We start from the raw sequence: 72,089 nt of genomic DNA, 5'->3' as shown, positions 1-72,089 counted from the left end.
AAGAAATATAATAGAATAATGATGATTATGAAAATGAGGTGAAGTGCTTACACATCACAAACAGAGTTTGATTAGTGAGACAGATGCAGGGTTAAATCTTCTGTCCCGGGGCGGCTCGGGACTAATGAACACATTGGGAAGCCCTTATTAGTATTGAGGATATCTGTGCTAACAAGGAACCCTAGGTATCTATCAGAGCCCGATTTTCATGAAACTTTGTATATAAATAGAGTACCTCGATAAACACGCACAGCCAAAATTGTAGCTGCAGAGTCCAAGACGTTGGGACACTAGGGCTCGAGAAAGGTCAAATGTGGAACGTCAGTACATTAAGGACATGGTGAGAAAATGCAAGTTTTTCTTTAAAACTCGTCATTGTAACCACACGAAATGAACATGCATGGATACGAGATGGTAGATATGATCTGTTAAAAGTGATGAAAAGAATATCCGCCATCTTAAAAGAGGCCATGTTGAAACTGGTACGATTGGTATAAATGAGAAGAGGGTCATGCGATGCATCAATTGGAACATAAATATACACAAAAACAGTTGGTGAAGTTTGTTGTGGGATTATATTATTTCTGTGCTTCTGCCAGAGTGGTTTAGGTACAAGATGAGCAAAGTGTATCTCATGACACTCGAGCAGATGCAGGTTATGGTGCGCTATGAGTGGGATCAGTGCAACTAGAAAAACGGAGCGAAATATAATTTTAGCACTACATGATTTTTGTCAGAGTCAACATATAATTAGTGTGGATGTGCTGATACAATGGGTTCTTCATAATAATGCCATGGTTAGCATTAATTTGTAACTGTTTATTATATTTCCATTAATTCGAACAGAAATCAGAACGCCTATCAGTTCACTCATAGTGCTCCATACCCTCCATCTGTTCAAGTGTCATGAGATACCTTTGCTCATTTTGTACATAAACCACTCTACCAGAAGCACAGAAATAATATAATCCCACAACAGACCTCACCAACGGGTTTTTGCGTCTATTTATGTTCAAATTGATGCATCGCATGACCCTCTTCTCATTTACAGCAATCGCACCAGTTTCAACATAGCCTCTTTCAAGATGGCATATATTCTTTTCATCACTTTTAACAGATCATATCTACCATCTCGTATCCATGCATGTTCATTTCGTGTGGTTACAATGACGAGTTTTAAAGAAAAACTTGCATTTTCTCATTATGTCCTTAATGTACTGACGTTCCACATTTGATCTTTCTGGAGCCCTAGTGTCCCAACGTCTTGGACTCTGCAGCTACAATTTTGGCTGTGCGTGTTTATCGAGGTACTCTATTTATATACAAAGTTTCATGAAAATCGGGCTCTGATAGATACCTAGGGTTCCTTGTAAGATGGAAAGAGATGAGGAAGATGATGATCAATGACATATACTTCATATATTTCCCTTTCAGCCGCAGGAAGTTGTTCATGTGTCACATACATAGATACGAAGATATTTAATGGGGAGTGCTTGTATCGGTATGCTGCGTCGGTAAGTGCGTCAGTGTGAAGTATATCTAAGAAAAGCGGATGGCCTGTTTGGATGCGAGAGGTTATGTACCTAAGGCGAAGTTGTGCGAGATGCTCAGTGATCTTAGGAAAGTCTATGTACTCATAAGTGAGCCACGTCGGATATGGAAGTTTAATTCGATACGCCAGACGAATAGCATGTCGTTCCAGGATGCTAAGCTTTTCATAGAAAGAAGCAGAAGCATTGCACCAAACGGTATGCCCAAAAGTAAGGATCGGACGAAGGAATGCTTTGTAAGCATGAAGCAATATATCGGCTTTTAGTCCCCAAGTTGTGCCTGTAAGGCGTCGCAAAAGATTTAATCTAAGATTGGCCTTGTCCGTTAGTTTTTTCAAGTGAGCATTCCAGCTGAGCTTTGAATCGAAAACCACGCCTAGATAGGTAGCACTGGTGGAAGGGCGTATAGGGTACCCATCAACACTGAGGCGCAAAAGAGTTGGGTTTCTATGGACTTTGGAACGACATTTAGGCGGTAGAAATACTAGAGCTTGTGTTTTCTCGGAGTTGATCATTAAGTGCCATTTCTTACACCACTTGACGAAATTATCTAGTGTTGCTTGTAAAGCAATATTAAGCTGATGCACAGTTTTACCGAGTGCAAGAAAAGCTGTATCGTCAGCATATTGAAAAATAAATACGTTGCGTGGTACAGAAGGGATATCGGACGCATAAAGGATATATAATAAAGGGCTGAGAGCTGATCCTTGTGGTACACCAGTTAGAGGAAAAATCGGCCAAGAGAGGGCTGTACCAACTGTAACATAAGCAATGCGATTTGAAATGAAGGAATATATTAACCTGAGATAGCACACGGGAAGTTTGAACGACTGCAATTTTTTAATGAGTCCATAATGCCAAACCTTATCGAACGCCTTTTCTAAATCCATGAGAATAAGACATGATGGTAAAGCTTTGTTATATTGGTTAGTAACTATTGTGCCGAGACGAAGTAGCTGGTCATTTATGGAAAATCCAGGGCGAAAGCCCGCCTGATGGATAGGTAACACAGAAGTTGTGTCAAGATACTTATGGAGTCGACAAACGATAATTTTTTCCAGTAGCTTACTGAATACTGAGGTGAGCTGGATGGGCCTGTAAGAGGATACTGAATGTACAGGTTTATTAGGTTTGTGAAACATGCAAATTTTGGAGACTTTCCAATCTGTAGGGTAGAAACCAGTTTTAAGGATGAAATTGTATATTGTTACTAGAAGTAGTAGGAGTGATGGCGGGGCTTCTTTGAGATGTCGGTAAGATATCGAATCGATCCAAGGTGCTGTATTTCTTTTCCGTGCTAGTGCCGTATGGAGTTCATCGACTGTGATGGGTGAAGTAAGAGGATGGTCTGGGTCAATGACGTGCTCCGTGGAAGGTTGTAAGACAGGAAGACAAGATATATCTGTCCTTTCACAACGTTTGGAAGCAGCGGATGGTGTAAAAACGGCCTGTAACTGGGCGGCAAATGCATTTGCTTTTTCTGCGTCAGAATAAAGAGGAGTACCGTCTGCTATGAGAGGGTAGGTTATTGTAGTGCTTTTGCCAATAAGCTGATGAAACCGCTTCCCATAGCGGGAAGGATGAGCTTCCTCGGATAAGCTGTTACACGTTTTTATCCAGTTTCTACGTTTATACGCAACAAGATAATTACGAACTGCTCTTTGTCATTGATGATGTAGGCGTAAATATGAATCATTCCCAGTTCTATAATATTCACGAAGATGTTTTCGAGCTTGCTGTATGAGTGGAATGTAGGTTGGCGGTAATTTTGGTCTGTGTGGGTGCACTTGCTCTGTTGGAATATGGTCCTGAGAACTAATTTGGATGGCTTTAGTGACAGTTGTAACACAGGAAACTAACTCTGTTTCATTAGTTGGAGGCGTTGCAGAATGAAGAATGCGTTCAAGATCCCGCCGGAAAAGAGACCAGTTAGCCTTATCATATCTCGGAACATGACGAGGGGCGATTTCTTGGCGTGGACGTTGAGTTAGTGTGAGTTTTACTGGATGGTGATCGAGTAATCGAGTCCAAAACTTCTAGTTGACAGTCTGAAAGAAGATTCAGAGAAGTAATGACAACGTCAGGCGTGGTCTGACTGACAGGTCTAGTGTGCGATGGAAGGACATGTAGATGAAGATGGAGATTGTTAGTTAAATACTGTTGAAAATCTGCTTTCTCACGATCACTTCTACTATGGATATTAATGTCCGCCATGATAATAATATTTCGATAATTATTGGCAATGTATTGGAAATATTCTAGCGGGATAGGTTGACGTGGACGAATATAAATCGTACTAAAATTTATGATTATAGATGGAAAGTATATGGAGTAAAGGAGATATTCCGGAAAAGTACTGAAAGCTGGCGGTTTGTACGATCTTACTGGATATTTTGGAGAAAAGCCTATTGCAACTCCGCCTTGCGCACGAGCTAGGTGATCATGATAGTCATGGCGTTGTAATTGGTAGCCCGGAATGCGGGCTGGCATGCTCGGTTTTAATGCAGTTTCATTAAGTGCAAAGACATTGATACGTTCCTCCAACAACAGTGCTTCTAATAATAGTTTATGCTGCAAAAAGGATCGAATGTTAACAAATAAGAAAGTAATACCCATAATGAAGAATGCTATCCGGATTGTATTAAACAGCTGTTTCCAGTGATCCAATGTGAAAATGAACATAATTGTTAGAGTATGTTGCATGGAGATTAATGTGAAATATTGATTTTGCCGCTGCGATAATGTGGTGAAGGATATTGGCCCGCTGAAAGGGAAAGATATTTTGAAGCACTAAACTGATGTAGCGAAGAAGATCTTCGACTGTTATCGGTGGTAAGATGGATTGGTTAGGTTGGGTTGTTGTATCGGTCGTTTTTAGTGGTACTGTTAGTTCCGGGTGTTCTGGTTTCGGCACTGGCTTCGCTTTGCAACGATAGCTATTAAATATATGTAGGATGATCCCCACTGCCGCAGGTGTTACATTTGGGTGGTCCTCGTAAGTTGGGACAAGCTTTGGTTTCATGTAGCCCCGAACAATATCCGCACTTAGATTGACTAGAACAAGCTGCTGTAATATGATCATTATATATCTGACATTTTTCGCAGCGAATAGGTAATGGTGCTTGTGTTTTAGATGCTTCTACACGATGTATTTTCTTGTAAATGGGTGCACCGAAACGTAACAGGTAATCAATAGTCTCCTGTTGCTTAGAAAGTACACGGACCATGTATGTCGGACCATTATTATTCCTAATACGAATGCATTTATCCACCGAGATTCCTTCTTGCTTTAATTCCTCCTGGATTTCAGCATCGGTAAGCTCTGGAGAGACACCTCTAATAACGACTGATAGAAATGGTGGTTTCCGAGGTGGTGGAGGTTGTTTCTGCCGCTTGTCCGTCAGTTTTGTTAGTTTGGCGTTTTTGCCGAAGATTTCGTAGGAGGCTTTGTTGCGGATAGTGATTCCAAAATTCGGATCTTTAGATTTTAGTATGTAGCCGTTTTTAGTGGGAACAATTTGGACCAGAGTATCCCGTATCCGTGGAACATATTTCATGATTTGCAGAAAAATCAGTTTGGGATTGGTGTACTTTGTGTCGTAGTCTGTAAGTATGAAATGATAAAGGGGATCGATATTCGTCTGCATTGAGGATGTACCTTGAACCCCAGTAGCAATATTGTTATGCTGTGGAATGAGTTCTACATCCATTGACACCGTTGGGGACCGTGATCGTATGCGTTTCGCTGACTGAGTAGAAGTATTAGATGGATGCCTTTCTCTAGGTACAGACGGTATTGATTGACTTCCCCAAGAAAAGTGCCGAGTGCGGTTAGAAGGTGCAACGGGTGCCGTTTGTGCAGACTGTATGCTTAGGTTTGAAGAAACTATAGCGGGTAAGCCGATATGTTTACCGAGATTCGATTGTCCATTAGGATTGCTAGAGTCCGCCATCGTAATGAAGCTGCCGAGGGCCGAAGCCCAGATAATGAAAAAGATGAACAAGATGATGAGATGAAAATCAAAAAGCAAGTTTGCCCTTCGAAAGTGAAAACTTCCGTCGACCCTCTAAGTGGTGTATGTGTGCCTTGCTCCCAAATGCGTATTGCAACACTTGATCTTAGCTGACACACTAACTAGCACAAGAGAGGTTGGGCTCCTTGATTCAGTACGTGACCTATAACCTGCACTAGTAGAACTTTTACAATATCCACGACCCCTTGCAGCAGTGAGAGGTGTGAGAAAATTGGTTCTTACAATGTAAATTCCCTTCGTCACCTAACTAACATTAGAATTCTTCAAACTGTGAATCTTTGTTAAAATAAAATAACAAAATTATCTTTACTGATACAGCTTATGCAACACATACTAAGTAAAAAAAACGAGGAAGAACAGCAGAACTGTTACACAATTCAACACAACAGAAATACAAAAGTTTCTACAATATTAAAAGTTTATCTCAGAAGTGTAGTAGGTGGATGTGTAGGCTAGTTGTAGGAGTAGGATGTCTGCATGACGTTCTTTCTTTCTGTATTTCCTGTTCAAGGAGGGCAGGCGTGTTAAAATCTGTAACGAGTGAGTTAGAGAAATACAGGATGGACTTAGTAGGAGTTCAGGAAGTTAGGTGGGAAGGAAATGGATCTGAGAATTCCGGAAATTTTACGTTCTTTTACGGGGAAGGAAATAAAAATCACCAGTTAGGAACAGGGTTTTTTGTTCACAAACGAATATTACCAGCAATTAAGCGGGTTGAATTTGTTACTGACAGACTTTCTTTTATTACTCTTAAGGGACGGTGGTGTGATATTATTGTTTTAAATGTACATGCTCCAACTGAAGATAAGGGTGACGATATAAAAGATAGTTTTTACGAAGAAGTGGAACGAATATTTGACCAACTCCCGCGATACCATATGAAGATTCTATTAGGGGATTTCAATGCGAAGGTAGGACGAGAGGATATTTTCAAACCGATTATAGGGAACGAAAGTTTGCATAAGGAAAGTAATGACAACGGTGTTAGACTCGTAAACTTTGCAATATCCAAAAACCTAATCGTGAAGAGTACAAAATTCCCACATCGCGACGTTCATAAATACACTTGGACATCACCAGACGGAAAAACACATAATCAAATTGATCATGTTTTAGTAGATAGAAGAAGACAATCTAGCATAATTGACGTCCGGTCGTTTAGAGGGGCTGATTGTGACACTGATCACTACCTGGTAGCAGCGATAATACGGGAGAGATTATCGTTGAATAAAGGTAATACTCAATGTCCGAAAACGGAGAGATTTAATTTAAAGAAATTAGAAGAGAGTCAGGTAAGAGAGGAATACCAGATTGAAGTTTCGAATAGATTCTCGGTTTTAGAAGACTCGGAGTGCACTAGTGTTGAGGATACTTGGATTGAAATTAGAGATAGCATTAAAAGTTCAGCAATAGAAAAACCGGGACACGCGGAAATACGTAGGAACAAACCATGGTTCGCCCAAGAATGCATTAAACTAGTAGAGAAGAGAAAACAAGTAAAATTACGGTGGCTACAAAATCCGAATGAAATAACTACACAAAATTTCGCAGATATCAGGCGGGAAACTTCCAAAACTTTTAGAACAAAGAAACGGGATTTTTTTAAAGCTAAAATTAAGGAACTTGAAGATAATAGTAAAAATAAAAATATTCGGGACATGTATAAGGGGATCAGCGAATTTAAGAAAGGCTATCAACCTCGTGTTTATATATTAAAGAAATCTGACGGAACAGTTCTCACTGATACGGATAGCCTCTTAAATAGATGGAAAGATTTCTTTGACGATTTGCTGAACACGCAGCCAAAAACTAATGTGCGTGGAGAAAAGGAGATACACACCGCAGAACCGTATATTCCAGAACCCAATCGAATAGAAGTGGAAGCCGCTATAAAGAAATTAAAGAAACACAAATCTCCGGGTGTAGATGAAATTCCGGCTGAGTTAATTTTAGCTGGAGGCGAAAAATTGTGGAACAAGATACACAAACTCATTCTCCTTATCTGGAACAAGGAAGAATTGCCACAAGAGTGGAAAGAGTCAATCATTGTTCCAATTCACAAGAAAGGCGACAAAACTGACTGTAATAATTATCGAGGCATTTCTCTTCTGTCAACATCCTATAAAATCCTTTCAAATATTCTGTTAGCAAGATTGACCCCATACGCAGATGAAATTATTGGAGATTATCAGTGCGGATTTAGACGAAATCGATCAACTATCGACCAAATATTTACCATTCGTCAAATACTCGAAAAGAAGTGGGAATACAATACCCCGGTACATCAACTATTTATTGATTTTAGAAAGGCTTACGACTCGGTTAGGAGAGAAACATTATACAACGTTCTTACAGAGCTTGGAATACCGAGAAAGCTAATTAGATTAATTAAGATATGTTTAAGTGAATCCCAAAGTAAAGTCCGGGTAGGAAAATTTTTGTCCACGAGCTTCCACGTCGAAAATGGCCTGAAACAAGGAGATGCGTTGTCGCCATTATTATTTAACTTTGTGCTGGAATACGCCATAAGGAAAATCAAAGATAGCAACCAGGGCCTAGAGTTGAACGGCACTCACCAGGTTATGGCATATGCTGATGATGTAAATTTAATAGGGTATGATAGGAGAACAGTAGAAATAAATGCAGATATATTATTAAACGCTTGCAGGGACATGGGTTTAGAAGTAAATGCAGAGAAAACTAAATACATGGAAGTGCGTCGGGACCGTAATACGGCAAATTGTGGAGGCGTTAAAATATTAAATAATACTTTTGATAAAGTGGATACTTTCAAATATTTAGGATCAATATTAACAGACGAAAATTATTCACGAAGAAATTAAATGTCGACTAAAAGCAGGGAATTCGTGTTACTATTCGGTTCAAAATCTCTTGTTGTTGCGAATTCTGTCGAGGAATTTGAAGCTTAAAATATATAAAACGATAATCATGCCTGTTGTTCTGTATGGTTGCGAAACATGGTCGCTTACTCTGAGGGAAGAACATAGACTGAAAGTATTTGAGAACAGGATCCTGAGAAGAATATTCGGACCCAAGAGGAACGAGAATGGGGAATGGCGGAAGCTTCATAACGAGGAACTACATAGTTTATACGGTTTACCCAACATTGTTAGGGTCGTCAAGTCTAGGAGGCTTAGGTGGGCAGGTCATGTAGCTAGAATGGAAGAAAGTAGAAACGCTTTCAAAGTCTTGACTGGTAGACCCATAGGAAAACGACCATTAGGAAGACCTAGGCGCAGATGGGAGGATAATATTAAGATGGATCTCGCAGAGATAGGAATACAAAGTAGAAACTGGATCCAATTAGCTAAGGATAGAAGTCAGTGGAGAGCTTTTGTGAACGCGGCACTGAACCTCCGGGTTCCATAGGCCATAGAGTTAGTTAGTTAGTTTTAGTTAGTTTTATTTCCTGTTCAAGTCTTCACTAAAATTAGATAATTTTTTTTTTTTCGGTGTTTCGTCGAAGGAATAACATCAAAAAGTAATATTACGGTTTCATTTTTTCTCTTCTACTAAGAACAAGATCAGGAATCAAGTCTAATACAATAGAAAGGAAAGTGGTTCTACATTTTTCTTCCATTAATAAAATATAGAAATGAGCTTACATCTGAAACTTATTAGAATTGAGCAAACTTCTTTCATTTGACCTAACAGCAGGCAGGTAGCCAGCCTAAAAATGTAGTAAAGAACATTATTTAAAACTTTTGATTTGAATCATTACTGATCCTGTTCTTCTAAGGGGTTTCGCATGTGAAACAGAATAAACTCTTTTTCGTGATTTGTTTCGCGACTGAACGATCCATGATTTATAGAGCAACATTATATACTATTTTATAAAAGCCTAATGCGTCTTATATTCATCTCATACTGATTTTTTAAAAAAAAACTTTTTGGATTTGAATATTTCTGGAGAAACAAAGTTTATTCGCATTCTGCGACTGATTCACGGGAAGAAGAATTTGAAAAGAGATAAACTGAAGTCCAAATTCCTAAGAAGATGCTCGAAAGCTTGTTCACAAACGAGATGTCCCGCTCCTTCACGTGTGCAGCCACTTCGAATATGTGGTCGAGGACGAAGAAAACTTCCTTCATCGTCAACACTGAACTTCAAATACAAGAAGCATCCTAGATCATCCCCTCCAAAAAAAGTCGATGATTTCAGTTCCTTAGATCCTGTTTCACCTGTATCTTCCGTAACATTTCCTCCTTGCCAATCATTGGTGACCTAAACGATGGGTGCAATCTCCTTGCGAAAACGACAGTATACAGTTTCGAAGAATCAAGGCTGGTTAATTAAACAACTTTATAGGGTTAAAATTTTATTATGGTGCTACCATTTTTTAATATTTTGATTTATTGGCGAAACACATTGCAAATACTGTATATTCAGAACACAGGCATTCTGTGATTTAAAAACATTTCTATCACTAAAAAAAGTTTTTCTAATTTTAATAATTTCAGCAATATTGGTGAAAAACAAATTAGGTGAAAAAAACAAAAATAGTTTTTCTAATTTTAATAATTTCAGCAATATTGGTGAAAAACAAATTAGGTGAAAAAACAAAAATAGTTTTTCTAATTTTAATAATTTCAGCAATATTGGTGAAAAACAAATTAGGTGAAAAAACAAAAATTAAAAAGTGTTACATAACAAAGGGGGAGAGGATCGGCCTTGCGTTACGAAGTGTGACAAGGGGAAGGGAGGGAGTAAAATTGATCAAAAATATCGTTACGTAATATGTGTACGGACCCTAAGGTCTCCCAAATTTCGAAGTTTCCTTATATAAATTAGTTTCTTGGATAACATTCGCAAAAATTATGCGACTTTGATGCAATTTGGTGTATACTTTTTATTAGGTTTACCAATGACCTTTCTGTATGGGGTTATACTGTCAGTAATGTGAGTAATATAAGAATTAGTTCTAATGTATAGGGTGTCCATAAAAATATTTTGTATAGGGTGTCCATATTTTAAAATACTACGTCGCTTTGGATGCTCGTATTAAATGAAATTGGTCACATTTGAAAGAAATACTCAAATTTTTTTTCTATACCTCATAGACATTAAATCTAGGTCCCAGGAGTGGCGATGCAGACATCAAGACGATTTTCCAATTCAGCCACACACGCTCCAACATATCAGATGAAATGGAGTGGATGAAAGCACTGATACGAACTTGCACTTCTTGCGGGTCTTGAGACAATGGTGGTACATAGACACAATCCTCTACGTAGCTCCATGAAAAGGAGTTACAGACCGACAAGCCAGGCGACCTTGGTGGCGACTTGTAGAAGACATTATCATCATTTCCCTCACGTTCAATCTATCTTCCTGGAAGCCCCTCATTCAGATGTTCCCGAATATGTAAATGCCAGTGAGGATGTGCTCCATCTTGTTGGGAAATAAAGTAATTGCCTTCTCTTCTTCCAATTGTGGAAATAACCAATTAGTGAGCACATCAACATAAGTTGGAGCTGTGACAGTGGTCTCTCAAAATAAAAATAGACCATAGACTTGACATTTTAATACGGCACAAAAGACATTAACTTCAGGGGAATCAGTCTCAACTTCAAAAATGGCATGTGCATTCTTTCTTGTTCCTCCAAATCCTAACATCATGCCTGTTCACTTTTCCACTAATGTGGAATGTTGCCTCATCACTGAAAATTATTTTTCTTGGCAGTTCTTCATTATCCTCCATTAGCATCATAAAATGTTCACAGAAACCTAATCGTTTTACAGTAGCATCAGGTTTCAACTTGTGCACTAATTGCAGTTTTTAAGGGTTAAACTTGAGTCGCGTACGCAGGATCCGATGGACTTAGGAATGTTCAACTGTTGACTAGCTCTACGGATAGCCTTCTTAGGGTTACGTACAAATGCCTCCACCACTTTATCCACAACTAATGCATTGGCAAGTGGTCTCCCGGAATAGGTCTTTCTTTTATGACATATGCAGCCATGATCCACGAAATCACGGTATCACTTAAAAATTGACATGTGTGTGTAGGAACCTGATGTTAAAACTTTCGCCTAAAAGCATGGTAAATCTGAACAACACTCTGCTTGCTGTGATATTTCAAAACACACCAACTTTCTTTCTTGCGGGGTCGCCATAATTCCTTAACTTATTCTTTAATAACAACACAACGCAACGAAAGGAAATAAATTTACTTTAGAACATTACGGCATAACAGTGCAGAAACATAAAAACTTCAAAAGTGACCTCCAGCAGAAACAGCAACTGCCTGCTAAATTTCCAACAATTAATTGACTAATCAGAAAGTAAACATGGGTGAATTTGCTTTTTCTGTGTTTGATCCCGTCCATTATTGACATTGTTGTCCATTATTGACATGAACAAAAATATTTGAGTTTTTCTTTCAAATGTGAGCAATTTCACTTAAATAAAACTATCCAAAGCGACGTAATACCCCTTAAAGTATAACAGTATTTTTATGGATATGGTATATATAATTATATATAATTATATATATATATATATATATATATATATATATATATATATATATATATATATATATATATATATATATATATATATATATATATATATATATATATATATATATAATTATATATAATAGTTTCTGAGTACCTACTTCTACATATCGTAGAGCGATGAAATTTTACAAGTGTAATCCTACATACCTATGTAGGTCATGTGGTAATGTACAACTTGTAACTCTTCACTGTTGCTGCGTTATAGGTCCGAACGTGAAGTAAGGTGTAGTGGTCCAAAATCCATTACTGCTCCTCAGAAAGCAGAGTGGCAACATTGCAAAAGTAATTGCCCGTACGAATTGACTACATGGTTGGGAAGAGGTGGAGTGAAAGTGTTGTCCGGTCAAGAGAAAACGCGAACTTGACGGATTTCATGCCCAGGGTCGTGCATCTGTCTGGCCAACATTCGAACAGTGAACGGGTGCACTGTTTTCCAGGAGGCGGACACTTTTTGTCAGCATGCCACGCTCTGTTTCTATTTTTTTCAGAAGCTTTTGATAGTGCTACAGTGCAGATATGTTAATTTGTTATGACTTTCCAAGGTTTACATTTTTACTTTTGTAGAAAGCATTAGGTTGTCGTTATAGCAATTGGAACGGCAATGGTCGTAAGTTTGTTAGGAGTTATTAAAGCGATGTATTCTATTGCTATTTCTTTCTATCTGTCTTTATTTATCTATTTATGCAAGGGAATGCCCCAAGGAAGGGTTCGGCCCTCCAAATCCGGGGTCACATAAATCTTTAGGTGGGTCTAGGATTTGGAAAGGAATTGGCCCTGGCTTTCTAGAAGGTATCATCCCTGCCTTCGCCTAATTGGAGTGAAGAAATCCTAGGAAAATCTAGTGAAACCAACGACACCCTGGCGATGTACCTCCACCAAAGGAAGTCCGTGTTCAACTCTGAGCGAACAAGGTGATGATTATTATGTCTGGAAAGCAATTAGTAATATGAACAGAATTGGGTATTAATACTTGCTTTCCAGACAAAAGGTACGACAATTACCAGGATATATTATAAATCACAGCTGCGTGCGTTGCGGGATTCTGTGAAATTCCAGAGTGTGGCATGCTGACAAAAGGTGTCCGCCTCTTGGAAAACATCGTACCCGTTCACTGTCCGAATGCTGACCAGAGAGATGCACGACCCTGGGTATGAAATACGTCATAGTTCACGTTTTCTCTTGACCGCATACCACCTTCATTTCACCTCTTCCCAAGCAGGCACTCGTTTCCTAGGAGCAAGTACTTCTATGATGTTGCCACGCTGCTTTCTGAGGTGCAGTAAGGGATTTTGGACTACTACACCTTAGTTCACGTTCGGACCTATAACACAGCAACTGTGAAGAGTTACGAGCTGTAAATTACCACATGATCTACACAGGTACGGAGGATTACACATGTAAAATTTTATGGAAGTGTATGGGAAAGTGGGTTAGGGTGAAACTTCCTCATGCACTTCTCGTTAGCCGGCGAATTTCAAAGAAATCACACACGTGCAAATTACTCAGAAACTATTTATTTGCGACCCCTGGTTCATATAGGTGAAAATGTCCCAAAGTACTTGGAAAATATCACCTTGCAACCTTGCAAGCGATGCATCGAATTACCAGTCTTCCTGTATATATACGTATATATATATATATATATATATATATATATATATATATATATATATATATATGGGGTGGGGGTGTTATACGTTGTAATATTTATTAGGGGTTCGGCAAACATAATGGCAAGTGCTAGTTCCAGTGAAGTTGATTCATTAAGAAGAATGAGTTGTGATCGAATCACAGAAGAGTGTGTAGATAGTTTTATTTCAGAAATGAAGCTGTAAGTGGCAGGGAAAGCTTGTTTGGTATGTGACATTACATTGAATTGCATGGGAATGTTGAACCTTCTTTTCTACTCTGCTCGAAAATTTGAAGATTTGATATACCATTATGTTCGCCCGAGCCACTCATATATACTGTAGGCCTATATGGTTTCGACATATATTTTATTTTACACTTGCCACTAAATCCGTCTGGATACAGCAAAAATTAGTTAACAATAAAGGGATCAATTAGCAGTTAAAAAACATATTCCACGATAACTTTCGTAAACAAATAGTTGGTTTTGTACAACTTGGGATATACAGGGTGTTTCAAAACAACACCGGTAACGTTTGGGAGGTGATTCCTGACACCAAGATAAGACAAAAAGTATAAACCAATCTGGATGCACAAATGCTTCCTTTCGGAGTTCTAGGCTGCCGAAAACATGAAAAAATGAACTTTAAAGGTCCATAGCTCCTAAACTATGGGACCTGAGGTAGTAGGGTCAGGATTTCACTTAGGAACTACATACTAGTTCCTAAGTGAAGTCTCGACCCGACTACGCTAGGTTCCATTGTCTAGGAGCTATGGACCTTTAAATTTCATTTTTTATGTTTTCGGCAGCCTATAACTCCTATAAAGAGCATTTGTGCACCCAGGTTGGTGTATACCTTTTGTCTTATCTTGGTGTCAGGAATCACCTCCCAAAGTTGTCAGTGTTGTTTTGAAACACTCTGTGTATTTCTAAGGCATCTTCGTCATTCCATACACTTTGGCTTAAATTCAGCCAAGGATAAGGGAATGAATTTAACACTCTCCCCATTATATAAAAAATATGTCCTAAGATAGCTTTCGTTTAAAATAAAAAAACGATTTTAATAGAATATAATGTATATGTTTTGTGACGGTTTCCCGCAACACTACAGCTTCTGGGAATCAGTAGAATCACTCAATAATAAGGAAGGCAAGTAACCCTCCTCTGATCAAAGAAACTATGTTCTACGAGAATTTCTGAAAGAACCACCGACTTTTCTGAAACATAGTGAAATTGGTAAAGTATAAGGCGATGAAAATCTACAATTCAAGAAAAACGAAAAGGAAAGAAAGTTCTTCTCTTTCTTTTACAGTACATAGCATCATTATTTATTTTTGAAGCAAACGTAGCAAGATTAATCATTCGACTGTGCGGTATTTATGTATTTGTGCCTTCGTCTGTGTTTCCCACGAAAGATCTCGTAGAATAAAATATATCCCTTTTTAATGAAGATTAATTTGTGGCTTTCTATAATCTTTCGAAATGCTGTTGTTTGGGCATGAACCATTACAAGAATGACAGGGAAACATGGACGATAGTTACTCCATGTTGCAAGTCAGCACATATACATGTAAAATAAATTCCTAGTATAAACAACATGAAGATTATTCGATTTTGAAAACGCAAAGTATATTTTTTCTTGGCCACCCGGATCATTCTCATTGGAAGTTGCAGTTGAAATGTGTAAATAATAAGCGTGTAAAAAGGTTTAAGTTTCTTCGAACTTTGAAATTTCCTTATTTAAATAATATAATAAGAAAATTAATTTTTCCTTCAAATTTTGACCAAAACAATTCGAACCACTGATTGGAAAAAGGGAATAAGTACAATTTTTTGCGATTTTAACCTGACATAGCAGATGTGTTCCTTTAAGATAGTTGCATCCTTGAGTAGAAAATAGGAATGTTAGGGCAACTCTATATGACCAATGTAGAAGACAAAATATCTCGCTGATTAGAAAAAGGGAATAACTACGTTTCTTATTTCCTTCTCCCAGTCACTACAGGACACCACCACAACTGTGAGACTGTGTGTATGTAGACAACCATTAGAGCCCTCTGCTGACGTTACGACACTTCTCCTTGTCTTCGCATTGCACAATCTATAGAGAAATATTTGCCCGAATCAGTTACAGATTTACATGTTTTCAGTGGTACAAGTGGTGATCATACAATACCAAAACTGCAATCATACAATGGCATTAATGCTTTTCAGTCTGATCGTGTCATAACGGTTTACCACTGTACAGCAATATTTGCCTGTCAGAGGTCACAGTTTTTACCATGTGAAATAAATTTTGTTATAATCAAACGAGAACTCAAACGATACAATCGCATTTATTTACCAGCACAGTATAACCACATGATTACTAATGCAAGAAATACTGATACTCCATTTCAGATTTACGAAGTTGTCAATGAAGAAATCTTAGATTTTATTGGTGGTAACCGTTTTACAAGAAATCTTCAGGTAGCATTGTGGACAAAACAGTTAAATTCCAAGAACGTAAATAAAGACACTGTTTATAAAGCAGAATCTCTAGGTTATGTGCAAGCTCATAAGTTTATCAATAAACTAAGAACTGATATTTTTCGATTACTCAAAAGTAATGTCACAAACGTTCCACTGCCAACGTCAAAGGCATACGATTGGCAAGTCCCGATCAATCAGAAAAAGATAAACGATTCTTCACAAATCATCAAATGCATACCTGACCAATACAAAAAGTTTTATAGGATGATTTGTTCATGGAAAACCACTGGCCAAGAAACTGTAGAAGACGAAGATGCAGACGGATAGGACCCTATGTAAAGTCATTCTATTTTGACAACGTATTTTGCTACGTATTTTTTTCAGCTGTCTATTGCATTACTTTTCTTGCTGTACGAATAACATGTGCTTTACAAAACAAAACAAAACAAAAAAAATAGAACGGTGACAATAAAAGTGTTAGAAACCTAACATGCGTGATAGTTCGGATACATATATCCAAGATTAACATACAACATTGTATTCAGCATGTATATTTTAACAGCTGTCTATCATAAACTGCACATTACATACCCTACACACAATTACAATTGCGTCCAACTCTAATTGATTGGAAAAAGGGAATATTTTTTCCATGTTTAAGCTTATCTAACCAATTGCAGTGCTGCAATACAAGATTCTTCTTCTTGTCTTAGTGTTTGTTAGTTCTTTTGCTACAAGTAATCAATTATACACTTTTTGCAACAAGTCCAAACAACGCCTCGGGAAGGTTTTTTTTTTTTTTTTTAAGCATTTTTGAAAACTTATGTCTGATGCAATTATTCCCTTTTTCCAATCAGTGATTCATTCAGTAGTATGATGCATATTTTCTTTGAGGGTTCCAGTCATCCTCATTGTATGGTGTATAAATTAGACAAGAATCAAAGATTGAATTTAATCCACTCTGATATTCCACAAACGAAGTTCCGCAACAATTTCTGTAAACATCATTCGATTTTCAGACTGTATCATATTTGCGGATTATATTCAATCTTTATATTTTTAGGTAAAAACCAATCAAAAATGAGCGAAAACCACTCCAAATTTTTAAAAAATGTACTTGGATAATTTTTGTGAAACAATTTGATTGTGGTGCAATATGACGTATACATATTATTTGTTTCTGGGGACTTGCAATCAATCACACTGCTTGAGTTAAAAAATTAACCAGAAATGAAGGAGTGAATTTTTTGCTTTCCTTCTCCCGATTCAAAAATTATGTTTCATGATAAGATTCATTAAAAAAAAAGTTTTGTTTTGATGCAGGGTAGTATATCGTCGCTGTGCCTCGAAGAACCGCTATGTGACATTTTTGTCGAAAATGAGTTACGTCGTGCAAAACAACCTGAAAGCTGTCAGGAAGCGTCCCTTATAATGTGATAAGTGAATATTCAATTGTGTCGCTACAACAATGGAAAAATAATAGATTGAAATTAAAGACTTCAGGTTATCACATACGTATTGATTAATGTATACAAATCCTCTATGTGCTTAGAAAGGTACAAAAGGTGCTACGTAAATACAAAAATATTATTGAAGCTAGCTACAACAATGTCCAGTGCATAATATACGCAGAATCAATTTTATTATATTTTCTAGTATTTCCATGTATTTGGCAAAATTTAACGAGTTTGGAATGTTTTTAGCTTCTCCTGAAAAGTTGTGGTTTTAACACATAGCGGTTCTTCGAGGCGATGCGACGATATTTGAATCGCTTTCTGTTAAAAGGGCGTATGTGCAATAAACAAAATTTTCAGAAAACGACCAAAAAAAAACTGTTTTCTCACGAGTAGGTTCGGTTGATGGAAAAAAGAAAAATATGTGTAAATGTACATAGTTACTGATTGTTTATAAGCTATATAGGATGTAAGTGAGAATTATTGTTTAACTTACAAAAAATATTAAACTTTGGACACATACGCCCTTTTTACAGAAAATATGGTGACAAAAAATGTAAAACTAGTAGACACTGTTACATTGGTAGTATATTGATGAAAGACAGAGATACTAATAATAGTAATTGATAATAATAATAATAAATGATAGCAAACATTTTGTCCCCCAAAAATAATTTTAAAAAAATATTTAATCTCCGTCATGATAAGTTCTGAATTAACACTTGTCGTCACTGTTTGCCTTACTCCGACTTGTAAAGTACTTTGAGTTCCAGTAGCATTGCATAAGAAAATATTATTTTAATGGTAGGAATTTTATTTTTAATCCATGCGAGATTTCTTTAAGTTTTATTCTCCAAACCTGAGCGTGTGTCCAGATTCTAGTACAGTTGATAGACCGAGCAACAGGGCACATTAATATAATATAATATTATATTATAATAATATAATCATTACACTTAGTACTGTGCTTTTCAGAAAGATGTAGTACTAGTCCAATCCAGCAGAATATGATATTTTAGGAAGAACAAACAATGCAGTATTCTGAAAGTGCCAACACCTTATAACATAATGTATTTTTTATGAGTCAGTCTCTTTAATGTCACTGATTGGACGGCAGAATGGTTTAGTTGAGCGATATAAATTTTTATGTTCATTCAGTATTTAATCCATGCACTTTTCTAAGTCTGATCTCGTTCATCTTCAAAGGGGCAGCTCATGTTTAGTTTCAGGAAGTCTGTTAAGTTTCGTTTTAGGAAGTAATACAGTTTTCGTAGTGTTGCATGACATGATGAAAGTGTATTTCATTAGTCCATTAACACTTGGTAAAACCTGTTCATACTAATGGATTGTTCGCAGAATTGATAGGCTACTGATCCCAAAGATTATTTAATTTATCCTTTCTCTGTTTGTTCCTTGTCTCCAGAGAAACTAGGTTTTTTTTCTTATAGTTTTGTGGCTACCATGACCTGAAATCTAAAATATCTTCACCACTGAATTAAACAATGGTGAAGTTATCAGACCTGCTACTGTAAATAATTAACTCTGTTAATTCATGTACAGTGTAAAGGCGTTTACGTTTCCTATGAGTTCTTTTGATGATGGCGAAACCTCCGTCACATGGAAGGTGGCTGGGATTGCGACCAGGAAAGAATTTTCGGGCATGTTTCCTTATGTAACGCGTATACTCCTGCTTGTCTGATATTCAGTTAAAAGGATGTATTTGTGGAATGCCGCCCTTTTAACAGAAAACGCATATTTCAATGTCTTACATTTTCAACAAGTTTCAAGGAATACACTTCATTTTAACACAAAACGTTGCATCTATCTCTAAAATACTGTTTTGTAAAATAATAATAATAATAATAATAATAATAATAATAATAATAATAATAATAATAATAATAATAATAATAATAATAATAATAATAATAATAATAAAAAATAAAAATAAAAATAAAAATAGAAAAGTGAAAATCGTAAAAAAAAAGTTACATACACTCTTTTAACAGAAATCGATTCATTTCTCAAGCTTAGCTATCTTCCTCACTGCTTGGAGAAATAATCGGTCAATTGTAATGGAGTAAATTTCTTCTTTCCGCATTAAGAAAAAAAAATACGTTTTCCGAAAGTTGTGTACAAATTCTCAGAATCTTATGAAACAGAGAATGTTCTCTTTTTTAAAAAAAAAATCACAGACTTACAACTATTGTTTGGATTGGAAATTAATTAGATGAAAAAAATTGTTAAAGATAACTTTTTTCAAGTGCCTTATTTTTTAGAATATTACCTCGGGAGTTATTGAAATGAGTAACTTATCTCTTTTTAACTCTAAAGTTAAGACATATTACATGCAAAACTGTGATTCCCGATTTTGTTGTCATGCATTATCTTTAACCTTTTCTCATGCTTTCTACTCAGCATTCTCAGATATAGTTGAATCCTTTGCTTCATGCCTTTTTAGCACTGAAAGTTTTTCATGTAATTCTATGTTACTAGCATTGAACGGGAAATATATATATATACAGTAAAACCTGTCAACTTGGCCACTTATCTATCTTGGAAGTTGGCCGCATTGAAGCAATGTTTACCCCATGATGGTAATGATAAATTTACATTTGTATCTTGGCCACGCAAAATACCTTTTTATTATTTTTCTTAACTCTTTCGTATTCCCATATGAGAGGCAGAAATTTTGTATTTGAGACTGGAGACAAAGAAACATGGATTCTCAAGATTTGTTCTTGGAGGTCAATGGGCAGAATTCTACCCTGATAAATGGGTAATGAAGGAAGATGTGAATGAGAAACAGCACGTACAGGAATTCAGAAAAATGGTTGTACGTATTTGTTTTACAATGTCTGTTTTAGTAAACCATTACCTATATCGGCTCCTTTCATCAGTGGGGAGCTTTGGTAATTCCGGAAAACCCTCAAGGTTAAAGCTAACAATCTCAATTGTCAACTATTGGCATCTGACGGCTTATCGAAAGATACCGGACGTTTCTCAAAACATTTTTCGCTCCAAGGAAAACACTTGAAGCTCATTAACAAGAGGTACTGTACATTATATAAAAGTAGCTCTCGAGTCATTGCTTATTAAAAGTTTACAATCAAGTAATACTAGAAATCCTTTTCTGAAAATATATCAATCACACTTATTTTCTGTATGTTGGCCACCTGTCTAAGTTGGCCACTTTTCAATAGAACCAATGGTTGCCAACATAGATAGGTTTCAGTGTATATGTATATATATAAACTGTACAAAATGGCATACGCAAGTGTAAAAGCTTTGCGTAGTTTATGAGAAATTCGAGAAAGTATATTTTTTTGAAAACTTAAAAATCCTTGCTGTACAATAACCAAGGTAAGAAGTAATTGATATTAAACTATAGGCCTATTAGGTTCTTGACTATCACATTATCACGACTATAGTACTCCCATGCGCAAAAAATATTGCGCGTATACTGTAACTCACAATTTTTCGCAATTATTTCATTTTCCATATGTTTACGAGTAAAATTTAGTTATTAGTAAGTGGGGATAATAGAAAGCAATCCATCTAAGGAGATATTTCCAAAAAATATAATAAAATAATAAAAATATAAGCAAAAAACAAAATTATGTTCGGTTTTGTGTATACTGGCAATAATGTTTTCGAGGGAATTTTTGGAGTAGCACAGCACGATTGCAGAGGGAATAACAAGATTAGTAGGAGAAGAATTGAATGAAGGAACTGGAAATTGGAGTGAAATATTGCATTTATTGGCTTAAATCTAGGGTGTAAATTGTCTGCCAAATATAAATTAGCTTCTGTAAGCAAGATGTTATAATGAAATATATAAACAAAGAGAAAAACTGTTGTCTTAAGTTTGGAAGTGACATGCTCTATAGCCATGAGCATTTATTTCTTAAGAAAAAGAGAAACAACAAAAGAAAATCTGTGTGGTCAAGTAGTCAGTTGCGCCTGAGTTTTCGTCGAGGCAACACGTCCTGTGTTGCTCGCGTCTTGGTGCTGATTCTGCTAGTAGTGATAGTTTTTCTTTTTTTTATTTGTGCGAGTTTTTGCTGTGCTTTTTGGACTTGAGCAGAGTGAGCTTACCACTTGATTTGGGTGATTTCTCCCCGTTTTTGTTCAGTGAAGTGCAAGATTACGACTGATTACGATGGCCAATATTAGGCTTAACACTCTTCGCATTAGTTTTCAACCTGTCTCCAAAGTTCCCAATTCGATTTCGCTCCATGAGTGGATACGAACCACCTTTGAGCTTGCACAAGATGCAGTATTAAGTATTGAACTAGACTTTCCACGTAAACTTCTATATATCAAATTAATTACTCAACAGCTCTGTGAACAGATCATTACTAAATTTGACAATAAAGTTCCGTATATAGATGCAGAAGGTACTTACGACCTTCCGCTTGACTCGGCTTCTCATACAATTAAATTGGTACGTATCCACGCGGTACCTATGGAAATTTCTGATAACCAAGTGAAACAAGTTCTTCAAGTTTATGGTGAAATTCTTAGTGTTAGTGACGAACTTTATACTGATGGACATTATTATAAAGTACGTACTGGCCGCAAAGTTGTGAAAATGATTTTAAAAAAGAATATCCCTTCCTATATTACTCTCAGTTCTCTTCGTTGTTGGGTGACGTATCCCGGACAGACAAAAACTTGTGCGAGGTGTGACAGTGAAACGCATTTGGTGTCCCAGTGTGATCGCCGAACATTTAGCGCCCGTTTAGATCATCGGTCCAGTGATTCTTCTGGAATTTCTACTTTGGGTAGCCGCATTGCTCGACCTATCCTACAACTGAAGGATGCGCCTGCTATTCACAACTATAGTGTGTTTCCGGTTTTGCCGACAAAAAGCGGGCCCGCTATTACTACCATGCCGACAACTCCGGGTGACTCTACCCCGCCAGCCCCCTGCGAGGCAGCTTCTGTGTCCCGACCAAGTGATACATCCTCACAGGTCCCGTTTCATGAAGAGGGTATGGCCAGCCAAATTCTTCCTGAGGTTAACCCCGACGCAAATAAGGTAGGTGACTTATCTGATAAGACTGAGTGTCCCGGACCCCAGCCAATGACTTTCGATACTTCAGCACCTGCTCGGCCTGAATCTGTTGTTAGTGATTCCCTTGACATGGTGCCTCCTCTCTCCGAGGTGCTCGACTCGACTGGTAGTGGTTCCCCCGTTACGCCTACATCCAGTGTTGATGACACTCCTGAACCCCCTATTAGTGAACAACTGAAAAAGAAGAAACGTTCCAGTCACGAGGTGAATACTGGGAAAGTTTTGAAAGTGACCGGGAAGACCTATGATTCGACCAGTAGATTAACCCGCACTAGATTACGACAGATGTCTCAATTAGATGCTACTACATGTAATGATGGGGAGGTTGTCTCCGAGACTTTGGACAGATCCGCTACGCAGTGAGAATATGCTAGCGGTCTGTTTGGGACTTTTGTTTTTGTTAATATTACATCTTTTTGTTGCTTTCCTTGGGCCTGCCGGTTCTTTTGTGTGTGCTTTTTCCTCCACACCAAGCCTTTCCTTGCAGCTCTTAATGTATTCTTTTAAAATAGGAACGGTCAATTTTAATGGTCTAACATCTCCTACCAAGCAAAGTGCTGTTTTGGATTTCATTAAATGTTATTCTCTTGATATACTGTTTGCTCAGGAAGTGACCTTGACTGACCTTCAAGGCCTTTATCAGCACACCTTTTTTTCTAACGAAACTGTTAACGGCACGGGTACTGCACTTATATATCGTAATGATATAGAATTTGATCAGTTATACAAACATCCCACAGGCCGGATTATTACTGGAAATGTGGCCAATATCCGGTTTTGCAACTCGTATGCCCCTGCAGGTACACACCGACGGCGTGAACGTCATAATTTCTTTAATTCCGAGGTAGCCTCCGCCTTACATGACAGTTCTCGTTTGATTATATGGGGTGGAGATCATAACAGTATAGTTTCCGCTCAAGATTCCACTTCTACTTCGAACTTCTGCCCTACTTTATTACAGGTGATTAACCAATTTAATTTATGCGATGTCTGGCGTCATTTTCATCCCCACAATCCTGGACATACTTTTTTCTACGCCACTGGATCTTCACGCCTCGATTCTTTTTATATCTCACGGTCATTACTTCCACATGTGCAATCCGTGGAAAGGATCCCTGTTTGTTTTTCGGATCACATGGGCCTAGTTATGACTATCCAGCTACCGCTTCAAAAGCTTCTGAACCATAATAGCTTATGGCACCTCAATACCGGCATCCTTTCTGAGCCAGAATTCCAGCAGTTGCTACGCCAACGCTGGAGAGAAATTAATCAGCAACTTTTGCGGCGGAACAATATTATCCAATGGTGGGAGCAACGGGGGAAACCAGCTTTGAAACAAATATGTAAAGAATACAGCAGAGAACGGTCACAGCGATTCCATGAACAATATAATTACTACTCTCAGCTTCTACGCGACTATCATACGGCATTCCTTAACGGTGTACCTGTACTTCCACAAATTAAACAAGTAAAGGCTTTCTTGTTAACATTACACCGCAAAAGACTCCACGGTATTACTGTTCGCAGCAAAATCTCATCAATGTCTCCCACTGAGCCTCCGAGTCTTGTACATATCAGTGCTGAACGTCGCAGAGGCAAACAACAGATTATTCATAATATACTGGATGATAAAGGTGTTTTATATGAAGGAACTAATATTATTCCATACTTTGTGCGCTATTTTGCTGATTTATATCGCAACCATGACGTTCCAGCTAGTAATGACGGTGTTTACGATACCTTGAACCCTCTCCCAGTTGAACTCCAAGCAGAGCTTGATGCTCCCTTTACTGAAGCAGAAATTCAGCATGCCCTCCTCCAGGCAAAAAAGAATAAATCTAGTGGCATTGACTCCCTACCTTACGAATTTTACCAGACATTCCCAGATCTTTTCATTCCTTTTTTTACTGAACTTTTTAATGCCTTTCGTTCTAATTTACAAGTCGACAAAACATTTACACACAGTATTATAGTGATCATTCCTAAGCAGCCCAAGAGCACTCGCATCAACCAATTTAGACCTATCAGTCTCGCATGTTGTGATTATAAACTTCTCGCAAAAGTTCTAGCAGCTCGGTTACGTAATACTTTAAGTTCCATTCTGTTACCGGAACAATTTGGTCACGATCAGCAGCATCCTACATATCTGGCTTTATCGAATATTAGGGACACGATCGCTTATTTTGAAAGTCGTCCGAAATTGACTGCAGCGCTTTTGAGTACTGATTTTTCTCAGGCCTTCGATAAACTAAGCCATCAGTACTTATTCACAGTTCTTGAGAAGCTCCATTTCGGGCCAGTATTTTTAAATATGGTTAAGACGTTATACTCCCAGCGTACTGCCCAACTTAAACTGAACGGTGCCTTAACGCGGGTCTTTTCAATTAACCGGGGGCTTATTCAGGGCTGTCCCTTGTCCCCCATGCTTTACAGCATTGCCGTTATGCCGGTTCTGTATAAGATCCGGAATGAAATGACGGGATTGTGTGTTCCTCCGGCTACTATTAAAGTTCAGAGTTTCATAGATGATATTTGCTTTTTCTTTCGCTCCCAGCGCGATTTAGATACTATCCTTACTAATCTCCAGATATTTAGTCAACTGTCTGGTGCGGAATTACATCCCACGAAAACCAAATTACTTTTTTTGAATGATACGTCTTCTTGCCCTTTTGTCTCCCCCTTCCCTGTCGTTAACATTCATAAAATTCTCGGCATTACTTGGCATACCACTATAAAAGCATCTATTCAGGCAACCTATGGAGTGGCTGTTCCTAAGGTCATTAACTTGCTTTATAAACACAAAGCTCGCAATCTTACATTACATGAGCGAGCGACCTTCTTAAATATTTTTGCCTTCAGTCTATTGTACTATATAATGCAGATTTTTCAGCTTTCTGTCTCAGACGCTAACACACTTAACAAACATTTGTTTGCCTTTTTGTGGTATCAATCGACACTGCGAGTACATCGTCGAACTGTGTGTACGACCAAGCAAGTAGGAGGGTTAGGTATTAAAGACGTGGCTCTTCAAGGCCGTTGTCTACTACTACAACGCACGTGTGAGCTGTTAACTTCCTTTTCTGAGTCTTTCTCCGCGTGCCATATCATGCGTTGCCTTCGGCACGTGACTCTCAGTTCACCTGTTTCTATTTTGAACTGGTCCCAACCTTACCATTACCTGCGCACCGTCATTCTAGACATTTCGTATGCTCTTATCAGTCACACAGCTATTGAAGATATGACTGTGAAGAAATTGTATACTTATTATGCAAATTATCTATATACCCCCCCTAAATGTGTTACTCGCCATCCCAATTGTTCTTGGGCGCAAATTTGGCATAATATTAATTCCTCTTTTTTACCCTCTGGAATGAGAGAGTTATGGTATAGGTTAGTGCATAATGTATTTCTTACTAACCATCGAGCATGGGAACTCGGTTTTCGACCAGATGCTCAATGTATCCGATGTGGACAAGCTGACACACTCATCCATCGCTTGCAAACATGTCCATATATCCAGCATTTGTGGCGTAGCTATACACATATTATAGCACGAATACTTCGTGTTGATCAACGGATTATTAATAGTGAGCCGTTTTTTCTTTTGCCTGATTTCAAATACTTCCCACGTCCTAAACACAATATCATAGTGTGGTTAACTATTCACACAGCGGCTATCCTACTTACCGAAAATGAGCTGGTGACACAAGCAATGTACATTTTTAGACTACAGTGCTCTTTAAAAACAATGCCTTCAGATCTACGCTTGCGTCATTTTGCCCACTACCCGACTGCTGTTTACTAATTTTTTTTTTCGTGTGTGTTTTGTGTGTATACTTCATGTGATTGATTTTCAATTGTATTGCAGTGGTATCCCTTTTGTAATTTGTGAATGCTCTTTTATTCTTATTATATATACATATATGTACTGTAATTTCTTGCAATAAAACTGACTGTTAAAAAAAAAAAAAGTGGGTAGAGTGACGGACTAGTAATTCTTATACTGTTTTGACACCAGATCGAATCCCATCCGGTCCTGTTCAATTTTTTTTCTTTACAAAACATTGTAGAAAGTGTATAATTTTTATGTTAATAAGAAACGAAATAATATAATATTGAAATAACTTTTTGTTTTTCTGATGACGTATTTATTCAGAATTAGCTTACTATTTATTACTAATAGCGATTGTTTTTAGTTTATGGTATGGTATGCTTAACCGTTCCCTCTCCGTTTTTACACAGCTTCAACTCACTGCGAGTGTCTGTGAGTCAGGAACTGAAAAAAAAAAACAAGAGCAACCTGCAGCTTTACACACAGCGTGAGGAACACAGTCACAGCGATAGCTCGTTGTCATGAAGAAAAAAAAACTGTTTTAGTGTTTCTGTTTGTGTGTTTCTTTGACTCTCTCTCTGACTCTCTCTCTCTCTCTCTCCTTTTGTTTCATATCCACAAGTGCAGCAAATGCAAGTCTGTGTGAAAAAAAAAATCAAGAGTGCTTTCTTTAAACAAAACTAAATTTTACAGCTCTCTTTGTGAGGAACGCGAAAGCTTCCAAAAGATGCCATGAATATTAACTATGATCGTACCGAACTATACAGTAGCGTGAAAAACTGATAATAAAATGATGTAACATGCATAAGCTTTTTTTCCTAGAGTAACCACACATTAAACATAACAAATTAAATTTTTGGGATTACAAATTATCACATTACGTGTCGGTGTAGGCCTATTCGTTTTCACATTCGAGCGACGAAAGAAGAAAGTGTGGTGACAGTTATAAAAACCGAATACCAGATTTCAATAATCAAGTTACATGGCTCCTACATATCGAAAAAATTATTTTTCGATGTCTGTCCATCTATTCGTCTCTCGGTTCGTCACGCTTTTACACGCACTCAAATAGAGGCCATACTGTTCAACGTATCTGCACCGAATTCTAGACATAACGTTTTAATAACATAATATCTTTCGAATTTTATGTCCTTCGACACCTAAAAGCAATGGTAATTTACTGAAGGATTAAAATTTAAAATAATTCAATTTTCTCAAATAAAAAAAAGCTGTGACGATTTTATTTACTTTTGATAAATATCTATTTTATTAACAAATATCCACCACATATGAATAATTTTTCTGAAAAAATATATGGTGTAATTTACTGTATGGTATGCGTTCTTTTTGCACAATTTTCTCAACCACATTTCATAAATAAACGTATCATTAATTACCTAACAATATGACAACTCGTTCGAAGGAGTAGCTTAATCTTAGGGTGAGCTTTCCCCAGATGGTTTTCCCATTAACGCCTCAGGCAATTTTGTTCATATTTCGTAAAGAAATATTTCATTAATAAACTAACTTAGAGCATAAATAGTTTATTCCGATAACATACAGAAGAAGTGGTTTTCTCAAGGGTTGATTTTTTTTTTTTTTTTTGGACAATTGTCTCAGTAATAACTGAGACAAATTTGTTCTAATTTCAGTAAAAATATTTTCTGTAATAATCTTACAATATGGTATAACTCGCTTGTTCCGAAAAGAAAAATCCAAAAGAAATAGTTTACTTTGACAGTGAAATTTTTCCCGACGATTTGCTTAAAAATTACTCGATATACTCTCAAAATTACAGATAGAAGAGTTTACCTTTGGGGGTAAGCTTTTCCCGATGACCTTCCTAAAAACAACTCAGGATATGTTTGTTGTTCATATTTTATAAATACGTGTTACATAAATAACCTAGCTATATGGTATAATTCCCTCATCCGGAAAATCTAGAAATGGTATATTACTTTTTGACAGTAAGTTTTACCCTGCGATGTTCTCAAGAACGACTCAGGCGATTGTGTTCGTATTTCATAAATAAATGTTTTATGAAAACACTAACAATATAGCATAGCTCGTTTGTACTGAAAAGATCCACAAGGGATAATTTATTCTTGGGGGTGACTTTTTGCATAATTTTCTCAGAAATTACTCAGACGCTTTTGCTTATAGTTCACATACAATTATATCCTTTATAATTCTAATATATGGATCAAGTTATTTCTAACGGAAATATGACCAATGGGTACTTTACTTTTGGGCCTGAAGTTTCTTCTAGCAAAGTTTTCCAAAACATTATTTTATTCGCAATTTCCCAAATAAAAATTTCAATAACAGTTGCAGCCTAACATAAGTCAGTGTAAAAAATTCGAGCGAGAAAGTACAGTGCGTTTACTCCGTACCCTTTCTTAAATATATTTTTAAATGCTACACCTAATCACAATTTTCCGAACAAAATCGAAACTTCTTTTTAAATGTGCCTTGTTGTGGTCAAATGGTTCAAGTGCATTGGTTCTGGATTAGATTTCCAGTGAGAGCTAGTGTATCTTCATCCAAGAGATGCGACACGTCGGTGCAAAGAAGAAAGTGTTTAAATAAGCCTAACCAAGCTAATCAACAAAAGAAATTTGTTACGAAATTATCGTAGAAACGTTGTTAATATTACGTAGGTTCGACTGGAATATCCAAACAATTGTCAATTCCAAAGGTCTTTGTTTTCGTCCGGCGGGAGCTCATGTGGTTCGGATTTCACGTTAATCAGTAGGTCCACGTCTCATATAGCCTCGCTGCTGAAAGGGACGATAAATTCAAAATCACATCACACATCTTTGTTTTCGCCTTTGTTTTAGCTCATAAATGTCTCTGTTCATAAGCTCCTTAGTGGTTAGCGTACGCGCCTTTGGCGTGGAAGACCCGGCTTCGATTCCCGGCGAGAGCTCACGTGGTTCGGAGTCCACGTTAATCAGTATGCCGACGTCTCATATAGCTTCGTTGCTGAACGAGACGTTAAACTCAAACTCAATGTCTTTGTTCATAAATGTCTTTGTCTATGGTTTTGCATATACGTGGCATGGACATTAAATTTTGATTTCTACGCCATATGTATCTAATTACATACACACCTATAGAACGAACACAACAAACTTGGAATACCTACATTGTTTGCGTATGGAAAATAATCACGCTCTACTGTACAGGACAGCCGTGTGTATGGAATTTCATACACATGGCAATCAACGTATTAAGAAATGTATAATAATAAGAATTAATAATAATAATAATAATAATAATAATAATAATAATAATAATAATAATAATAATAATAATAATAATAATAATAATAATAATAATAATAAACAGAAAACGATACGATCACTTACATAATTGATAAATATAAGTTAACATTTAATAAGCATATAACTGCAATGGAATTAAGTTGTTTGCTGCTGATGCAAAGACTTAAATCTAGCGATACCGCGAGCGTAAGTATTAAACAGAGGGATTTTAAAGAGCCCCCTGAGCTGGGGGCCCTGGGCTCCATTGGCTCCGCCCTTAATCCGCTAATGCCTATAGATTATAAATTAAAGGGGACGGGCCGGGTCCGTTCTAAAAATTCCGGCCCGTGACGACCTCTAGCTCCTGTGTATATGCTATCTGAAAATACAGTAGAGTTTCGCTTATCCGACATAAAACAGACAGGCAGAACGCCGGATAATGTGGATGTGTTAAGGAAAGACCTATAAAAAGACAAACTATGATATAATTTTACACATTACGCATCTAATTATCATCTTTGCAAGAAACAAATATAATGCATTGACTCAGTGACGTATCCAGCGTGAGGTCCTGGAAGCTGTCCCTTACCAAACCTCAAGCATTTTTTTTAATAAACCTAATTTTTACCTTTTGAGTTTTTTTTTTATGTCAGATTACTTTGAGTCAGTGTCCAAACTGTGGACAATGCGTTGTTGTTATAATTCTAACAAGTAACACTTCCCAAGTGTAACACTCCGATTTTGATAAAATTTGGCAGGTAGATACTATGCATAAAATAAACAAATAAGTGCTTTTTTTTTTGCTGAAAACGGTTTTAGGGGGCAAAAGCCCTCACCCAAAATTTGAAAGTTGACGCTCGAAAGGCAAAAACAAGTGGACCAAAGTGAACGAAATTGTGAACAGATATTGCGGACATAAAATTAGGGAATACGTGTTTTGTATTTTCCTGGAAAAAACGGTTAGGTGGGGCACAGATCCCTCCAAATCTTTGATCATGAAATATCAAAAGTGCTAATAACAGTATGTCAGAAGTGCATAAATTTACATGAAGAATTGGAACAAAACTTTGTGTTAGGACAATAAGCAAAAAATAAACAAATTCGGCTTTTTTATTTCCTGCGAAAAAACTGTTTTAGAGGACAAAAGGTCCCCCCCATGAATTTTGAAATTTGACGCAAGAAAGGCAAGAAAAAATGTACCGAACTGAATGAAATTGTTCACAAATGTTGTAGAGGTAAGATGAGGAAATACGTGCTTCGTATTTTCCTGAAAAGAGAAAAAAACCTTTTGAGTGGACCGAGGCGTTGAGTGTCGGAAGGATTGGACCGAAGCGAATGAAATTGTCTGTAAATATTGGATATGAAAAATAAAGCCTCTCGTGTTTCACAAGTGTCTCTATCAGATTTCTTCAAATTTGGCAGATCAACAACAAGCACAAACAGTATAGCGTATTTTGTAGTATTTCACGAGGCAACTTTAACCCTTACAATGTTTTTCCGCATAAACAAAAACACGTGCCGATTAATTTCCTGTTTGCTGTTGATGTGCCAAAATTGATAGGGACATCTTTAAAACACGAAAGTCCTTATTTTACATACAGTCTATACAATATCTACACACAATTTCATTTGCTTCGGTCCACTCCTTCCTGCACTTTTACGGTAATATTAACTTTTTTTTTTTTGGAGGGGCTCTAGGCCCCAACACTGTTTTTTCATACAAATTAAAATGCATTTCATTTATTGTTTTGCAAATTGTCCCTATACGAAGTTTCGTTGCAATTCTCCATACTCTTTAGGAACTTCTGACGTATACATACTTATTTGCACTTTTGATATTTCCTAATCAACAGCTTAGAAGGTCCGTGTCCCACTCAATCGCTTTTTTCCAGGAAAATACGAAACACAATTACCTCAATTTACGTCTAGAATATCTGTGCACGATTTCAAAATTTTGGGTGGGGAATTCTGCTCCCTAAAACCAATTTTTCGCAGAAAATAAACCCGTATTTTTTTTATTTTTTATTTTTATTTTTGCGTATTGTCCCTACACAATGTGTCGTTCCAATTCTTCATGTCCTTTAAGCACTTCTGACATACTGTTATTAGCACTTTTGATATTTCACGAACAAAGTTTTGGAGGGGTCTGTGTCCCACCGAAACGTTTTTCTTTTTTTTTTCAGGAAAATACGGAACCCATATTCCCTCATTTTTCGTCTACAATATCTGTGCACAATTTCATTCATTTCGGTTCACTTCTTCTTGCTTTTCGGGCGTCAACTTTCATCATTTTGGATGGGGGATTTTGTACCCTAAAACAGGCATTCGTTTAGTTTTTGCGTATTGTCCATACACAAAGTGTCATCGGAATTCTTCGTCCTTTACACACATCATTCATATTGTTACTAGCACTTTTGATATTTCATGATCAAAGGTTTGGAGGGGTCTGCGTCCCATTTAACCGTTTTTTCCAGGAAAATACAAAACACGTATTCCTTCATTTTACGTCTGCCATATCTGTGCACAATTTCGTACACTTTGGTCCACTTGTTTTTGTCTTTCGGGCGTCAACTTTCAAAATTTTGGATGAGTGCTTTTGCCCCCGTAAAACAGTTTTACCGCAGAAAATAAAAAACATGTATTCGTTTATTTTATGTGTAGTATCTGCCTGTCAAATTTTATCCAAATCGGAGTGTTACACTTGGGAAGTGTTACTTGTAAGAATATACCGTAATGCCATTGATACCAGGTGGAATTAAAGAACACTTTTAAATGGGATTACAATTTCGTTTCCGGTCTGTTTATAACATTACTGTATTAGAACGATACACTCATTGCCATTTGCTATTTTTGTTATGTGATATACGTAGCAGACAGTTTTCCTTACATGTCTCTAGAAAATATTTTTTGATTTCATGTGAGTTAGAATTAAGGTTGACCGGTTCATAAATGACAAGTAAGAAACGTTTAAGAGAAATACAGAACTGTTGCATTATTATTATTATTATTATTATTATTATTATTATTATTATTATTATTATTATTATTATTATTATTATTATTATTATTATTATTATTATTATTGATATTTTTGAAACATTAGAATTACGTGCTTACGAGGATTCGTGTTGGGCCCCCTCCGAAAAGAAAAGCTGGATATGTGCCTGCACTGAATGATAGACGTATGAGTCAAGGTATAGACGAGCGTGCTAGGCGATCGAGTCCGGAGCATCAAAAAAAGACTAAGACCACAACTTGCAGTTCTTCTTGCCGATTGATGCTGCTTTTTACCTGCTATGATATGTCGGATAATAATGTGAAATAAACGAAGGTCAAGACCATGGCGTATTGGTGTTTCATGCACCTAAACCTCTAAAATATTTGTGCCGAAAACAGGTGCATTTCGCCAGCCCCCCCACCTTGGAGTTTCGAAAAAAAACCTATGCCAATCGTTTGTGCTACGTTTGTGCCGGAATGTACCGCAAAAATTTTCGTTTGTACCACTTCCGGTACGAAGTTATAATAGTTTTAAAGTGGGGGGGCTGGGGAAACGGCAGCCCCCCCACCTTGGAATTTCGAAACGAAACCTATGGCAATCGTTTGTGCTACGTTTGTGCCGGAATGTACCGCGAAAATTTTCGTTTGTACCACTTCCGGTACGAAGTTATAAGGGTTTTAAAGTGGGGGGGCTGGAGAAACGGCAGCCTCCAAACTTGGAATTTCGAAACAAAACCTATGACAATCGTTTGTGCTACGTTTGTGCCGGAATGTACCGCAAAAATTTTCGTTTGTACCACTTCCGGTACGAAGTTATAAGGGTTTCAAAGTGGGGGGCTGGAGAAACGGAAGCCTCAAAACTTGGAATTTCGAAACAAAAGGTATGCCAATCGTTTGTGCTACGTTTGTGCCGGAATGTAGCGCAAAAATTTTCGTTTGTACCACTTCCGGTACGAAGTTAAAAGGGTTTTAAAGTGGGGGGGCTGGAGAAGCGGCAGCCTCCAAACTTGGAATTTCGAAACAAAACCTACGGCAATCGTTTGTGCCGGAATGTACCGTAAACATTTTCGTTTGTACCACTTCCGGTACGAAGTTATAAGGGTTTTAAAGTGGGGGCTGGGGAAACGGCAGCCTCAAAACTTGGAATTTCGAAACAAAAACTATTGCATTCGTTTGTGCTACGTTTGTGCCGGAATGTACCGCAAAAATTTTCGTTTGTACCACTTCCGGTACGAAGTTATAAGGGTTTTAAAGTGGGGGGGCTGGAGAAGCGGCAGCCTCCAAACTTGGAATTTCGAAACAAAACCTACGGCAATCGTTTGTGCTACGTTTGTGCCGGAATGTACCGCAAAAATTTTCGTTTGTACCACTTCCGGTACGAAGTTATAAGGGTTTTGAAGTGGAGGGGCTGCAGAAACGGAAGCCTGTAACCTTGGAAATTCGAAACAAAAAATATGGCATTCGTTTGTGCTACGTTTGTGCCGGAATGTACCGCAAAAATTTTCGTTTGTACCACTTCCGGTACGAAGTTATAAGGGCTTTAAAGTGGGGGGGGGGCTGGAGAAACGGCAGCCTCCAAAGTTGGAATTTCGAAACAAAACCTATGCCCACTCTTTGCACTACTTTTGAACAGGAACGTTTCGCTAAACTCTTTTCTGTACCACTTCCGGTACAAAGATACGAGAGTTTCAAGCTACGGGGCTGCCGTTTTGATGCCCCCTCGGAATTTCGAAACGAGACCTATGCAAATCGTTTAACAACATTTGTGTCGGAATGTATCGCAAACATTTTTGTATGTATCACTTCCAGTACAAAAGTATGACAGTTTTAACTAAAGGGCTGCCGTTTCCAGAACCCCCCATCTTGGAATTTCGAGATAAGACTATGTCAATCGTTTGTGGTACGTTTTTACCGGAATGTACCGCAAAAAAATTACGTGCCTGAAGTTGGCCCCCCACCTTTCCCAAATCACACCAAACGTTGCACATCGTTAATGCATCGTTAGTGCACGTTAGTGCATTTAGAACTAACGTTAGTGCTATTAGCGTTTACGAGATATTGAAGATTTTGGTTTGGGACCTACTTCATATGAAGTTAGCCCCCCACCCATCTTTATGCAGACAGATTTTCACTAAACTTAGCGCATCGTTAGTGCATCGTTAGTGCACTTAAACACACTAAGCACTACCGTAAGTGCTACCATATTTTGGGATTATTCAAGATTTTCGGTGGGGGGCCAACTTCAGAAATATCAAATTCTATACAAATAGAGGTAGAAACATGGGGTTGACGGTAATCGTTAGTGCATTGTTAGTGCACTTAAACGCAATAAGCACTAACATTAGTGCTACCATATTTTGGGATTTATTCAAGATCTTTGGTGGGGGGCCAACTTCAAAAATATCAAATTTTATACAAATAGAGGTGGAAACATGGAGTTAACGGCAATCGTTAGAGCGTGATTAGTGCACTTAAATGCACTAAGCACTAACGTTAGTGTTACCAAATTTTGAAATTTATTCAAAATTTTTGGTGGGGGGCAACTTCAGAAATATCAAATTCCATACAAAGTGTCAGTATTTTCAGGAATCAGTAACGAATGCACTAATTACTTTGTTAGTGCTTGAAGAGGGCGCAAATTCACGCTGACCACCAAAGATATTTTACTTGTAGCACCTACACTAATTAAGCACTAACGTTAGGGGTTGGTGCACGAAGAAGCACTAACGATGCACTAAGGATTGTACTGGAAATGATCATTAGTGCTTTTTAATTTGGCAGAAATTTGACACAGTGAAAAACTTCCCTTAAATTTCTTATGTGAGTTTCCTGAGATGTAACTGGCCATAACTACAATAATAGTGAAGCACTAACGAAAACAGCTCTAATTTTTTCGTTATTGGTTGAAGTGGGGCGCCAAGTTCATGAAAGCTTCCAAAGGTTTTTTTACTTGTAGGACCTACATTAATGAAGAACTAACGTTAGGTGTTAATGCACTAAGAAACATTAACGATTTCAGTAGAAGAGGTCATTAGTGCTTTTGATTTTGGCGGAAATTTGACGCAATGAAAAATTCCACATGAATCTCTTATGGGATTTTTGTGGCATATAATTGGCCATATCTACATCAATAGTTAAGCATTAACGGAACTATGAGTGTTTTGCAGAAGCGCTAACGATACATTAACGAATGGACTTATTTTTCGTTACTGCTTGAAGTGAGAACCAAGTTCACGCTGGCCCGCAAAGGTTTCTTACTTGTAGCACCTACACTAATGAAGCACGAAACTTAGGTGTTGGTGCACTAGGAAGCACTAATATTACAAGGAAAGAAAACTTTCGAATTTATCGTGAACTTAGCTCCCACTACAAGCACTAACGAAAAAATTAGTTTTATACGTTAGTGCATTGTTAGTACTTCTAGAAGATACAAGTAGTTTCGTTAGTGTTTCACCATTAGTGTAGAAATGGCCAATTATAAGTCTCAAAACTCCCATAAGAAACACATGGGGAATTATTCATTGTATCAAATTCCCATCTCATTCAAAAGCACTAATTACCTCTGTTAGTGCAATTGTTAGTGCATCGTAATTGCTTCTTAGAGCACAAACACCTAACGTTAGTGCTTCATTAGTATAGGTGTTACAAGTAAAAAACCTATGGAGAAGTCAGCGTGAATTTCGCACCGACACTTTAAGCACTAACGGAAAAAATAGTCCAATTCGTTAGTGCTTCTATAAAGCACTAACAATTTCGTTAGTGCTTCACTATTAGTGTAGTTATGGCCAATTACATATCACGAGACTCACAAGAAATTTAGGCAAATTTTTCATTGAATCAAATTTCCGCCAAATTCAAAATCACTAATGATCTCTTCTAGAGCGATCGTTAGTGCATTGTTAGTGCTTCTTAGTGCATCTACACCTAAGGTTAGTGCTTCATTAGTAAATGTGCTACAATTAAAATACCTTTTTGAGGCCAGAGTGAACTTAGCGCCCCCACTTCAAGCACTAACGAAAACTTAGTGCCATTCGTTAGTGCATTGGTAGTGCTTCTGGAAAACACTAACAATTTAGTTAGAACTTCAATATTAGTTTACTTATGGCCAATTACATGTAACGAAACACATAATAAATTTATGGGAAATTGTTCATTGCGTCAAATTTCCGTCAAATTCAAGAGTACTAATGATCTATTCTAGTGCAATCGTTAGTGCATCGTTAGTGCTTCTAGAAAACACTAACAGTTTCGTTTGTCCTTCAATATTAGTGTAGTTATGAACAATTACATGTCACTAAACTCCTATAAGACATTTATTGGGAATTTTTAATTGCATCAAATTTCCGCCATATTCAAAAGCACTAATGATATCTTCTAGTGCAATTGTTAGTGGTTCTTAGTGCGCCAACCCCTAACGTTAGTACTTCATTAGTGTAGGTGCTACAGGTACAATATCTTTGGAGGGCACGGTGAACTTGCGTCAACTTCAAGCACTAACAAAAAATTAATGCCATTCATTAGTGTAACGTTAGTGCTTCTAGAAAGCACTAAATGATTGTATGAAATTTGATATTTCTTAAGTTGGTCCCACCAGAAATCTTGAATAAATCCCAAAATATGGTAATGCTAACCTTAATGCTTAGTACATTTAAGTGCACTAACGATGCAATAACGATTGTCTTTAACTGCATGTTTCTACCTCTATTTGTATAGAATTTGATATTTCTGAAGTTGGCCCCCATCTAAAATCTTGAATAAATCCCAAAATATTGTAGCACTAACGTCAGTGTTTAGTATTTTAAGTGCACTAACGATGCACTAACGTTTGCCATTAACCCCATGTTTCTATCCCTATTTGTATAGAATTTGATATTTCTGAAGTTGACCACCCCACCAAATTTTTTGAATAAATCTCAAAATATAGTAGCGCTAACGTTAGTGCTTAGTGCTTTTAAGTGCACTAATGATGCACTAATGATTGCTGTTAACACTATGTTTCTACCTTTATTTGTATACAATTTGATATTTCTGAAGTTGGCCCCCCCACCAAAAATCTTGAATAAATCCCAAAATATGATAGCACTAACGTTAGTGCTTAGTGCTTATAAGTGCACTAACGATTCCCGTTAACTCAATGTTTCTATCTCTATTTGTATTGAATTTGATGTTTCTGAAGTTTGCCCCCCACTTTAAAACTATTATAACTTCGTACCGGAAGTGGTACAAACGAAAATTTTTGCGGTACATTCCGGCACAAACTTAGCACAAACGATTGGCATAGGTTTTGTTTCGAAATTCCAAGTTTAGAGGCTGCCGTTTCTCCAGGCACCCAATTTAAAACCCTTATAACTTCGTACCGGAAGTGGTACAAACGAAAATTTTTGCGGTACATTCCGGCACAAACGTAGCACAAACGATTGCCATAGGTTTTGTTTCGAAATTCCAAGTTTGGAGGCTGCCGTTTCTCCAGCCCCCCCACTTTAAAACCCTTATAACTTCGTACCGGAAGTGGTACAAACGAAAATTTTTGCGGTACATTCCGGCACAAACGTAGCACAAACGATTGGCATACCTTTTGTTTCGAAATTCCAAGTTTTGAGGCTTCCGTTTTTCCAGCCCCCCTACTTTGAAACCCTTATAACTTCGTACCGGAAGTGGTACAAACGAAAATTTTTGCGGTACATTCCGGCACAAACGTAGCACAAACGATTGCCATAGGTTTTGTTTCGAAATTCCAAGTTTGGAGGCTGCCGTTTCTCCGGCCCCCCCACATTAAAACCCTTATAACTTCGTACCGGAAGTGGTACAAACGAAAATTTTTGCGGTACATTCCGGCACAAACGTAGCACAAACGATTGCCATAGGTTTTGTTTCGAAATTCCAAGTTTGGAGGCTGCCGTTTCTCCGGCCCCCCCACATTAAAACCCTTATAACTTCGTACCGGAAGTGGTACAAACGAAAATTTTTGCGGTACATTCCGGCACAAACGTAGCACAAACGATTGTCATAGGTTTTGTTTCGAAATTCCAAGTTTGGAGGCTGCCGTTTCTCCAGCCCCCCCACTTTAAAACCCTTATAACTTCGTACCGGAAGTGGTACAAACGAAAATTTTCGCGGTACATTCCGGCACAAACGTAGCACAAACGATTGCCATAGGTTTCGTTTCGAAATTCCAAGGTGGGGGGGCTGCCGTTTCCCCAGCCCCCCCACTTTAAAACTATTATAACTTCGTACCGGAAGTGGTACAAACGAAAATTTTTGCGGTACATTCCGGCACAAACGTAGCACAAACGATTGGCATAGGATTTGTTTTGAAACTCCAAGGTGGGGGGGCTGGCGAAATGCACCTGCCGAAAACATCTTTCAATCACTAGCTAAATTTGAGGGTATGATCGCTCATCTTGTCTTATAAACTATAGCCTTAGCCTTATAAAGAATATATATAGCATAATAAAAACCTTAAAACCAAATTCAATGATTTTCTATAGTTTTCTTTTTTAATAACGGGAAACTTGTTTATTTCATCACGATAAATCACGTTTGATACTAAAATGTCTGTTTCTGACTATATTTATTTTTCATACTTTATTGGAGACAATTTTTTTTTCAAGAAAAGAGGATGATAAAGGAAGCTATACAACACCATAAACTGAAAGCAATCGGTATTACTAATAGTACACTAATTCTAAATAAATACGTCATCAGAGGAAACAAAAAGTTATTTCCTAATTGTATTGTTTCAGTTTTATTAACATAAAAATTATACACTTTCTACAATGTTTTGTAAAGAAAAAAAAATTGAACAGGACCGGATGGGATTCGATCTGGTGTCAAAACAGTATAAGAATTACTAGTCCGTTACTCTACCCACTTGACCACACAGATTTTCTTTTGTTACTTCTCTTTTTCTTAAGAAATAAATGCTCATGGCTATAGAGCATGTCACTTCCAAACTTAAGACAACAGTTTTTCTCTTTGTTTATATATTTCATTATAACATCTTGCTTACAGAAGCTAATTTATATTTGGCAGACAATTTACACCCTAGATTTAAGCCAATAAATGCAATATTTCACTCCAATTTCCAGTTCCTTCATTCAATTCTTCTCCTACTAATCTTGTTATTCCCTCTGCAATCGTGCTGTGCTACTCCAAAAATTCCCTCGAAAACATTATTGCCAGTATACACAAAACCGAACATAATTTTGTTTTTTGCTTATATTTTTATTATTTTATTATATTTTTTGGAAATATCTCCTTAGATGGATTGCTTTCTATTATCTCCACTTACTAATAACTAAATTTTACTCATAAACATATGGAAAATGAAATAATTGCGAAAAATTGTGAGTTACAGTATACGCGCAATATTTTTTGCGCATGGGAGTACATAGTATAGTTAATGAGAGATAGTCCAAATTATGATTAATTCTTAAATTTTAAATTCTATTTAAGTAAAATACTGTATAAAGATAAAACATATGTCAGTTGATAGATTATACAGAGCTTAAGAAAATTTCGTGCTTAAGAGTAAATACAGGGAAACCTGTCTATGTTGACAACCATCGGTTCAATTGAAAAGTGGCCAACTTAGACAGGTGGCCAACATACAGAAAATAAGTGTGATTGATATATTTTCAGAAAAGGATTTCTAGTATTACTTGATTGTAAACTTTTAATAAGCAATGACTCGAGAGCTACTTTTATATAATGTACAATGCCTTTTGTGAATAAGCTTAAAGTGTTTTCCTCGGAGCAAAAGATGTTTTGAGAAAATCTTACGGGAATTCATACCTCAAAACGTCCGCTATCTTTCGACAAACCGTCAGATGCCAGTAGTTGATAGTTGAGATTGTTAGCTTTAACCTTGAGAATTTTCCGGAATTACTAACGCTCCTCACTGACGAATGGAGCCGATATAGCTAATGGTTTACCAAAACAGCTAGGGTAAACAAATACGTTCAACCATTTCCTGAGTTCCTGTACGTGCTTTTTCTCATTCACAGCTTCCTTCATTACCCATTTATCAGGGTAGAGTTCTGGCCATTGACCTCCAAGAACAAATCTTGGGAATCCATGCTTCTTTGTCTCCAGTCACAAATACAGAATTTCTGCCTCTCATATGGGAATACGAAATAGTTAAGAAAAAAACACACAAATCGGTATTTTGCGTGACAGGTAAATTTATCATGATCATAATAGGTTAAACATTGCTTCAATGTGGCCAACTTCTAAGATAGACAGATGGCCAACAGGTGCCAACTTATAGAGTAATAAGTAACGAATGTATTATGGGAAAATGCAGGTTCAAGACACACCAAGCCAAGATGAGCAAGTGACCAAGTTACAGGTTTTACTGTACTGATGCGTAGATTTCAAGAAAAATCGACAAAAACGATTTTTTATGGCGCTAAAAGTTACGTCGATCATTACCAATAATAATTAATAGTTCTGCTGGAAAATATTGTACCTAACTATATTTATGTTAACAGACCAAAACACATACCTATGAAGAAATTAAATGTCGACTGAAAGTCCTGCTTTATATTCTCGTAATTAATTGCCTTTGAATTCTCATAATGTAAGTTTATTGTGGCTAAACTGGCTAAACCAGAGAGTACCTTCTTCTCTAAAATAATTAGTCAAATGTGATTAACTTAGTCAACTACTGCGTTCTCATCAGATTCTGAATACACGTCTGATAACTATGCGTTAGTCAAACCCTTAGTATGGCGCCAGTACGCCAAAACGATTCTGCTGCATAAGGTCCAATATATTCTATTTATCGATTTTTTAGGAATTGCGTCTTTGAAAGCTTTAAAACATTTAATTGTAAGGAGGTGGTAGTACGTATATTTACTAATTTTGTTCTCATAGTAAGGGCCAAAATTACTATCACGAAAAAACTACACTTTTTATTTTAAAGGGTAATACATGTGTAAACTTGCTACATGGGAGCGATTTTACCTCTTTTACCCCATTGTACTTGATGGACTATAACACCAACTTATACTTTTGATTCTGACAGTGAAAGGAAGGTACTTTCCAAGTTTCATCAAAATAGGATAAGTTTTACGACAGTTATCACAGTACAGACGAACAGGCACACAAATGCTAATCGAGTCGAATGGTGGAAGCTTAGCTACCATCGCTTCAATTAACTATAGAGACCAATTAAATGATGTATTCGATTAAACGATTGGAGACGGCCCGCCAAATTTGCATTGTGCCTTACCGAGTGGGTCAGGCCTGACATACTTCAGCCAGCTCCGATGAGTTCCAAAGAAATGGTGCTACATCTGTTGTAACATGCATTGCTTAAGTTGTGTGTTGACCTATAAGCAGAGCCGTGCCGTGGAAAATTAGCGCCCGGGGCGAGAGTACACAACGGCGCCCCCATACATATATTCCAAGCAATTTTTCCTATCTTTTTCCTTTTTTTCTCCCGAATTTTTCGCCCCCCCCCCTTACCACGGCACGGCCCTGCCTATAAGCATTATAATGGAAGAGGGAATTGTAACTGTTATTTAAATTTCCGAAACAAAAATAAAACATAAAGAATACTTTGATCAAAAATAAGGAAACATTCCATAAAAATAAATGTGAATTACATGCAAGATTACGCTTTGTTTACCCAGCAGCCATATTATTTGGAACCAAAAATGTAAGTTTCGTAACCAAGTTCTTGCATTGTCATCGGAAGTGACGAAATTACTATACTCATTAATTGCTCTTTAACTAAAATTAATGTGTTTGTTCGCTTTGGTTGATTTGTTTGTTTATTAGTTTGTTTCTTAGTTTGTTTGCTTGCTTGATTAATAATTTAGCGTCAATTTTTAGCAGTTAGGCTATATGAGAGCACAGGCGTGCGCAACGTGGGTGCCATGGGTGCCTTGGCACTCCCATTAGACAAACTCTTTTATGTAGAATTATTACAAACTGAGAAGAGAATGATCTATATTCTGCTTCAGAAAATCACATTTAACTTCCGCGTGCCAAATATGACATGTTAATTTTATAATAGTTAACACTAGAATTATTTTTTTGTGAATTAAAAAAGATTAAGAATGTATGCGCTATGCTCGTAAGGTGTAACGACTGAATGTCAGATACCATTGAATGTCAGAAGAAGAGGTGTTTACAAAATAATTACTTGTAAATTATTTCCCGTCTGCATGTGTGCCGTGAATCGCCGACGCAGCAGCGGGTTCAATGACGCTATCTTTTCTTAGGGCTAAGGGGGGGGAGGGGCGGACAACATTCCATATGGTGGTACTTTAGATCTGGCACCCACATTCCCAATGTCCTGCGCACGCTAATGTATGAGAGATGAACATACACTTTAAGGTGGGATCCGGATAAAATCACAGTAATGAGTTGAAATTTTAGTGTTTTTCCACCGGGAATCGAATCAAGGACCCCGTGCACCAAAGACAAGCATTCTAGCAAGTAAGCCACGGAGAGAGACCTAAAATGAATTGTAAAGCTGATAGTACAGGTTGTATCAAAAATAACTTTACAACTTTGCAAACTTATATTGAATTATTCATTTGTCTTACAGACATAGTTTTGGTGTCATTTTGTAGCAAAGTATATCAAGTTTTGACTCACGTAGTACACTAGTTCAGAAACAAACCACCACAAGCGCTGGCGGCAGTTGGAGCAAAGATGGCTGCCTTAACTGGTCCAGGTAAATGGCACGGCCGAGATGGGTTAATTGTACGCCCCCCCCCCCCCAACGTTTACCGGACTTAACATCTCTTGATTTCTTCTTTGGGCGTTCATTAAGGATACCGTGTTTGTTCCATCCTTATGAGTTTCTCCACCAGAACTCAGAGCTAGGATCTACCTGCAATTGAACAAGTCACACCTGACATGCTACAGCAGGTTTGGCAAGAAATCGACTTCAGATGGGATATGTCCTTCATCACCAATGGAAGCCACATTGAAACTCTTTAGGTATAAGGTAAAGAACGTGATGTATTTTGCTACAAAATGACACCAAAACCAAGCCTGTAAGCTAAATAAATATATCAATACGAGTTTTCAAAGTTGTAAAGACTTTTTTGATACTCCCCGTATACTTGAAAGATTTAATACCAGCAAGCTAATCTCAAGTTAAACGTTTAGTTCGAAGCTTTAAAGAAAATGATTCTAACATTATTTCTTAAAGCATCAATAAAATGACTAACACAGAATAGAATTCAGAAGCATTGCCTTACCTGAGTAAGTTTTTTTTTTCTTTCTTTAGAATAACTGGATCAAACGCTTTTTAAAAATCCCTTATCTTTCTTTGCTAAACAGCATAACACAGAGACAAGTTCATACATAGTCTCTAGCTTCAGGCAAGGAAAAAAGGAAGAAAAAAGAAAAAATAATAATAATAAAGATGAACATTGTGAGTGGGTTAAAAAGAACAAAAAATAGGGGAAAAAGTCGAAGAAGCACCGACAAATGGGTGCTCGTTATGCTTGTCTCGTTTCGTATACATATTTTTCTTCTTGAAGACATCTTTTAAAAAGGAATCTTGTTGACTCCTTTTTTTAAAAAAAAGAAGAAAGAAAAACACAAACTTTCTCTGAAAGAATCGATCAAATGTCGGCGCAAAAGAACTCCTTTTCTATTCAGACTTACAGTGTAGGTCTTGAGGCTATAACTAGCTGAGATATCGTCAATGTGCTTGCGTCAGTAAATGGAGGAAAAGTCGGTGCAACACATAAACTTTCTTCTTAAAGGTGATTTCGTGGCGGTCTATATAACCCTCCTCTTAGCCATAGTTTCTTTTTATATATTTTCTCTTTCTTAACCTCTTCAAGGGAAGGGTGTGCAAAAGTATCTGATAAAGCAAAAGACGATTCTTTTGTGTGTATGTGTGTGTGCAGATTCTATTTCTTCTTTTTCGTTTTTTTCGGTAAATAAATTGAAAAATAAGGACTGACGAGAACTGGTTTAGACACAAAACGATGTCATATCAAAAGACTAGAAAGAAGAACAGGGGTTTTCTTGTGTCAAGATTATGACGCAAGTAATATTCTAGAACAGGTATGAAGTGTTTATGAACAGCTTTATATATATTTTTTTTAAAAAAACGGGGAGGTTAAGAGATACTCTCTTTTTCCAAATGACATAACAAAGCTTAATGACTAAAAGATTTAAGCATTAAATATTTATTTCCATTTTTTAAATAAAAAAAAGATTATTTTATGCTGTAAGTACTATAATGTCTTCCATTTTAAGGAGGTATTGATTTTAAATAACTTTTAAAAATAAAACAGTCATCTAATATGTGAAGAGACAACTACTTTGACTTGCTTTAATTCTGCTTTTAAAGTGATTAAATGCCACTAATGTTATTTCAGACTAGCAATGTAAATTGTAGTTTTCGTGGATAAGTAGAGAATACTATATTTTAATATGACACAAATTATTTGATAAGGGTAAAAGATATTTTATTAACTAATTATCTTAATACTTTGTAAAATTTTCATATTTTAAATGGAAATAAAATTCAATTCCCAATCTTGTGCTTATCGGTCGTTCACATCTTCAGAACAATCAAGGAAGTCTCGTAGTGACTTAAAACTATGTCCAGATAAAAACATTCCTTTTAATTGGAAATGTAACTTGTGTTATGTAGCAATGTGTGGAGTCAATAACAAGCACTTTCTACTTCGAGTCATGAGGAAAATTTTGCAATGTAAACGTAACCGAAAGAATAATGACGTCACCAAAAAACCAAGAAGAGAATAGATGGACAAAAAAAGTAGTGAACTCGAGAGAGCTTTGAAATGACCATCACAGAAGAAAGTTCAACCTCATCATTCTCTCCGATCAATCTTGAGCTGATTATGAAGCTGATTATGAGCTGATTATAAAGCTGATTATGAATCGCTAAACACATTACTAATATTCCACTTAAATTGCTAGTCTATATTTACATCAAAATCTGACTTCTGTATGAACATGTTAGCCATTGCCAGAATAGTTATAAGACCACGGCACATTTTTGGGTAATTATCTAAATCTGCTGTCTCTAGTTTTATTTGATAAATTAAGTCATTACCAACTGAATCATTTGCCTGCATTAATCAGAATTAATTGCTTGAGGTTATTACAGGTATAGATATTAACCCCCCATACTAATTATTAGGGCAACCCAAAAACATAAAAAGCATAGTAGCAATTCACACATATGGTTGGTACCTTGAACATCGTTGTGGTTGTCTGAGGGTCCCAAAAAAACTAATTTTAAAAGCATCATTTTAGAAAATAAAGCATAATTTAAAATATATAGCACAATTCTTGGAAAATTCTATTAGAACAATTCTTAGAAAATTCTGTTTAACTGCAAGTTTAAAATACTGTATTAATATTTTTAAAAAAAAAAAAAAACAATATTAACAATGTAAAATCATTGAGAACATAACAATGTTCACTGAAAAGCTTTTTAATTTGGTGTAATCCTCTGATGTGGAGAAACGAAAAAAAGGAAAAGAAGAAGAAAATTTTCCACCAACAATGAATAGTACACAAGAACTGGACACTATACTTTTATGTGTACCTCTTGAACTTGAGCACTTTCTGTACTTTTTGGTGGCATATTTTCCTTTCCCTTTTTGTATATATGCACCTCTAAGGCGCATACAAGTGATTTAAAAAAACTGACGCAAGTGAAGCATATCTCTTTACAGTGCTTTAAGTAGAAAGTTTATTAAATATGAAAGAAACTGGTTGCATAAAATATTAATAAATATATCAAGATATTTAGAATATTTAATGTATAGTAAATATTATACATTATACACGATTAATGTAAAACAATGATTGAAATTAACAATATAGTATTTTTTTTTAAATAAAGCATAATTAAAGAAAAATAAAACATGGTGGCTCACTAATTATGTTTACTATTTTGTGAGCTACGTGTGAATATACATATGTATGTCAGCCTCTGGATTTCGATCTAAATTGTCGGCATACGTTAATATTATTGTTTTCATTGAATAAACCAATTTATTTATCATTACAAGTAGAGCAAGGTGACCAGACGTCCCGTTTTAGCCGGGACAGTCTCTTTTTTCAATCATTGTCCCGTTTTTTTCTGATTCTCAAACGGGACGCTTAAATGTCCCGTTTTAAGCAAAAATGACCCAGGTGTCCCGTAATTATTATTCAAAAATATAAATGGTCAATACAAACTCTACACTCTTCCGTACCAACACTCATTCGAAAGGTTCATTTAAGTGGAACTCAAATAAAGTATCCCCTGACAAAGTCAAATCTTCTAAAACTTGTGAAGTTTCTTCTCTGTTTACCCGGGACTAATGCTCCAACTGAACGTGTATTCTCGCACATGAATGCTTTGTGGACAAGTGATAAAAAACCCAAGTGTTTACAGATACTTTGGAAGCTGTGCTGACCAGTAAGAATAATTTTGATCAGTCTTGTATCAATTTCTACAAATTGTTAAGTGTAAACAAAGAACTTTTAAAGAAAATCCATTCATCCCAAATATGCCAGTGAAAATTACGCTATAGATGATGTAGTGAAAGTAATGATATAGTAGAGAATAACAGATATTCAATAATGAGGTAAGTAGTTTATTAGTAGTTAAAAGTATTGTTGGGTAGTACTTAAGTTAGAAACGCTGTGTTATCACTCTTACTTGTGTATTTTGTAAAATTGAAAACACTGCTGAGTCCCAAAATGCAATCTGGAAATCAGATATTTACCCCCACCCGTCGCTGATTCGTATGCGTCCCGTTTTTGCACGTAAGAATTCTGGTCACCTTAAAGTAGAGTGTGCGTCAAATTTAGGTCTACGTGTGCCATTGTTAACAGAAAACGAACAATAGCAAGTACAATCTGCCATGCACACTGCATAAATAAATAAGTAAATAAATAAATACCGGTAACATGTTCTAGTAGAAAAACGAGTATGGATTAGCGCCATAAAACTACGATTTTCTTGAAAACCATGCATCATAATTTTCTCTTAAGCATTGATTTAATCGTAGCGGGTAAGCCAAGAAAATTTCCTCCTTCAAATCTTCTCTTCCGTGATACTAACTTAATTACTATTTTCCCTGGCTAAAAGGAATATTATTTTGCCACACCTCTACCGACATTTTTCTAACAATTCTCACACACTTTTTAGCAATGCAACATTTGTCAAGGGCTGTAGTATTGGGGACGCTTTATCAGTTACAAAATACTCACACCTTACTACGCTGATTAAACTCCGGAAAGCCGCCTCTGGCAGCTTAGCTACACTGTCTCTCATAAGATTATGTTAATGGACAACTAATCGAAAACTATTTCACTTTCATATATAGTTAATGTTTGTTATGGTGGGTTGAATCATTAGGTACCATACTTGGAATAGGTATGACGACGAACCAAACGATAATTTCTTTGTGGAAAGCAAAATTCTTGTTGATGAACCAGACTTCCGGGCGCATTTTCGTAACCGTTTTCGTCAAAGCAACACAAAATTTACAATTTAGTTTTCGATAATCGACATAGTAGTTCTAATAACTTTTTTCTGCATTTTTTGCGTTGAGTTTCTGTACACAAAATTTTGTTAAGACAGGTACAAATCGACCCTATTCATCCCAAATGTTTTTAGGATGTAAAATAAAGAAGTTAGAACATATCAACTGAGCAGTCATAATTGATTATGAAACGGACAACGCTGATGCTTGTGGTGTCTTTTTATATCACTGTTCTGTAACTTGGATTATTTTAAGTAGATCAAATGCCGTAATCACTTGACTTTGTCTTCAGATGACGACAAACAGGAATTGCATATAAAACTCAACAACAACTTACGTTAGAATGAAAAGCAAATACGTATACTGAAGTCCTCCCAGTTGGTACATAAATACGATATGCATAATAAAATTACGTACAGTTTCCCTATAACTTCCGCAGTTTTCGAGTTATATATTTCTGTAACTGCTCAACAGAATTCCAATCCTTTCCATACACCACCGTTGCAATCATTACATAATGCTCTCAAAAGGGTATGGTAAATTGTTTTGAGAGTTATGTTTTACACACTGGAAATATCATCTTCGAGGGCACTTCTGGACTCGAATCATTTGGCTCAGAATGATTTAGTTTGAAAATAGCTAGAGAGCACAAGGGGCTTGATGAGGGAAGCAGGGTGGATGACGTACTGCTTAGATGTTATTGTTCTGTAAGAAGAGTCTTCTTATCCGGGAATTCTTCTCCTCATTCAGCTGTCACAGACCAATGTGAAATGACTTTGGCCACGTGACTTGTTTAAGTTCTTTGAACAATCCAATGATAGTATCCTTACTCAAATCGGTAGCTTTCTGTCGTTCAGAACCAGGGCTTCAAATAAGCGATGTTTTCAGCGGTGCTTATACAAATTCTGGACCTGGACCTTAGCAGAATTTCAGCTGACACCCGGCTATCCTTAAATTCATGCACCCATTTAAGCACAATATGGCTAGCAAGGGCAATGTACCCACATAGATATTCGAATTTGAAATGGGTATGGACAGCTTTTTCATGACGTTCACACAAAAACCTTATTAGTACTCGTTGGTCCACTGAACGGTAAAACCAGTCATTTCAGGTGTGTTAAAACAAAAAACAAAAAAACTTTCCTTCACACATGAGTTATTAGAATTGAATAAATTTACAAGCTTGAAATTTTGCACAGAGAAATCTTATACTATAACTTGATTTACGTGGTATGTGTGGTTATATCAATCTACTATTATTATTTTTATTTTTTTAACTATGGCAAACAGTAGACTACCCAATTTCGGTATGTATCTTGTATACTAATGCTATATCACTTAATACTATGAGCCTCAATGCAACCTGAAGCAGTTTAGCTTGATAGTAGGAGAGTCTCAACCAGTAGACAACCTTTTCGTCTACTATACATTTTTGGTTTCCTCTCAACTATCATAAAATACTTAGAATAACACAGAATATTCAGATTTGGAAGAAACGAATCTGATTAAACTGATCGTCTTCTATCCTTCTAACTATTCTCTGCTCATCATTCATCTTCGTAAGAGCGACTAAACCGTGTGATTTTTATTCTGTCCGCGTAGTCTTGAAATTTACGATGTCGATATTTGTCGTGGATATAAACATAGGCATATGTTCGGATCCCACTTCAGATAACAGGTCTGTGTTATATACCCTCGGTGTTCCACCTAACGTTAAACTCAAATAAAAAAAGCTTCTGAAGTATATACTTCATATATCTTCATATATATATATGATTCATCGATCTTGCAATATTCCCATTACCAAAACAGCAAATGCGTGTATAGGCCAGGATGGACTTAAGTACAAGATAAAACTGGCTCAAGAAGTACGTGACAAACGGACCATTTAACACGAAGGTCGCTACTTCGTCCATATCTGGTTTTTAGTGACAGTGAAGATGAGCGCTTAAAAAGTCTGATACGTGAACTGTTATTGCATGAGATGAAACTCAGGCGAAACGCTGCGGGAGCAGCTCAACACACTTGTCATGCGAAAGGGAAAGATGCAAGTGAACCACAGCAAAGCACTTTATTGGTTCCAGAAATTTCTTGTAGGTTGTAAAAATGTCAAAGATCAGCAAAGTCTTGCCGCTCCAAGGTAACAGATTCTGTGATCATACAATATGCCATTGATGATAATCCGTCCATCAACCCACAATGATCGTCAAACCATGCCGGCATGGCTCAGTCCACTATAGTTACGGTGACCATACGTCCCGAGAAAATCGGGACAGTCCCGATTTTAGGGTCTTTATCCCGGCATCCCGAATAAAAACCCCAACATCCCGAGTAATTGATGGGGAAAAATAAAAACTTTTACATTGAGTTTTTACTTAGAGAATCTGAATAACTTACAAAGGAGGTAACACATTTTGTTTTCGTGAGATCACAAAACTAGTTTACAGTTTTTCATCGATTTTTTTTAAAAATGTATTTGTGAACTAAACGTGGTAAGAATATTATTTTTATTCTTTCGTCGCTGTGCAGCTCTCGCGACTGTCTTAGTTTAAACAATAAATTGGTTGGCTGCACTTGCAGCTGCACTGCCTCTCCCCTCCAGACCGTTAGCTTCAGTTCCATTCAGTTTGACGCTTGTTATCACCTGAGCAGTGCGCTGTGCTTCGTCGAACATTGTTTATTCGTTTAGTGAATTTTGGTTCAACGTTTTCTTGTTGTTCTGTTTCTTAAACATGAGTGGTGATAAGGGCAAGAAACATAAGTGTTCGTTTAATGAGGAGTTAAGAAAGGAATATCCCTTAAAAACGTGACAATAACCCACATGTAGCATTTTGTACTCAGTGTTCAAGTGAGATTAATATTGCTCATGGTGGCATCTTCGACATCAAACTTCACATGAAGACTGGCTGGAGTTAATGCAGTAGCGATGACAACTTCAATGAGTAAATTTATCACTAAGAATAAATCCGCTAAAAATGAGATTTTAGCAAAAGAGGCAGTTTTCGCGTACCACACTGTAAAGCATAATCATGGCTTTAGATCCTTAGATTGTACATCTAAACTTATTTCAACACTATTGGAGCCATCTTCTGCAAGAACGAAAAGTGAAGCCATAGTAAAAAAGGTTTTAGTCCCAGAGTGTCAAAAGTAGTTGTTACAGGAATTGAGTGAAACGTCTGTGATGATTGACAGCTCAAACTATGGTGCTGAAAAATTAGTACCAATGATTGTAAAGATATTTTCGTGTGCCTAGTGGAATTAATGTTAAAGTATTTAAGCTTGGAACATTGCCTCGTGAAACGAGTGATCAGCTTAATGAGTTTGTATTTTCAGTTTTGAGCCGCAACGATCTGGTTGAGACATTAGTTGGAATGTCTGCAGATAATACTAATACAAATTTTGGGGGTGCAAAAAAGAAGGGTCGCAATAATCTCTTTCGAAAGTTATCAGCAAGCACTAAAAATTCCTTAGTTGGCGTAGGATGCATGGCTCATGTTATCAATAACTGCATTAACAATGCTGCTGATACACTTCCTGTTGTTGCCGAGGTAATAATTGTGAAATTGTTTAAGTTTTTCCGTATTTACACAGTTCGAGTGGCTGAACTGAAGGAGTTCTGCGCATTCATTGATGCTGAGCAGGGGTGCCCATCCCCCCAAAGCTGATGGCGCACTCCCCCCAAAAAGTAATAATCTCTTCCCTCCTCAAAACTCAAGTCCTCTAAAAACAATTGCCCAGTGTAGCAGTAGTTTTTATGGTACTAGTAATTGTTATTTTTGTTGTTGTTTTTATTTCCTGTAGTAGTATTATAGAATGCTTGTAGTAGTAGTAGGGGCAGGAGTAGTTATAAAAATGGCATTACTTTTATTAGTAGTCTTGGTAGTGTACAATACTAAATATGTTCTATAAGGATATTGAAGGGTATAAAAACTTCTACACACTGTGTATGGCACAGGTATTCTTTTTTTACAATTAGTAGTATTATTTTTTTTTTCTTTACAAAATATTGATATAATTCCCTTGTACATGAAAAGTAAGACGCAAGTTACAAGTTATTGAGTTTGATACCAAAAGAAAATGTTATCCTCGAAATTAGCCTACAAAAAGAAGTGATATCCAACAAAAAACATTCCTGTAAAAGTGTCAAGTACGAGTGGCCTTAAAAAGAATTGAAATCACATAAATAGGCGCCAAGTTCTGGTGAACAACAGTTACAAACACTCACTGGCTCACTTCAAATTTAGATTTGAAACTTGGCAGGTTGTCTGTATGGTTACCACTAGCTCACAATTATGTCAAACTACTTTATAATTTTCAACAGACAACATAGGCAAGTTTCAAATCTAAATTTGAAAGCGATTCCTTGAGTGTTTGTAACTGTTGTTCACCAGAACTTGGCGTCATCCTTTCATATAGCAACTTGCGCGGTACTTCATTCAGAGTTTCTAAGCAGGGGGTAGGGGGATTCATTCTCAAGATTTAAAAAAATCGCATCGTGTTCCAATGTTATTCTGACGACAGCAAAATTACTTATTCGACATTAGAGTTAAATTCTTCCCCAATTTTTTTTATTCCCCCCAATTTTTTTCTCGATGGCACAACTTGCGCCATTCATCCCTCCTGTGGGCGCCCCTTCTCTCTTAAAACGAACCAACCTTTCCTTTCATACGGCTACTTGCGCGGTACTTCATTCATCGAGTATCAAAGCAGGGGGTACGGTGGTTCACCCCGGAAAATTTTTGAAAATTAGCTTCTCAAAATCGTGTTTTAATGCTATTCCGACAGTAAAATTGCTAGTTCGAAAGTAGAGTAAAATCCCCCCCAAAATTTTTCTCAATGGCGCAGCTTGCGCCATACATCCCCCTGTGGGCGGCCCTGATGCTGAGTACCATAAACTGTTGTCTCATTTGAACACACGATGGCTCAGACTTTTACCTGCTTTAGAACGTGTTCTACAAATGATGGAGCCACTCAGAAACTATTTTTCTGCCCAAGCAAATCCTCTTGTGGTTCTAAAATCGTTTTTTGAAGATCCAAATCGAGAATTGTGGCTTTGGTGCATCTCTTTTCACGATGTTGCAATTGTGCATCTCTTTTCACGATGTTGTAAAAAAGAACTTGATTGACAGAAAATAGTCCTCGTTTCTACCGGCGAAAATTAAAGACCTTCAAAAAAGAATTTTGCTGCAGGACAAGGCTGTGACTTACAACAGGTGAAGGAGACTGTGTCTTCTTTTTATGACCATTGCATAACCTATTTAGATCTTTGGAAATCAAATGTAGAAAGCCTGAGTCAACTGTCTTGGATAGATTTAAAGAGGCAGCTAAAATGGGAAGAAGTAGAAGAAAGTTGGACTCTTTTTCAAGATAGTATGCCGCCTATTTCATTTGACGATTTGTTTAACGAACTAAGTGTGCTGAACTCATATCTTACAGAGACTGTTTTGTCCGAGTGGACAAACCAGAAGCTTTCATCAGAACAAAGGTGGTTAACCATATTCCAGGACTACATATTCCAGGACTATATATATAAAGATTATATAAATGTTCCGAATCTTAAGATGTTTGTTGAGTTTGGTCTTTTCTCGCCGGGAACAAATGCTTCGGTCGAGCGGGCATTTTCAATGATAAACAACTTTTATGGTGATGAAAAGTCCGTGATGTCCATTGATTGTGTAAAATCAACTTTAGTAATACAGGTGAACTGTTCACAAACGTGTACAGAAATGTACGAGAAAATCAAGAAAAACAATCTTTTAAAGCTGCCATGTGGGTCCGATCGGACCTACTGGAGTGGTCTAAGAAAATGTCTTCGTAGGTCCGATCGGACCCACGATTTTTAATTTGTCGAGTTGTCCTTACAGTGCTTGTATTTTAAAGTGCTGCCTCTAGTGTTAATGATCTGTAGTGTTTCTATCACATACAATATAGGAGATATGTACGCTGTAATTTTTTTTATTAGATGTTGCTGATTAACGCCGCTAGAGGTGCTGAATATCAATTAACAAGCATTTGCTGTTTCTGTAGGGCCGATCAGACCTACGTGTTGCTTTTTGAATGGCTTACTCTAATTTATTTTAACAAGATGCCAGTATTGTGAAGTCCCCGTCAATTTGTTGAATTTTCAGAAAGGTCTAGATTACTATATTGTTACTTCAAATGACATTAAGTTCTGCACATATTTCTTCGTTTTTCATTGCACAAAGAAACTACTTATTAGCACTAAAAGCAGCAGGAACTCATCAACTTCTTATACAAAGCTAGCTAGCTCATTTATATAATAATGAAAAATGACTATCAAACAGAGTTGCCAGTTCAACTGTAATTTATCCTCTAGCTCAAAACAAAAAATACACAAGTAGGTCCGATCGGACCCCCAAGTTTCACGCGCGCGGATTCAATACATCGCCTTAGGTTATGTTTCAGCATTACCATTATGCTTAAAAAATATGAACAAAACAAATATAATGTAAGTACGTACGTTTGGCACTCTACCGGTAAACAACAAAATTCACCCCTGGCAGCTAACGTATTAAATGCTCTGGCCTCATCAGAGAAATATCACTGGCAAGAGCCCAAACCGTCTACCTCTATGAACGCTGAAAAAGAGTAGTACAATGAACATATTTAATATGCATTTATTTTTCTTTTACTCTCTCCGTTATTGCAAGGTTCGTTCTTTAGAATAATTAGCACTAGGAATAATGTCATTGTTTAATAGAGGAACGTAAGTAAACATAGCAAATAAGTTACAAACTACTTCTATCATGTGAACAGGTTTGGATTTTATCTTAATAATAATAATAATGTTTCATGGCAAAAGAGGGTTGAGAGCTTAAGCGATAAAACCGGTGGCTGAGGCACAGGCGTCGTTAGCGAGGGGAGATCGGGGACACGTCCCCCAGATTTTAGTTAAATATATTAAAACGTGTGGCACTTATATAACTTTTGGTGGAAAGATAATTTAGACCCCCCTTCCCCCGCAGAATTAAAAAGCTACCTACGCCAGCGGCTGAGGGGACTGACTTTTAAAAAAATGTCCTGATTTTCACTAACATAAATATGGTCACCGTAACTATAGTGTATGAACACACACACACACACAGACATAGAGAATTCAGTAACGAACTTTTTTAAGTTCGTTGAAAATATGACTGCAAATGAAAGCGAAAACAAATCATTTTGTGACGCCAGGTACGTTGAAAGCCCTATTCGTATAAGGAGAAATACATAGGTAAGTAAATACATATAAGCGCTGTGACTATTCCAATATATAGGCACAATGACTATTCAAATGTATAAGCACATTGACCTAAATAAACTTAAATATGATAGCTTGGTGTTCGTAGCAGGAGATTTTTCAAGATGTGTGCAGCAAAATTTTGTACTTATAATTGGTGTTCCTTCAACCAAAAGTGTGTAGTACATAGCGTACTATAAGAAAGTAAGTCTGCGTATGTTAAAGGGAATAATGCAATAAAACTAAAGAGATAGTCTCTCACAATCATGAACTGCTTGACACAAAATTTGCATCTATTGCTTGAGTTTCTGTTTCCCCTACTTCACAACGACAGAAAAAACTGACACAATTCATCGTCTTCTTGCCCTTTCATATTCATCACACCCTCTCTTTTGCTTTCTTCCTTTTTTTTTAACCAGGTCATTAGTCTCCTTTCTTTTCCTTTTCCTGGAACAGCTAAAAGCTTATCTTAGAGGCGAAAGTTCGTTTGGGAACAAATATATATATTCCGTTCTCTTTCTACGAATTATATTGTGTTGAGAAACGGTTACTGTGTAGTTCTAAAAACGATTATTATTTGTCTTCTGCGTTTTCGACATCTTTTATTGAGTTTTATTTTCTTTGTTATTCTTTTTTTCTTTTCTTTTTGTATATTTTCTTCTCTATTTTCATTCATAGTAGAAACTTGAGTCGAGACTCTCCGACATTTCTCTTTTCAGCAGCGGCAACGTTCATCAGAAATTCATTAGTATGTTTTGCTCCGCCCTTTTGAGTTCGTTCTGCGTTTCGACGAACAGTTCTTTACTCTGTGCGCTCGCTCAGGCCTTGTCAGCTTTTCTTTTTTTCCTTCCTTTCCTCTTCTCTCTCTCGCTCTGTATTTCAGTTCTTCTTATCCTGAAACTCATTTCCATTCGTGTTATTAATGGAGCAAAGTAAGGACGAAAAGAAGATGCTGTACGCGGCGCGGCGGGGGGTAAGAATAAAGAAAGCTATCCCTTCCAGTAGCCTGTTTTCTAACCCTCAAAAGGAAGGGTGTTGTAAAGAAGTCATACGAAGAGAAACGGAGTGCAACTAAGCAAAAGTATTAAAGAAAGGGGTTGATATAAAAGTTAAAGGAAAACTAATTCGGGCAGAAATACGTTTAAAAGTAATTTTCGAGGAGTTTACTACCATCATTGTGTTAATCGAACAAGGTAATGTTTTCCATAAATGATAAGACAAAATAAAATTATAAACTTGAGTGATCGCCTCATGATGACGGACTGTGAGTTGAACTCTCCAAATTGTCAGTGAATACTAAAGGAATTGCTCACGTGTTTGATGTATCTGGATCGTAATTCGAAACAGTGTTGGTACACAGGCTGTATCAAAAAGTTTATTTAGTATCAAAAAGGATTAGTTCTGTAGCAGGCGTAGAAACGAAAGTACAATGTTGTTTTCACAGCTACAGCAGCTATAATGACTTTCAAACCCTGACAAGACAGTGTGTGAAGAGATTTCGCTGTGTTAATATCGAGAATGTGTGTGAAGTAGCCTGCAACTATCACGGACAGAAAAAGCAAGAGTAGCAAGTGTTGTACTCTACTCTCCACATTTCGGTCACTTGTCACTATTTTGTTATTTCAAAGGAAAATCTTTCAGTTAAACGCAAGGATGTTATAAAATAGAGGATCTGCCCGTATGTATCTTCGCCCTATTAAATCAATGAAGCCAAAAAAAAAAAAAAAAAAAAAAAACCGAGCATCGGCTCGTCTGATTGGCTGCTTTCGTTTCCGCCATCGTCTGATTGGCTGCTTTCGTTTCCGCCATGATTGTTGCCTCAAAACATTGCGATCTTATTGGGCAGAGTGGGCAGAGTAGGAATGGCGAAACTGACGTATGGCTTTAAGATTTCGTTGTAAGGGCAGATCCTCTATTTTATAACATCCTTGGTTAAACGTCCCATTATTATCCCGTCTTTAGGCTAAGGGAGACGGATGATTAAAGTGAGTGAATGATGATGGAAGAATTGGTGAAATGATAAAGTGGGAGGAAAGGGGAGTACACCGAGAAAACCCACGGGCACGATGTTGTCCATCACAAACTTGCTTGGCCGGGTATCGAACCAGGGACCCGATGCACCAGAGGTAAGCGCTCTACCACTGAGCCACCATACTTTTGTTATTTCAAGTTATCAAGTTTTCTATAGTTAAGTTTTGCTGTTCTATAATACTTTGTTGCGTTTGAGTTTGAGTTAGAATATAAGATTGTATTAAAAATAAGTACGTGTACAGCTTTGACAGTGATCCGCATAATGTATTCAGTATCCTTGAAATTTTATGAGAGAAGAAAGTACTTATTATAGCAATAAATACAGTTGAAATATGGCATACAAATAGTTGAAAGTTCAGAATACAAACATTGCCGTATACGAAAAATCATATCTTTGGAATATTATAGTTAGGTATTTTAAACTTATTTTCTGTCGAAAGTTAATTATATCGAAATAAGAAATTTACAATTTCAACAGATTTCCAGCCAAGGTAACATTTAGAAGTAAATATGATTATTTTGTTGATTTGGGTTATTTGGAATACATGATGCAAATACATATTATGCATTACCGAATTCAAGGCCAGGATTGAGCGAAAATTTCCTCCTTTTTAACAGAATGTCGCCTCATCTGTTATAATTGATATGTTGTGACTTCATGAACTGAATTCTGGACTTTTACTAATATTTAAATTCTGTTCTTTTTCTTTTTAAATCGAAACAAATCTCACTGAAATTTGTTATAATTTTGCGACAGAAAATTGTTAGCAAGTTTAGCATGTTAAATGCGTATAATCAAACTCAATGCATGTAACTTTAATGTTTTATGTTTTGATATTTACTAATCAACTTATGCGTATTTGAATATTTACTTCCAAAAACAGGAGTATGGGGAATTGTACCTTAAATAAAGATTAAAATTGGTAATTTTATTAATAAATATGTATATATACTAGAAATGCATCATTTACGACCATCTTAATTATTAATTTAATTATATGAATATGATTAAGAATATTAGATACAAATATATATTTAATGGTATTATCTAATATATAAATAAAATTTTAAAAGTTTGTTTGTGTGTTTGTCTGTCTGTGTGCAACCTGGGGACCAGACGGGTGGACCGAGAGTTACCAAAATTTGGTCACGGGGACCTTGGTCCAGGTCCCAGACAAGACGAAATGTTTTCTTTTCAAATTTCGAACCTGGGGTGTCTCAGAGGGGGCGTTTACCGAGACCAGCCTGGGGAGCAGACAAGTTGACCGAGAGTTACCAAATTTTGGTCACGGATACCTTGATCCAGGCTCCAGACCAAGGAAAAGCGTGTTTTTTTTTCAAAATTCGAACCAGGGGGATCTAACGGTGGCATTTACCGGGACATATAAAAGTACTAGAAAATGAACGATATTACTGTCGATTTCACAGTGTTCTCAGTCGCTGAGGTCAATGGTGAAACTCTGATTGCATTAACTTCCAAATTTACCCTATTTGGCTGCGGGCCGGGGGTCACCGAGGACGGGAATACCGAGACATGTAAAAGTAATCCAAAATGACCTATGTGCATAGTTTTCGCGGTTGCTGAGATCAATGGTGACATTTCCATTAGAGATGACTTGCAAATTCATCTACCATTGTATGTTGGCCGGGGGTCAGAGGGGCGTGAAATACCGGGACGTAAAAATAGCCCAAATGACCGATATTAGTGTCAAGCCCATAGTTTTCGCGGTCGTTGAAATGAATGGTGATAATCCCACAGGGTTGACTTCCAAATACAGCCCCCATACGAATAATGGGTTATTCAGCTAGTTATAAACAAAATTAAAAAGAGAAAAGACTGAAATAAACAAAAAGAAGCCGCTAATAATATAGGTATATAGGGATATAAAATAATATAGGATAATATAAAATAAGGGGATAAAATAAACAAAGAATATAGGAGTACTATATACTCACTTTTCGCCACGGCAACCTCTTCTCTGCATAATTCTAACCTAACTTATTGTATACTATATGTTTGAAAATATACTCTAAAATTATTAAAGTAAAAAGCCACCTGGGCTTACAGGCAAGCACCTGTAAGTGCTGTATCAATTATCATAAAATTTGCAGTATATTTGCATTTTTGCGTTGCGTAGGTGTAGGCAGTATGACTCCCAGAGATTTATGCAAACCTTTTGCATCTTGAAATGTAAAAGTGTGTATTTTATGTGTGGAAGAGGGAAGTAGGAAAGAATATAAAAGAGCTACTAAAGTTTAAACTATGATAATCTGGTCTTCAGCCTATTTCAAATAAAAAAAAAATTTCATTTCCGCCAGTTAAGAATTTCTCGTTGTACGGTAAATTTCCTGCAAACTGACAGCACTGGTTCAGTTTCACGTTGAGTGAATCTCTAAATATGTTATGAGGATGAGCACACAATAGTCAATAGTTAATACTATGGTACGGCTTTTTGACTTGTGACATTATTTGAACCTGATGCGCTCACTTTCAGAAATCAAGACCTGTACCAATGGGTTTATCACTTCAAATTACATAGGAATTTTCGATTTTTAAAAAAAGAAGAAAAGAAAAAGAAAAACAAAGTAAGTCACATTTAACCAACCCAGGTTAAGAGAAAACCTATCTCCTTTAATCCATTGTTGTCTTACTACATATAAATATGATATTATAGACTAAAATCCTATGAAACTCAAATTTTGAATTTTAAATTGATAAGTTTCAAAATTGTACAATTGCTAGGTATTGTTACCAAATGAAGTTTACATTAATGAGTTCCCATCCAAGGCATTTACAGTCGAATGATGTTCTTATCACCAGTAATTACAATAATACCACACACAAACACACACACACACACACACAAAATATATATATATATTACCTAAAGCGAATTGCAAGCTAGCTCAAATAATTATTATTACACATTTCACATAAATTTATTGATTTACTTTGATTCTTAAAATTATCTTGTTCTTACTTTACTATCTTTAAACATACATTTGTTACATATATTTTATATTTTATGCATCATTTTTATATACTTTTGCGTAATTAATTATTATTTATTAACTTTATTCTCTTTATTTTCGTTAGACCAAATCCGCTTGAAGCATTAAATAAATTGTGGTCGTTGGGAGTAAGACATGTACAAAACGGCAGGCAAATTAATTGCATGAAGGGGAAGTACTAATTCCTATGTTCACTAGATATTAATATTTTTTATTAACTAGAATTTATATGTTTCAGTTATATGTCACAACCCCCAGTATAGAGGACCAGTGGCTGATTGCAGTTGACATATCTTGCGAAGAGAGTGTCTTCTTCGGACCGCCCGCCATAGAAGGAAAGACGGAAGGAAATGAGGAATAGGAAGAATAATAATACAACTTATGGATAATTTCAAGAAAAGAAGAAAATATTGGGACTTAAAAGACGAAGCTGAAGATCGAGAAAGGTGGGAGAAACATTTCCAGACTCAAACCTAATATATATATATATAGCCACCGCCCTCATTAGTATCTCAGCCCGGGCCTACAACTGGATAACATATTTCTACATAACCACAACAGATCTACAGAAAAGGCAGTCAAGTTTTACTTGAACGCTGGCAGTCGGTCATTGACAAAGTTGGTGATTACATCACATTGATTCTACAAAGTAGTATGTCAATGTCTTGTTATTGTGTATTGTATTATATTGTTGTGTAGTGTATTGTAGTGTACTTACTAAATAATAACAAATAATCAATAAATAATTTGATACTACTTAATATCGTAGCATTGTAAAACAGGATGAACTTAATATCCACGTTAACTAGAGACTATTTTTTCCACACGTAACATTAATTACCATGTATAAAAACAAACAATCTGGTGAGTTATATATTTATGGTAGAGAAAGTTGTAAATAAAAATCACTGCCTTGGGGTATGCCAGGTATCATGGAAACAGAGCTATAATAGTAACAGATAAGAGAGATGATGCATGTTATCAGTTAGCATGTATTAATTAGTGAAAATATTTTATATGATGTACCTGTATGTGTGACAGATATAGGTAGAGGAAACTCTTGGCTACTCAAGTCAAAAGCCTCTGAAATATCAATGTAAAATTCATCTAAGTACAAGCTGTCCAAGATATATTTTAAGTAATTAAGATGAAATCCGTGTTCTCAATATACATGAACGTAACTTAACACTTGTGACTTCGCACTTATTACCTTTTCTTTTTACGAACTATGGATAACAGAGATAATTAATTTCGTTTTTTCTTTTTTTCTTTTTTTGTTATTTCATAGTTCAGTGTAAGAGTTGTGCTACAATGTTTTCGTTGTTAGTAGATCACGTTTCTTACACCACACTAATGAATTACTGATTAATGTTGAATATCTTTCATTTTGTGTTTTTTTTTTTTTCTTTTTAATTTATGAGTACTTCATTTACTCGAAATGGTTGTTTTGAAATAATGTTTCAAATATATTTATGACCTGCTGATTTAATTTGACAGAAAACGACCAAAACTTCGAACGAAAATAAAGTAACAACAACAATACCAACAAAAGTCTATTCCGAACCACTGATTTCGTTTAGGCTATAATTTACCAAACTATTTCTTTCTTTTCTTTTTTTAATGTTGTCGACTTAAACAATGCCAGAATTGCATCCAAAATGACCCAACAGGGTGCGGTAGATGCATACATGAACGTGTATGTCAGTGTGTGTGTGTGTATGTGTGTGTGTACGAATGAAATTGTATATTTTGCAACTGTTTTCGTGTGAGTGAATGTTCTGTGTGAATAACAACAATAGCAAAACAGGGAGGTGAAAACTAGCCCTGTCCTGTGATCGTCATTTGTCTTCCCTGGAAATGGTTGAGTGGCCAACAGCAAAATGGCTACGCTTGTCCTCTCTCTATCCAATCGTTGTTTTCGACACTGGAGGCAAGGGCCATTAAGTCTGTAGAGTGCGTGTATATATAGTAACAGTAGGAAAAAAAGCTAGTAGAATGGGTTTAGTGGTAGATGGTCGTCGCATACGTCGTTCTCTAAACGGTCTCTCGCCTAGGACTCTCTCTCATTTTCTTCTTTCAACCGAACAGTAGCTAACATTCAGAACTTCGTGGACCCATGGATAGTGTGCGTAGCGATTATTAACTTTCCATTTGCCCTTTTGCTGGACGGCCCACTTCTGAAAGAACGCACAGAAAAATGGCTTTCTGTGGAAGAGGTGATCGTACGGAAAATATCGCACTGAAAGGGTTACTTTACTTTCTTTTTTAACTTGGAATACGAAACTTTTTCAGAACTAGGTTATGAGAAAGAAAAAAGTTGAAGTGAAACGGAGAGGAAATAATAATAATAATAAAAAGTAATCTACACGCGCTATTGTTTGAGAGAAAAAAAAATAACGCATAATCATCTCTTTTCAAACCATCCATACTGTTTTTACGCCCTTGAAACAGAACACCAACACGTGCTTCCATGCTAAACAAACAATTCTGTGAATGGGTTGCTTCTTTTTCCGATATATGGTAGTAAATATACGCCTTATCTAGTCATGTTTAGATTTCTTATTTATCTTGATTTCTTATTTAAGGCAAGATATAATATATTCAACGTATTTAACACTGTTAATGGGACCATTGTGTCAAAAGAATAGGAATGAGCGGCTAATTCCTTTTACTGTACCTCTTTAAATAGATATAATATATATACATACAGGATGTTTCTTTAAATTTGTATCCTATTTCAAAGTGTTATAGCTTGAAAGTGGTTGGTTAATTCTCATTTTGTATTTTATTTTTCGGTTAATTTCTTTAAAAAAAAAAATACCAGAGCATGATTTGCAAGTCTTGGAGTTTTTTTTTTTTAACAAAATTTAACAATTTGAACTGATTGCAAGATTACTGAGGACTCATTGGTCTACTTCCCGTTCATAGCCAATTATGCTCTGTCAATGAAGTATAATAAATATACGAAAAATTCCATATATGCTTCCAATTGCGACAAAATTTTCCCTTTATCTCTTTTCAAAAAATTAATGTCAACAAATCCCACAAAATGGGATTTTTACCACGAGTTGGCATCACTGACAATTGTCGAACTCTTCCCATACCTGACTGATGGGAGTTGGCGAACTCACTGATGGTTTGAAGCAAGGATCTTATAAAATATAGGATCTGCCCTTATCAACAAAATCTTGAAGCCATACGTCACAGTTCCGCCAGCACTACTCTCCCCACTCTGCCCAATAGGATCGCAATGTTTTGAGCCAACAATCATGGCGGAAACGAAAGTAGCCAATCAGACGATGCAAGAAACGAGAGTAGCCAATCAGACTTGGCGATGCTCGGTTGTTTTTGGGCTTCATTGATTTAATAGAATGAAGATACATATGAGCAGATCCTTATTTTATAACATCCTTGGTTTGAAGAGATGTCACGTGCGTGTATCGCTTCTGCATACTAGTGACATCTCCCGTCAACCAAAGAAATCTTGTACCAGTACAGTGCTAAGCTTGCCTAATTATGACATTGACTAGTGTGAACAGGTCATAACAGACAGTTTATTAGTATGTAGCTGAGCGGAATAGTATGTAGTGATTAGTAGGCGCAATTTCCCAGATCGAGCAACGCCCAAATATCAAGTTTATGTGTAAAATTGGGAAAATTTGATTCAGAGAGTTTGATAGCTTTAAAAATATCGGATGTTTGGCTTTTTTGCACCTAAAACTGGACTTTGTCCGTTTCGCCAATGAAGAAAAGTTCAAAATTAACGCGACGGCAAGACTTCGGAAGATGCCAAAAGAGGCCTTTCTTTAATGTTTCCACCAATCGCAGGAGAGATGGAACAAGAGCTACAACAAAATTCCGGGAACTTTTTGACTGTCCCTCGTATGTCAGTAATTTTGGATCATTATGCACTTATTCGTTTCCATACATCCAGTGTTGTAGTCATGGGCGGCGATTAGGTGGGTAAAGGGGGGCAGTTGCCCCCGCACTTTTTTTAAGTAACCAATTAATGTATATTTGGAAATGTAACGATTTTGTATGTGTTACTGATTAATAGGAAAAAATGCTACCATATAATATTTGCTGTTGCGTGAATACGTATTGGTTGTCTTCCCGTGGAGTAAAGAAAGCTACAGTAATTACGTTTTAATCGCCACAGAAAATAACCCCAAAAAATAACCTATTGGAGCACAATTTCAGCATACTTTCATTTCTTCTTACAAGGGCTCGATATGTTAGTGAGCCGCTTTGAACCTAATCGAAAGAACATTATGCAAAAAAGTAGGGCCTATTTCACAAGTTATTCTTTAATTGCACAAAAATTGACAGTTCCTAAAATGTCTTTTCTTCTTTCTAAAGTAAGGAATATCGATTAAAAAGAGCGTGATAAGAAACAACTTCTACCTTTTCCATTGTTTTGTAGTGTAATATACGAGTGAAGTGTTGTGTTTAAAGATGTACGAGTGTATATACAATAAAATTTAGTAAATTGAACATAATTCTAGGTTTTAAGTTTATTTTGTATAACAGAAGTGTGTATTGTAAGTATTGTTGTGTTTTGATGTGTTCCAAGAAAGTGAAATCTGCACCTAATGGCAACGAACATATTTCAAGAAGTTGCAAAAGCAAATATTTCTTTAAATGTCTTAGCATATGCTTGTAGTATTTACTGTCTTTCATTTTCTAAGAGTAATAACATACATTTAATAGCATGTGTGGAATTAAATATTAAGTTTTTCATTAATCCTCAGTTTCAATATAACTTTTGCAAAACAAGCATCATTATTCATTACTATGATTAATATTATCCTTTCTATTTATTTGTTTTGCAAATTTATTAAATAATCTGATCACACAATTTTCCAGACAGAATTTTAAGATGTTCATGAGAGACGAATCAAATCTCTTCTTACACTTTCGTTGTTTAAGAGTACAAAGGGCTAGTATCTACTTGCGTTGTTCTTCTCAATTTACTTAATAAACTATTATATACGATATACGGTATTTTAACTGAAAATATAGTATCCTATTAGTTATACAACCTTTCGTCAAACAAAATGTTAGAAACAACCAGGAAAACTAACATTTATATATAAATATTCAGATCATGTCTTGCCCCCTCACTTTTAACGTCCAACCGCCGCCACTGGTTGTAGTCCAAACATTTTCACAGGGATACACTGTTTAGTGAGCATCTATGATTGGCTTAATATACAGTGTGTTTCAAAACAACACCGACAACATTTGTTAGGTGATTCTTGACTCCAAGATAAGACGAAACGTATAGACCAACCTGGGTGCACAAATGCTTTCTTTCGGAGTTATAGGCTGCCGAAAATATAAAAATGAACTTTAAAGGTCCGTAGCTAGAAAACTATGGGACCTACCATAGCCGGGTCAAGACCACTTAGGAACTAATATGTGCGATATCCAAAAATACATGTTTCAGAATTCTAAGGTACTCACGTAACAATTTTTGGCTACGGGCATGTAATTTGAAGTACTTAAAAACTACCTCTATAAAAATTGTTTTGGAAGTTCCGTAGGATTCTGAAACATGGGTATTTGGATAGGGCACATGCTAGTTCCTAAGTGAAATCTTCACCCGACTACAGTAGGTCACATTTTTGAAACTATGGACCTTTAAAGTTCTTTTTTCCATGTTTTCGGCAGCCTAACTCCAGCAGAAAGGAAGCATTTGTGCACCCAAGTTGGTCTATATTTTTTTGTCTTATCCTGGTATCAGGAATCACCTCCCAAACGTTGTCGGTGTTGTTTCGATACACCCTGTCTTACATTATATGACAATAAAGAAGAATTTTTATAACTAACAATATAAAATACATATAGTAATAATTTCATTAAAATATAAAGGCTGTGATAATGTTTTATGCTATTATCTTGATAATGTAATCCTTAAGTAAGTCAATTCATTAATAACATATATGGGTATAAGTATGCAGAAGGAACCAACCTCCTGCGAGAAGGAACAAGAAAATCGCGCCCGATGTACGAGAAGGAATTAACAAGAGTGTGGTAAGGATTAAGGTGGAAATATGAATATCACAATTAATTATAGCTTTCGTACTGATATTCACTGAACAAAACAACATGAACTTGGACAAGAGTTTACGTAATCCATCTCTCCCTCTCTCTTTCTCTCCTTTATGATCGCAGAGTAGTCAAAGAAATGGATTCTTTTTGCATGACCAATACACTTGAACAGTGGTAACGAATGGGGTAGAAAAGATAGTGATATAGTCACTTTATTACTGGAGTCATAACACGATTAAATAAATAAGTACACATGAACGAAACAAAGTTATAAAGTACTATACGTCCTGAAGCATAAGGTATGTTCTAATGATTAGGATTATGCACAGGCTGTATGTTGTATACTCTCGACTACAGCCTTGCATACACCACCAACTAATTTTCTTCAAATTTAAGGTGTTCTGAACAGCGCCGTAACTTAGATTTTTTTTTCTGGGGAGAAAGCATTAATACCGTATTTGCCCCCCCCCTAGAAAAGTTGTTTTTCTAATCTTTGGGCCCCCTCTTTCCATTTTTCTCTTACTCTTTATGCCCCCCCCCCCCCGGAACCTGTGGACCCTTCTGCACGGCAAGGTCTACAGAGCCGTTAGTTACGTTTCTGGGCTCGTTCCATACATAACAAAGGGAGAATATTGACAAATTTCAAAGCCATTCTAATAAATATTATTTCTAGGGCCCCTAATAGTAGACGTTTTTTACTGAAATGGGCCCCACGAGCCACTTTTGTTTTATTGACCTTTTGTGTGCTGTTTTGTTGATGTAATGTAGTGTACCTACATTCTAGTGTTGATGCTTAATTTATAATTTCACGTTCGTATTGTATATGGAGTAAGAAAATTTTGTCTTAAAATGGGCCCCCCTCGAACGGCCGTGAGCTTTCCTGGAAGGGTAGTTGCCCCCTGCCCCCCAAAAGTTACGGCCTTGATTCTGAATGCGTATAGTGTTAGCAAGCTAGTCTCATGATTAAAAAAAAATATACAGTAGTGTTTGTAACAACCTGCAAACAATCTCAGTCCATCGTCATCGAATTTATATCTGTTTGCACAACTGAAGCCTCATTTTCGTGGAAATAGTTTCCAGATGACGAGTTCATTGTATTTATAAAAATTTTTAAAATGATGTAATGATCAACTACAAGAGGCTTACGAACGTGCATTTGGGTCATGGAAACAAAGATGGCTGCAATGCAGTGAAGCAAGTAAACCATTTATTAAGTGACACTTCTAAAAGAACAAAGAATCAATGCTTCTAACTACAAAATTTCTTTTCTCTAGTCATTATTATTACCATGCTGCAGCGGATTATGAGTTACTTTCAGTCCAAATTTTGTATGGTGTAAACATCCTGTATATTCAAAATCTGAAATGTATCATGTGAAAATTATGAATATTTGAAACCTGAAATTTGCAATGTGAAAAATCTTTTGTATTTGAAACCTCATAGATGTGATAAAAATGCCGAATATTTTAAACATCAAACATGCCAGTAGACAATATAACGGTTCTACTTGGTGCCTTTTTATTGAATCTGATTCGGAATTCTCCTAGGTCTTTCTCAAACTCGGTCCCCTTCCCGGCGGAGCTCAGGTTCACCTTTCATATACTCTAGATGCTGAAAGGGACACTAAGCAACCATTCAACCAACCATCGTTCAAGTAAATTCCAAAGCTCAAAACTTATGCACATTCTCTATGAAAATGACATCCAAGTTGAGTGGCCTTAGTCATGATTGTAACCCTGTTTGCGTGAATACCGCACAGGTTGATATCTTCAAAAAGCCCAAGATAACTTTCACTTGCCTCCTGTAAAACTATGACAGCTGAGCTTTGGAAGCGAATATCTGTCTTGAAATCTTGTGTAATTTTACAGACGAGTCGTTTGAAAGGTTACTTTCGGATAAGCAATTCTGTGTTCTTCTGGTAACGGCGAATTTCTAGCAAAGCCACACTATCAGGCATGTAACGATTAATTCCACCGGTAGCTGGAGCACTCTTTCTTGCAGCTTTGGTAGCGAGCTGTTTCCTAGGAGCTTTGCCTTCAGTTAATTTCCTAACTGTCTGCTTATTACGTGTCATTCTAACTGTTCCGATTTCGTTAAGATCATCTCCTTCACAACTTCTTCCATACGAGTGGAAATAACAATCAACTATGAGTACTATTTCCTCCATCGAAAGCTCTATTGACAACAATAACTTCATGATACAACATCCTAATCACTTTTGGGAAGACGTATGCCTACCATATATCCAGTAGACAAACTGACATACACGTTTGAGATGCTCAAATTTGGGACAAAAAGCGAATTTCATCGTTAATAAAATATTAACAAAGTAACTCTTTTCATGAATTCGCAATTTTCAATTTGTAGTCTGCAGTAAATTATCCTTATTTGTGGATATTAGCAGGAAAATGTGGAAAATTCTTGTGGAAAATAACCTTTTAATAACGCGAGGTTTCAAGTCGCAGCTTGACCATGCAGGTAGACGAGTGTTTAAATATTGTAGTCTTACTCATATTCCCCAAGCATCCTCTTTAAGATTAAAAAAAAAAACACTTCTATCCCAATATGTTGTAAATAAGTTAGAAGTTATGTCTTTTAAACATTGCTCTGCAGAAGTCACAACGGCTCAGTGGTTTTGAAACATATGAAGAATAGAAGGTTACTACAATGTAGGAAGGTAGGAAACATGTGAAGGGGAGATCACTAGCACGTAGGTAGATTGCACCGAGAGGTTAACTACAGTATAAAAGTAGGTTTTAGAACGAGGGTAAGTGAGGTTTTTAGGCTGCAGCACATAATTGAACAGACATACTAAAATCTCTCAGCACAGCCAAGAGACTCGGATGGGAGTCTGAGATTTGATTTCGGTGGGACGTCATGTTATGTGAAATCCACGTTAACTCTGTGCGGATGAAGAAGTCGTGGTAGCTCGATGGTAGCTGGTGGGTGTTGCCGAGCGGTCTGACGCGCTAGTCTGATGATCGTCAGATGAAACTCATTGGGTGTTCGAGTCTCTCTGTAGTAGCAAGGGTAGAATTTTAACTGTCCTTGCTGTTTCTGTGTTCGTGTCCCTGTCGTGTGTAGTAGTCCTGAAAAGTGGTTCAAGTAGAAAATAAGTCAGGAAGTTTGTAATTTAAAAAAGTGGTAGGGCGTTCACCTCTGGTGCATGGGGTCCTTGATTTGATCCCAGCTCGCGCCAACTGAACTTTATTATGGAAAACACATTGTGCGTGGGTTTTCTCGGGGTTCTCCCGTTTTCTTCCACTTTCTTCATGCTACCATTTCCTTCCTTTCTCGTCAATCACCGTGTCCTTTAGCCTAGCCGGCATAACCGTGGAATGTAATGATTTTATTTCATTTTTCTTTGTGGACGAACTTTAAAAGATCATGCATCAGAACCTGAATCCTTGTAAAGAAGTTCCAAAATCTGATCAGCATCAAAATTGTTCGATTTCATTCTCAATAACAAACGTGAATACAACACGTCTTCAAGTAAGCTTCTTCTGTGACAAAAGAATATATTCGTCCTAGCTAGCGGCTAAAATTTAAACAAAGTGGCATGCGTAAGCGTACACATACGGAGGAGACACACTGCTAGCACATAAATTATTCGCAATAAAAATGTATAAGCAAAGGGTGTTGTTTGTTGTCATTTTTCCTACTGGACAGTCGTTCCACGACGGGTAATCTACATCTTATACATCCTCGGTGCTAGTCTTCAAACCAAAAAGAATCAAACAAACGTACACTCATATTCAAAATGATTGTCGCATATCTATAACTGTATTCTTGTAAGAATATAATTTGATAATGATTTTGCAAGGTACTTTTAATACTGATACTAAGTGTATAATGGGAAATGTATATTTGTGGTAAATTTCATAGGAAAAGAATTATAAATAAGAAAATTAGAATGAGTAAAACAAAATGTTGCTAAATGGACAAGAAAGTTTTATTGTTCTTATTTACTGCTCTTTTGACATGAAATTTGCCGCATACATGTCTTTGGCGATTATACACATACTAACATTATAAGAAATACTGGGTAAATTCGTTATCAAATTATATTCCTCTAAAAACATATTTATAGACATTCGACAATAGTTTTTTTTTACATGAGTGTACCTCAAAAAAAAGCACTTTCAGTCACACAGAGGTAACGAAATGTTCAAATTCGAGTAAAATATTAAATTCGACTTTTTACGACTATAATATTTTAAGATTAGGATTAGAATTTGGATTTCCGGGCTTTCGGCATCTATGGCCATGTTAGCCCGTCATGTATGAGGGATGACGTTCCTCGACGATCACACTATCCGAGGAAAGGGAAGGAAACGGCCTGGGACCTGTACCATCCCGGCACTTGCTTGGTGTAAATTAGGAAAACTCAGGAAAACTTCATTCAGGATGCTGACCTGAAAGCGATTTTACACCTTTTCGTCCGAGTGTTCCCCACCGGGGATCGAATCCGGGAATGCTCGCACCAAAGTCCAAAGACAAGAGCATTAACGACTACCTACGTAAAGTTACTTCACATCTTTTATCATCCACTGTAAAAATATGAAAGGATGTTATTAGAAAAATTAAAGATTATTTTTAAAAAAAAAACTTAATTTCAATCTTATTCTGTACATTTCAACGTTAGTATTGGTTCATTCTCCCAAACCTTAGAGTTGGTAATGTGAGACTGAGTCGAAGAGAAGATATTAGCTAAGCGAGAAGTATTTCCTGAAGGCTGTGAGACAGTTAATATGTCAGTGACGGAAGTTTAGTTGAGTGACTTCACAAAGGAAGAAGATGGCTTAAGGGCTTCTCTGGAATTCGTAAATGTCATGTTGCAGACGTTCTGTAGCTTTCTCAGAAAATCTCTCACTTGTTTTACAATCAAATTCCATTAATGTTCGAAACAAACTGCAATTTTAACTTTCCTCATCATTTTGATGAAGCTGTTTCTATACGGTACGTCATTATATTGTCTACTTTGGCAGGGTGACTATATATTAAATAAAAGGTTCGGGTTACTACACCAGGATTTCTAGATTACTTCAATATATTTAATTATGTTGTGCTTCGTTTATTAATTTAAATTTTTCTTGTGAAATACGAACTAATTTATAAGGCGTTTCCGGAAAACATTGCTCGAAGATTATTCACACCCAAGATTAAACTATATCCCCTTAACAATATTACCATGGAAGTGTTTTACGCAACATCCTAGGATCATTAATTAAATATTTATGAAATATCAAGAACATCGCGTATTTTTTTCTTTTTGATCGCAGTTCTAGTATGAGCGCACAACGTACAATTTCAATATGAGTGTGAATCTCCTTCCCACTTTTCACTATATTTGTGCAAGCCCCTTAATGGACACAAGTAAAGAACAGGAAAACTCA

At 36.6% G+C, this 72,089-nt stretch overlaps 1 protein-coding gene across 1 annotated transcript; it reads left to right on the top strand.

Annotated features, from left to right (window-relative positions):
• The first annotated feature begins 21,672 nt into the window (after positions 1-21,672).
• On the top strand, positions 21,673-62,799 carry LOC145670605 (uncharacterized). The gene is made up of 2 exons (XM_081739400.1): positions 21,673-22,731; positions 60,878-62,799. Exons 1-2 carry the CDS (start codon positions 21,850-21,852, stop codon positions 60,998-61,000), a joined length of 1,005 nt encoding a protein of 334 aa, XP_081595526.1. The 5' UTR covers positions 21,673-21,849; the 3' UTR covers positions 61,001-62,799.
• Positions 62,800-72,089: the final 9,290 nt, after the last annotated feature.

The sequence above is a fragment of the Thermobia domestica genome, chromosome 14 (assembly GCF_964235325.1).
Source record: "Thermobia domestica chromosome 14, izTheDome1.hap1.1, whole genome shotgun sequence".
NCBI lineage: Eukaryota > Metazoa > Arthropoda > Insecta > Zygentoma > Lepismatidae > Thermobia > Thermobia domestica.
The sequence above is the reverse complement of the archived record's forward strand: the minus strand, read 5'-3'. Positions and strand labels throughout refer to the sequence as shown.

What these genes read in the sequence shown, in the direction of transcription:
- LOC145670605 (XM_081739400.1), top strand. Translation starts at nt 21,850, where the DNA reads ATGGCCAATATTAGGCTTAACACTCTTCGCATTAGTTTTCAACCTGTC. An exon ending in TTAACCCCGACGCAAATAAG is followed by an intron (nt 22,732 to 60,877) that starts GTAGGTGACTTA and finishes TATATGTTTCAG; the next exon opens with TTATATGTCACAACCCCCAG.